Raw genomic sequence first — 66,385 nt, forward strand, 5'->3', positions numbered from 1 at the left:
ATATTTAAAGATCGACTGCAGCTGGATCAGACTGGATCTCTGACCATCAAGAACATGAGAACCAAACACTCTGGACTTTATAAAGCGGAGATCAGCCACAGCACTGGGACGTTGTTCACAAAAATCATTGTTACCATCTATGGTAAACATAATTTTGGTCACACTTTATATTACCTGTCTTACATTTACCTTTACATTACCTGATATGTGCTTATGTCAAAAAATTATATGGTGCTTTTTCATTAATTTATTTACCTACTTTTGTAACCTGTGATGCTTTTTGTCAGTTCATTGATAAATTAAAGTTAGAAAGTACAGCATTTATTCAAAATAGAGATGTTTTCTTGCTGTATCAAGCTTAACTACCACTATTTCTATCATTGATTAATTAAAATGAATTTCTTTACAAAAAAATGAATAAATAAATAAATACTTACCTCAAGCTTTTGAACGGTATATTGTTACAAAAGATATATTTTAAATAAATGTTTCACAAGTTTCTTGAATGAGGTCAAATGAATGACTAATTAATGAGTTAATTTTTATTAACTAACATTAACAAAGATAAATAAATAGTGTAATAAGTGTATTGTTCATTGTTTGTTCATGTAAATTAAAACCTAACTGATGTTAAAAATGACACCTTATTGTAAAGTGTTCACAAGTAAACCGATTCAAAGTGCAACCAGCAATTATGAGTTATGTAGAGCACATTTGCAACGTACCTGTCTCGCTCAAGTCCAAAGCTGTTCTGATGAGAGTGAGACGCGATTGGGCAATTCAGTTAAAGGAAGTGACATGACACTACATAAAATACCATACATTATTTTAAAACAAATATACACCGCTTCCATATGGTCCTATAAGTTTACTAATAATGTCATGTATGGTGAACCATGAAAATAAAAATAAAATAAATATAATTTCTTGGAAAAATTTAAGTTTGCTCAAACTCAATGGTCAAACTCAAAACAGTACACATTGAATGCAGACAAGTGCAGTGATTCAGACAGTGAAATGTTGCTGCGTTGTGATATGAAATTAGACATCTTGTTGCCAGTCAAATTAATCACCAATATCTAACTGCTGTACATGTCAAACTGATTATTTTTAATTAATTAATTTGCATATCTAAGCAGAAATAACCAACTGTAAGTCTTAAGTTTGTAGTTATGTGAGTAATGGTGTTCAGTTTGTTGAATGTAACTGTAAATCTGTTTCTTGTAGAGTCTCCGGCTGTTATTGATGCTGGTGTAGCTGAATTGAAGCTCATGTCAGTGAAGGAGGGAGATCCTGTCATTCTTCAGACTGATGTTCCTCAATTAACCGGAGATATGCTGATAGTGTGGAGGTTTGGAGATGAAAGAAAACTCATAGCTAAACATGATTTAGAGGCCGAGAGCTCACAATTATATTATGATGATGAGAGATTCAGAGACAGACTGAAGCTGGATCAGACTGGATCTCTGATCATCACAAACACCAGCACCATTGACTCTGGAGAATATAAAGTGAAGATCAGCAGCAACAAACAGACTTTATACAAGAGATTCTCTGTTACTGTCAGTGGTGAGTAACTCAAGACTTTTGACAATGATTGTTTATCAGCTGCCAGTGAATAATTCAGCCGGTGTGATACTAAAGCGCTCATATTATGTGCACTTAAACTTAGTGTAACTTTCAGAGTGCAAAATGTTTTCCCCAGACCTTTTATTAAAGGGGTCATACACTGAAAAAAGTAATAAGTAAATTTACTTAATTTTTATTTGGCAAGTTTTTGCACAAGCATTTTTCAAGTAAATGTAACACATTTGGAAATTAAGTAAATCTACTTAACTAAGTTAAGTAAAAAAAATAATAATAATAATAAGAACATCTTATTGAGTAAAATTTAATTAAATAGTATTAAATTAATGAATTTCGCAGACACTTTTATCCAAACCAACTTACAGTGCATTCAGGCTAACAATTTTCACCTATCATGTGTTCCCGGGGAATCGAACCCCCAAACCTTACACTTGCTAATGCAATGTTTTACCACTGAGCTACAGGAACACTTCAAGATCTTGTGAAAAATAAGTGAAAATTTCACTTACTTACTTTTTTACTTTGTAAAAGTTTTTACACGAACAAAAAACCCGAAACAGATATTCTAGAAATTTCTAAATGTAAAATATTTTTTTTCAAAACAGTTTTATCAAATGAGGGTAAATAAGTCTCTCACTTCTGTCCCTTTAAACCAGTTTACAGCAAAGACAGCACGAAGGACTGGATGCACATGATAAATATTCTGCAATTAAGAAAACAGACAAAAGAAATAGCACTGTAAAACCCGATAAGTAAACTTTACTCAAACCGTTTGAGTAAACAGATTGCCTTGATTTAAACCATGTAAGTTTTAAAACTTTGCATTTAAGTAATTAAGTGATTAACTAAGTGCTGATTGAGAATTAGTGATGAACAGCTGCTGTTAACAAACAGAATCACTGAAGAAAAGAGAAACACAAGAACTACTACAACTGACTTCAGACACAGCCTTAGATGAAATCAACTGAAATAAAATACATGAAATCTCTCAAGATCTGATTAAACAACCCCACAAACAGCATCACCAGCTCCACTTATTAATAACCAGACTGACTTTATTTCTGTCAGACGTCTACAGAAGATCTTATTGAGAATGAACTAAGGTTTAGATGTTGATTTATTGTTTCATTTGAATTAACCATGTTAGAGATCGGTGTTTGCTTTAGTTGGGCTCTTGACCCTTGATTTCTGTCTTAGTCTTTTCTCTGGCTGTTATAACCATGTGTTTCTAAAACACATTTGTTGTAACGCTAAAGCCCAGAAGAAAGGCCATCAGGTGTTAACCTGTACCTAGGTGTAGATTGTTATACTTTATGTTGGTGATGAGAATCATCAGTTATTGATCTGTATGGAGTCTAATCTCTCATGAAAAAGATGTTGTGTAATTTGATTATAACCTGAGAGCAAGTGGTTCTGTGATAATCAGTTAATCTGAATAACTTTTCAAACAGTTTGGTCTTCTACGGTGTCAAACAGTCACACACAGACATCAATAATCAGAATATGAACCTCAACAATGGTGACCATAAAAAAAATCCTGCAGAGCATGCTGGGAGCCATGGATGAGTTCTGTACTACAATAGTACCCAGAATGCACTGCAGCATGTTTTTTTCGTCACCATTGTAGAGGTTCATATTCTGATTATTGATGTCTGTGTTTGACCAACTACTGGTCTGGCATGGAAGAAATATGTATGTGTACAAAATGTTTAGAAAGTCATTTTTATATTAACTGATTATCACAGAATCACTGGCTCTTAATGTTACTTTTACTAGAATGACTTCTACTAATTACACAACATCTACTTCATTAAACTCCATACAGATAAATAATTGATGATTATCATCACCAATATAAAGTATAACAATCTACACCTAAAGTACAGGTTGACACCTGATGGCTTTTCTTCTGGGCTTTTGAGTTACAACAAATGTGTTTTAGAAACACACGGTTATAACAGCCAGAGAAAAGACTAAGTCAGAAATCAAGGGTCAAGAGCACAACTAAAGCAAACAGTGATCTCTAACATGGTTACTTCAAATGAAACAATAAATCAACATCTAAACCTTAGTTCATTCTCAATAAGATCTTCTGTAGACGTCTGACAGAAATAAAGTCAGTCTGGTTATTAATAAGTGGAGCTGGTGATGCTGTTTGTGGGGTTGTTTAATCAGATCTTGAGAGATTTCATGTATTTTATTTCAGTTGATTTCATCTAAGGCTGTGTCTGAAGTCAGTTGTAGTAGTTCTTGTGTTTCTCTTTTCTTCAGTGATTCTGTTTGTTAACAGCAGCTGTTCATCACTAATTCTCAATCAGCACTTAGTTAATCACTTAATTACTTGAATGCAAAGTTTTAAAACTTACAGGGTTTAAATCAAGGCAAACGATTTGAGTAAAGTTTACTTATCGGGTTTTACAGTGCTATTTCTTTTGTCTGTTTTCTTAATTGCAGAATATTTATCACGTGAATCCATTCCTTCGTGCTGTCTTTGCTGTAAACTGGTTTAAAGGGACAGAAGTGAGAGACTTATTTACCCTCATTTGATAAAACTGTTTTGAAAAAAAATATTTTACATTTAGAAATTTCTAGAATATCTGTTTCGGGTTTTTTGTTAGTGTAAAAACTTTTACAAAGTAAAAAAGTAAGTAAGTGAAATTTTCACTTATTTTTCACAAAATCTTGAAGTGTTCCTGTAGCTCAGTGGTAGAACATTGCATTTGCAAGTGTAAGGTTTGGGGGTTCGATTTCCCCGGGAACACATGATAGGTGAAAATTGTCAGCCTGAATGCACTGTAAGATGCTTTGGATAAAAGTGTCTGCTAAATGCATTAATTTAATATTATTTAATTAAATTTTACTAAAAAAAAAAAGTACTTATTATTATTTTATTTTTTTACTTAACTTAGTTAAGTAGATTTACTTAATTTCCAAATGTGTTAAATTTACTTGAAAAATGCTTGTGCAAAAACTTGCCAAATAAAAATTAAGTAAATTTACTTATTACTTTTTTCAGTGTATGATGCGATTCAAATTTTTCCTTTCTCTTTGGATGGGTTAAAAGCTCTTGGTCCATTAAGAAATTCTGTAAAGTTGCAAAGTTATAAAGTCTCAAATCCAAAGAGATATTCTTTATAAAAGTTAAGAGTCAACCACACCCCCCTAAAACAGTTAATTCTAACCCGCCCCTACATATCTGTCACAATGTGGGAAGTGGGAAATTTTGATTCGTTCAAGAGATTAATTTATTTTCAGTTCGTTCTTTTTCGTTTTTCGTTCGTTTTTTTTTTTTACTTTAATGTACTGGACTGTTTCAGTGCCTTAAACACAAGTGAGTACAATTAATTTCTACTTAACTGAAATTGAGATATTTATGAATTATGTCAAGTAATACTGAGTAAATATAAAAAAAATGTTATACCTCACCTCCAGGTATTTTAATAAAGTGTCTGACTATAGTGTTTTTGCTCACTCAGCTTCTCAAAACTTCCCAAAATGCTTGCTCTCCTGGAAGTCAACAGAAGACATAAATGCTTATTTTATGCATTTAAATGGTTAATTTTCACGTGTTTTTGTATAAGTGCACTGTGCTAACATTCATTTGTGCATTAAAGGGTTAGTTCACCCAAATATTAAAATTATGTCATTAATGACTCACCGTCATGTCGTTCCAAACCCGTAAGACCTCCTTAGTCAGAGAGCTTTCTGTCCCTCCATTGAAAATGTGTGAACGGTATACTGTCCATGTCCAGAAAGGTAAGAAAAACATCATTAAAGTAGTCCATGTGACATCAGAGCACACACATTGGAATTTGCGGCCATCAGGACGCCACAGAGACTGGGGCCCGGGCGTGGCAAAGGGGCTCTACAGCGCCCCCTGGAACAACGTCAGAAATCTTGAACCATAGCTCACACACACTTGCATATATTTATATGAAACTCAGTACACTAATAGATCTCTTTGAGCTGAACAACTTTCGCGCTCTATGTCATAGGCTCCACCCAACAGGAAGTCAGCTATCCAGGGCTGTTCATAAAAAGCATGCTCTGGAATTTGATATACTTGTCATAGGTTTTTTACTTGATTGCCACCAAACTCGGTGAACATGATCTCAAGACATTGGGGATGAAAAATTGCGAGGGGATTTTTGATATCTTGAACGGTTTGCCCGTGGCGAGGCGTTGAAATTAGGGCAAAAAATTAGAAACAGGAAATGCCTAATAACATCCACATACATTTCTTGAGTTTCATCAAACTTCATTGGTTTGTTCGTTGTATGATACCGATCGTTTATATGTGACTATTAAGAGTCAACATTATAGCGCCACCAACTGGCAGCAGGAAGTGTGTCATTTTCCAAATGCTTTAAATTCAGCATCTTATTTTTACTCTATTTGCTTCAAACTTCATCAGAATAATGACAAAACACGCCCGATGAAAATCTGATGTGGGGATATTGATATCTAATATAGTGTTGCCATGGCAACGTGTCAAACTTGAATAATCTGTTATGGTGAGTTTGAGGCAGATAACAAGCTCAGATTTACATGAAAGTCAAAACACATATCAGTATTATTGATAGCTAGACAATGGCAAAAGCTTGTAAAAGGGCGTGAAGGAGGCACTCTATAGCGCCACCTTTTGTCAAAAGTGGGGGTGTTAGTTTTAGCTACAGACACCAAACTTGGTACATAAATTGTTCTAATCAAGACGGACAACTTTCTAATTCACTGTCATAAGCTACAATCAACAGGAAGTCAGCTATTTTGATTTGAATGTGTATTTTTGAGATTTTACAGTTGTGAATTAATGCATACTCCTCACAGGGGAAGTACACTATACCCACCAAACTTTGTCTACATGAAGAAAAAACATTGAAGAACTTAAATTGCGAACGGATTTTGGTTAGCTTGAACGGTTTTGTCGTAGTGAATTTTTGAAATGACAGTAAAAAGGGAATCATTAATTGTCTTATATTTTTAAATTGCAGCTTCCAAAAACTTAAAAACATTTTTTTCATACAGACATCAAATCATTCTGAGGACATATGCATAGTTTCATGACTTTACAACACTATATGATTAAAAGAAAATAAAAAAACTGTCAGACATCTCAACTCACTCTGTCCCTCTGTTTGAGGAATGTATGTGTGCTGACTGAGTGTGTGTGTGTGTGTGTGTGTGTGTGAGAGAGAGAGAGTGGGGGATGGGCATGAGCTGAGTGGCAGACAGACAGAGAGAGAGAAAGAGAGAGAGAGAGACTTAAACCTCTCTTTAATCACCAGAAAAAAAAAGTATTTTAAATTGTTATTTTTTGTTGTTGTTGCTAACTGTGCTGTTTTCATTACAGCTTAAGAAATCTCTTAGGCCTTATCATTTTCTGACAGTTTCAGGAATTAAAAACAAATTCTGTGCTGCAAATAATAATTTCAAACTCATTTGATACTGACCTATTCCATCCTGTGACATGACAATTTTTAAAATCTCATGGATGTAACAGTAAAACTGTTCAGCTCACAGATGAAGACTAAGCTGTAATGCAAGCAGAACTTTCACAAATGCTTATAAGTAATTAAAGGGTTTTATAACACTGTAAAATAATGTCTAATTTGTTAACATTAGTAAATGCATTGGTAACACTTTATAATAACTGCACTCATTAGTAAATAGTCAGTTCATGCTTTATAAAGTCTTGTCCCAACTTAAATAGTCATTAGTAAGCAGCTTATAAATACAGCTATAAATAGCTTGATCTTGGTTTATAAGCACATTTATAAAAAAGGAGAGTAAAGGGTCAGTTATCTTCCTATGAAAAATAAAAAATAACAGAGGTGGGAAGTCCAGGTGCCAAAGAGTAAAAGTCCTGCCATATTTTTGTTCCACCCATGAACTCATCAGCCGATTTCATCAGAGGAGGAACCAAGTCATTCCTTCCAAGTCACAAACGAGTCTTGAGTCAAATCACAAGTCCTCAAAGAGTTAAAGTTAATGAGATAATTAAGTGATTAATTAAATGATGATTGTGCATTAATGATTAACACCTGCTGTTATTGAGAATTACAGAGGATCAGATGGTGATGTTTTATGTACCCTATGCCAAGGGTACAAAAGCTGTAACCTTGAGGGTACACTCTCAGAAAATAAAGTACATAATTGTACCTTTAAGGGTACAATAGCTTGTCACTGGTGCTGTACCCTTGTGATTTATAGCATAAGAGACCAGTTTTGTACAGAGGTGGGAAGTCCAGGGGCCAAAGAGTAAAAGTCCAGCAGCTGATTTCACCAGAGGAACAAGTCTTTCATTCCAAGTTACAAACGACTCTCAAGTTAAATCCCAAGTCCTCAAAGAGTTAAAGTTAATGAGATAATTAAGTGACTATTGAATGTGCATTAGTGATGAACACCTGCTGTTATTGAGAATTACAGAGGATCAGATGTGGATGTTTTATTGGTTAAAAAGATGTCACCATCATGGAGATCAGTGTTTGGTTTAATTGTGCTCTTGACCCTTGACTTGTTGTGCTAGATCTCTCTCTGTAGCTCTGCATGGGTTGTTGTGGAGAAGACAGAACTGTGACATATGAATAACATATAGTTACAATGAGCTGGTTTAACTATATCTCAAATATTTTTATCTTCTTTCTTATCACATGTCTAGGCTTTGAATAATTCCAGTGAAACTACAGCATGCACACAAAAAAAGCATTGCTCTAATATTTACAGAATATGGATTTTTTTTTTTGTAACACATATAAAAGTTTGAACGCCAGTGCTTTTTAGACACACACACAGATATCAAGAACCAGCATATGAATCTCTACAATGGTTACAATCAACAAAATGCTTCATGTTGCAATACATAAATTACTCCCACAATGCACTGCAGTATGAATAATTTTCACCACTGTTGAGGATCACATGATAAATGTTCATGGCTAAATGCCTAAATCCATTTTTTTCCCTTAAAATTGAAGTGTTATAAAGCATTATATGGTGGCATTTGCATAATGAGATTTCTCTCTTTTTGTGAAAGTGACATACAGTTAAGTGTGGTGACCCGTACTCAGAAATCATATTCTGTATTTAACCCATCCAAAGTGCACAGACAGAGCAGTGAATTCACGGCAGTTCTCTCTAACAACTAAGCCACGAACTCTTCTCATATAATCAAGAAATTTAATCAAGATCATACAGTCATCAAAAGCATAAGTTTACTGGTAGATCAAGAGTTGTATAAGCATTGCACAAATGTTTGCTGCAAAACAATAACGCAATTGTATAGAAGCAAATTTGTGAAAACCGCTTAAAGGCTCAAGATATCAACTGAAGCAAATACTCACCACAATTATGGTGGCAAAGGTTTTTTTTTTTCATCCAAGGCTGTGCTTAAAGTCAGTTGTAGTTCTTGTGTTTCTCTTTTCTTCAGTGATGTTGATTGTAAACAGCAGGTGTTCATCACTAATGCATCTTCATTTAATCAGTCACTTAATTATCTCATTAACTTTAACTCTTTGAGGACTTGGGATTTGACTCAAGACTCGTTTGTGACTTGGAAGGAATGACTTGGTTCCTCCTCTGATGAAATCGGCTGATGAGTTCATGGGTGGAATAAACATATGGCAGGACTTTTACTCTTTGGCACCTGGACTTCCCACCTCTGAAAAATAAACAAACAACAACACAGATTGATACAGAACTCAGAAATGTTATTGTGGATTTATGATAAAATCAGACACAAGTAGTTCACACCAAACTTTTTCAACATGATGCCAATATACTGAAGATGTTCAGTTGTGAATGGGTTTAGGATACCTTAAATGGTGTGGTCATAGCGATTTATTAAAGTAACATAAAAAAATACAATAGTTATTTTACTATATCTTTAACATTCTTCATTCCAACTCTTCATAATTTTTATATACGTAGAAGTCATCATTTGAAACAAGCACAGTAAGTTTCATAGCTTTATCATTTTCAAGAGCCAGCATAAAATTTAAACTATCATAACTTATAAGTCAAGCTTGCAATTCTTAGTACCAATAATGGCCACCAGATGGAGCTATAGGATTACTTTTAAATAATTATTGTAGAAACGAGAATGATTTAAATCATTTATAGAAATCTTTCAAAGAAAAATAATATGTATTTTACTGATAAAATGACCCTCACTTAATTAGAATAACAAGCTGAAGTATTGTGAAATACTGTGTATTAAGAATAATTCTTAATAGGTTTTATGGACAGATAAGTTTCGAGTGACTCTTGAAGGTTCAGCACCACATCCTCTTTTACCACTGTTTAAAGAATGTATCTTACAGAACAGGTGCGAATGGATTTTGGATAGCTTGAATGGTTTTGTCATGGTGATTTTTTGAAATAACAGTAAAAAAGTAACCAGTAAATGTCTTTTATTTTTTTAAGTGCAGCTTCTAAACACTTTAAAAAAAATTACACATAGAAGACAAGTCATGCTGAGGAAATATGCATAGTTTCATGACTATACAACACTATATGGATGATAGAAAATTAAAAAACTATCATACATCTGATGTCACTCTGTCACTGTGGATAATGTGTGTGTGTGTGTGTGTGTGTGTGTGTGTGTGTGTGTTTGTGTGTTAAGTGTGTGTGCTGAGTTTGTGTGAATGTGTGGGAGAGGGGATGGGCTTGGTGTCAGAGAGAGAGAGAGAGAGAGAGAGAGAGAGAGGGAGGGAGACTTAATCATCTCTTTAATCACCAGAATGATAGGTTAATAAAATCATTACAAAACACTAATAAATTATTGAGAGAGAGAGAGAAACATATCAGAGTAAACATCTCTTTAATCACCAGCAGAAAAAAATAAGTAATTTTGTGTTGTTGTTGTTATTGTTGTTGTTGTTGTTTTTTCATCATTACAGCTTAAGAAATATCTTAGGCCTCAACAGCAACAGTTGCTGCTTTATATAGCCTTCTCCCAAATTAATAGTAATTAGTAAGCATTTTATAAATACAGCTATAATTAAATTGTTCATGGTTTATATGCACATTTATTTTGAGGAGATTAAAGGCTGTAATCTTCCTAAGAAAAAATAATATAAAAAAATAAAAAATAAAAAAATAAACAAACACAGAACTCAGAAACATTTATTTCAAGATGCAATAAAAGAAAACTTTACACTATATATATATACAATTGCATAAGTTTATATTTAAGTTTTTTATCAAGTGTACAGCTAATAATAATAATAATAATAATAATAATAATAAGGCATTTTATATAATGCGCCTTTCAAACCACTCAAGGTCACTGTACAGCAAGTAACAACAGTAACAATATTAAAACAAAAAATAACAGCAAATAACAATGTCAATAAAAAAAGCAATAATATTAGTAAATGTTTAGCATTAAACTGTAAATGCTTATGCCCGCTGGGCAAAGTTTTCCCCATGCCACCGGGGTGGGGTTGCACTGATGGCTTGAGCCCGCCATCGCTGCTTGCAGCTATATTTTTGAATTTGTTCTGTGAATTATCCCTTTAAGTGGGTCACACATCAAATGTGAAGCACTGTGGCTAATTAAGTCTTGCACAGACAGGACTTTCTTTCAAAGAAAACCGAATTTAAAAGCAGTGTATATATATAAATATGTGTATATATACAGCCACAAATTAAATTAAATATTTCAAGAGGGGTTATCGTGTTTAGGACTTGGTTAGGAAAGTAAATAAGTGTATGCATACAAATTAAACAACTGCATAATTCATTAAAAATAGTAGTATACCGAATTGAATAGCAAGTGCTATAAAATAGTATGATACTAATACATACATGCATGCTTACAGTCAAAACTGTTTACGAAGATGCACGGAGGTCGTACTGGTCTTACAAATGAAAAATACATATCTGATTGTGCCTTATATTGTGATCTTGAATTGCAGAATATATTTTAGTACATGAATTTGAAAGACATTCTTTTGTGCTGCATGTGCATGCAGAGTTTCCAACTGTAATCACCTTTTTTAGTAATTTCAGGACTTGCTGATGACACAACAAGGTTTGTATGTTCATAGTTTCTTGTGCAGGCTATTTATGATGAAGTGATGTGGCGTGTGCCACATATTTGGTGTTGTTGAAGAGTGTTAACCAAGAGCAGAGTAAAATGGCTGATGGGAAAGGAAAGTGTGATTTACTGACATATAGTCTAACATCTCATCAGACCGCAGTTCACAGTTGATCTACTGAAGCTCATTTGACTGCTTTAGCTTTTCTCGCCTGACACTGAGGTGGGTGTTTGACAATTATCCTGTTTGTTTTAGTCATAAAGAGATATGCTGGTTCCGCATCTAAATAAGTGTAACCCAGGTAGGGTTATTATGTTGAGTTAATAACAGAATGGGTTAATGATGGGTAAAATAAACAAGTTATTATTAAGTAAATAATATCTAATTCATGAGAAGGGTTCATTTTGAATACTGTAATTCCTCAAATAAAAACCAGTAGTCAAATAAACGCCGGGCCTCTTATAGTGGCCGGGGGCGTGGTCAACACAGACAAATAAAGGACAGTCTTAAATAAAGGCCGGGGGCGTGGTCAACACAGACAAATAAAGGACAGTCTTAAATAGTGGCCGGGGGCGTGATCAACACAGACAAATAAAGGACAGTCTTAAATAGTGGCCGGGGGCGTGGTCAACACAGACAAATAAAGGACAGTCTTAAATAAAGGCCGGGGGCGTGGTCAACACAGACAAATAAAGGACAGTCTTAAATAGTGGCCGGGGGCGTGATCAACACAGACAAATAAAGGACAGTCTTAAATAGTGGCCGGGGGCGTGGTCAACACAGACAAATAAAGGACAGTCTTAAATAAAGGCCGGGGGAAAATTTGTGCAGCAGAGCCAGATAACGAACGTACACGCCCACTGCCGGAGCGTTTCTCGTTCTCGAGTCAAGAACTGGTTGCATCGGTTTTCGGATCACCAGTACACTGAACCAAGCGTTTCTGTCGGACGAGTCAGATTCGAGAACCGAGGAGCTGATGATACTGTGCATGCGTGATTCAGCGTGAAGCAGACTGACACAGAGCGCGTCTGAACCGAACTGATTCTTTTGGTGATTGATTCTGAACTCATTCTGTGCTAATGTTATGATCTCTGTCCGCTGGAAAGTAAAACGCGTTATTTAAAACAATTACTTATCAAATAGATTGAATTAGAAATAACGGCCTGCCTCTAATAAAAGCCCTCTTCAAATAAAAGCCTGTTACCTTCTGCAGTTCAGGTTAATATAGGCCCCGGCTATTATGATACATAAGGGAGTACATCAGCCATGCTTATGTACATGTGTTATTTTGTGTTTCAGTTGAGAACTACAATTTAAAGCACTGTTTCTTTAAGAATTACGGTGATACTTTGTATGTAATGCTCTTGCGGAAAATGTGCTATTGCCTAGCAAGTTTGTATTGTTTTTTGCCTTTGTTTAAAGGTTGTTGTTTTATTTGTTCCCACCTTCACAAGTGAGAGTGTGATTCTGATTGGACGAGAGAAAAAAAAGGAGAACAGAGCGATACGCATGAGAGTGTTGCTCGGATGGTGGAGAAGAAAATGTACATTTACATGAAAATAAGTTGTTGAAACTTATATTTCTTCATATCGGAGAGTTTAAGGACATTCATGAAAATGTATGCACGTTACTCTGGACGCGTATAAGCCGGTTCTCTTTTGTAGTGTTGAGTTCAGTCGTCAGTGTGAGAATATGCAATAGACAATCACATTTATTTACCCATTTTTTTTATTTTATTTTACTGTGTATAAATAAACCTAAAGGCTAATTTTGTTATACTTACCCATTTGTGTTATTGAAGTCATTAAGATAGCATTAGTGCATAGTCGAGAGACAATGAACCCTGTGTGCTGCCCTGGTTATAATCAGAGCATAGGAGGCACTACACAATTTGGGGGCTCATCTGGGATAATTATTCTCTCCCGAAAATCCTGAATATTAAGATTAAGCATTCAGTAGAAGAAAAGGGGGCTTACTGACTATTCTTTCCAAGATTCAAAATGGCCTTCAAGAGTGATTCACTTTTACATTTACATTACATTTACATTACATTTAATAATTTAGCAGACGCTTTTATCCAAAGCGACTTACAAATGAGAACAATAGAAGCAGTCAGGTCAACAAGAGAACAACAACAGAATATAAGTGCCATGACAAGTCTCAGTTAGTCTAGTATAGAACGCATAGCCAGGTGTATATAATTTTTTTTTTTTTTTTTTTTTATTAAATGAAAAAGACAAGAAAAGGAAAAGTACTGGTGTTAGTAGGTTAAGTGCAGGCGAAAAAGATGAGTCTTTAGATGTTTCTTGAAAATGAGTAAAGACTCAGCTGTACGAATTGAGATTGGGAGGTCATTCCACCAGCTGGGCACAGTCCAGGAAAAGGTCCGTGAGAGTGATTTTGAATTTCTTTGGGATGGCACCACAAGGCGTTGTTCACTTGCAGAGCGCAAACTTCTGGAGGGCACATAAGATTTAACCAGTGAGTTTAGGTAAGTTGGTGCCGTGCCAGTGGTCGTCTTGTAGACAAGCATCAGTACCTTGAATTTGATGCGAGCAGCTACTGGTAGCCAGTGTAACCTGATGAGGAGAGGAGTAACATGAGCTTTTTTTGGCTCATTGAAGACAACCCTCGCTGCTGCATTCTGGATCATTTGCAGAGGCTTGACAGTACATGCAGGAAGGCCCGCCAGGAGAGCATTACAATAGTCCAGTCTGCAGGACCGGGTCGTTGTAGCAATGTGGTCAGTGAAGCTTAATTGATGATCCATCACAACTCCTAGGTTTCTGGCTGTCCTCGAAGGAGTTATGGTTGACGAGCCCAGCTGTATAGAGAAGTTGTGATTAATCAATGGGTTAGCTGGAATCACCAGTAGTTCAGTCTTTGTAAGGTTAAGCTGAAGGTGATGGTCATTCATCCAGCTAGAAATGTCACTCAGACAGGCTGAAATGCGAGCAGCTACCGTCGGGTCATCAGGCTGGAATGAGAAGTAGAGTTGGGTGTCATCAGCATAGCAGTGATAAGAAAAGCCATGCTTCTGAATGACAGATCCTAAAGATGTCATGTAGATGGAGAAGAGAAGTGGTCCAAGTACTGAGCCTTGAGGAACCCCAGTAGCAAGGTGGTGTGACTTAGAAACATCACCCCTCCAAGACACACTGAAGGATCTGTCAGAGAGGTAGGACTTAACCCACAGGAGAGCAGTTCCAGAGATTCCCATCTTTCTGAGGGTGGACAGGAGAATCTGGTGATTAACAGTGTCAAAAGCAGCAGACAGGTCCAGTAAGATGAGTACCGAGGATTTTGAAGCTGCTCTTGCTAGTCGCAGGGCTTCAGCAACCGAGAGCAGAGCAGTCTCAGTTGAGTGGCCACTTTTGAAGCCAGATTGGTTGCTGTCCAGGAGGTTGTTCTGTCCAAGGAACATAGAAAGCTGGTTGAACACAGCTCGCTCAAGTGTCTTTGCAATGAATGGAAGAAGGGATACCGGTCTGTAGTTTTCAAGAAGCGCTGGATTTAGAAATGGTTTCTTGAGCAGTGGGCTTACCCGAGCCTGCTTGAATGCTAAGGGAAATGTTCCAGATTGAAGAGAGGAGTTGATAATGTGAGTAAGTGAAGGTATGACTGAAGAAGAGATCGCTTGAAGGAGGTGAGTGGGGATAGGATCAAGTGGACAGGTAGTAGGATGATTGGACAGGAGAATTTTGGAGACGTCCATCTCTGAGAGTGGGGAGAAGAAGGATAAAGAGTGTGCATCAGTCATTGTGAAGTTTTCCTCAGTCTGTGGTGTGGAGAATTGTTCACTGATGGATCTTGTCTTATTTGTGAAGAAAGCTGCAAAGTCGTCCGCTGTAAGAGTCGATGGAGGAGGTGGAGGCGGCGGATTAAGAAGAGAAGAGAAAGTCTTGAATAGTGTCCGAGGGTCACAGCAGCTGTTAATTTTGTTGTGGTAGTAGGATGTTTTAGCTGTAAAGACATTTGCAGAGAAGGAAAAGAGGAGAGATTGATACACACTGAGGTCCGTAGAGTTTTTTGATTTCTGCCATTTCCTCTCTGCAGCCCTGAGTTTAGAGCGATGTTCACGGAGAACCTCGGACAGCCAGGGGGCAGATGGGGCAGTGCGTGCTGGTCTAGACAACAGTGGGCAAAAGTTGTCCAAGCAAGATGTTAAAGTGGAGCAAAGAGTGTCCGTAGCACTGTTAGTGTCCAGAGCAGAAAACTAATTTTTGTCTGTTGAACTCTCAAACTGGTGCAAGGAAGCTGTAATTGAGGAAAGCCATGCTATCATGTTAATGTGAGTACCTGCAACAACTGATGTGGCATGTATTAAAGAGGCTGTCGAAACTATAAAAGCGGTAGGCAGAGTGAGAGTTAGAGACTCTAAAAAGGGACAAAGCCCAGATACTGTGTCGATATTGTGTGAATGCCGTGAAGTAATAGATCCTAACCGCATTCCAGCTGAATTGCTGAGAGCCAAAGGGGAAGAGATGTGGAGGCACCTTCATTGTAGCACCTTTTGATGTACCTGCATTCGGGTGTTCTGAGAAATTGGCAAAATTTCTGCACGAGGAAGGAAAATCCATGACTGACTTGGAATCTTTAATTCCATTCAACCAGTTCCAGTGCTGGTTCACCCGAGTCCATTATACGTGCAGTTGGGGACATTCTGGAAAAAAACAAAGCCCTCTGGAGACTCTAATGCTTATAGGAGATTGGGTATGTTTTCTGATACAATTCCTACCCCGTCGGGAGAAGAAAATCTTGAGAACTTGATGGAACAGGCCAGATTAATGACAGCTGAATGTGAGTGTTCAGAAAAAGAAAAGTGGCAATGGATAATGAAGAGTTTGAAAGGCCCTGCTCTTGAGTGAAGGCGGTAAGGTGACTTCCTGAAACGAATAGAGAAATCGTTGACAAAGGTGGTGCAAAAAGGCGGGTTGATATGTCACATGATGGATAAGGTGAGGTTTGAACAGCTAATCAGAGGTGCTGCTTTCGGCTCAGACGTGATGTTATTACAGCTGAGGATATGAGAACGGAAAACCAACCTCCAACTTTCTTGGAGTTATTTAATGAGTTAAAAACAGTTGAAGAGAATGAACTTGCACGTCGTAGAATCGGAACATCAGTGAAATCAATAAATCTGAAATCCGATGATAATCTGGAATCGGAAGTAGTTAAGCAACTCTGAGCTGAACTTCAGGAGCTGAAAGACAATATGAGAGATGATTCAGCTAAAGTCCCTTGTTGCATCCATGAGGATAGATCCTAAAGAAAAGCTGGGAAAGCAAAGAGTGGATACTCATGGAGAGTCTGAAGTGAAAGAGTTAAAGAAACAAATTCACAAGTTGAATAAACAGTTGGAGGTGATGAGTATCAGTTCAACTGCTAAGCCTGTTCAAACTAAAACTAGGCTGGACTTCAGAGCAATGCTTTTGCAACACAATGAGAAACCAATGAAGTGTAAGGAGGATTTCTACTGTTATCATTGCGGGGAAGATGGACATATAGCCACTAAGAGCAACGCACCAGAGAATACTGGCAAAGTCATACAAAAGATGGTGAAATCCCTCCGAAGGGCTAAAACAGAAGTGAGCAGAGCGAAGGAAGATCCTGTTGCTTCTCGTGGTCCAGATTGTTTCTCCAAGAAGGGACTAACTGATGTCAGAGAGAAGGAATGTGTGCCTATGGATCTAGTGGGACCGGTCTCAACCATTTAAGTGGAATTGAATGGATGTCCATGCAGTGCTTTACTGGACAGTGGTTCTCAAGTTACCATTGTTTTTGAACAGTGGCATTCCAAGTACTTACCACAGATTTCCATTCAACCTTTGACTGGATTATCTATCTGGGGACTGGGGACTGAGTGCCTGTAACTATACTTTTAAGGAATACATTCTAGTGGATGTATCATTTCCTGAGTCACTTATTGGAGTGAAAGAAACAGTACCTGTCTTAGCATTGGTGTGTCCAGAACCACAAGATCCTCAACAGGTTCCTGCAATCAATGAAAGTTTTTTTTTTTTTTTTCCAAGGACTGATTTCTCCTGGCCAGGAGTCAGGAGTATCGGATGATCCACATTCCCTAAGAATTCAGTCAACTGTTTCGATACCTTGTTTCCAGTGTAAGAAATGGAAAGAGGAAGTGACTGACTCAATTGAAGGGATTGTTAAATGGATGGGACTTGAATCCTTAACAAATACCTCAGAAGGGTGAAAAGTATGCTGAGTGTAAAGTTGAACTCAAGGAACAGGTGAGAGAAGATGTTCTCCTAGAAGTAGCCACAGATGAAAACTTATTACCTGCTGGAGTATTTGTCCCATCGTCTGTCCTGTATTCATCTGATATAGACGTGGATAACTTCAAATTGCTTGTGTGCAATGAAGCTGCAAAAGATACAGGCATTCCAGTAATTCTGTTTGTTAACAGCAGCTGTTCATCACTAAAGCTCAATTATCACTCAATTAATCACTTAATTACTTAATTGCAATGTATATCTTCTTTCAGTGAACTCAACTGAATTAAGTTCAGATTACTCATAACTGTTAGTTTTTTCAACTTAAATGGTTTAAGGCAATCGGTTTCCTCAAATGGTTTGAGTTAACATAACTTGTCAGGTTTTTAAGGATATCTGTTTACTTAAACCGTTTGAGTTAAGTTTACTTGTCGGGTTTTACAGTCAAGGCAATCGGTTTACTCAAACGGTTTGAGTTAAGTTAACTTGTCGGGTTTTACAGTGCAGGGACGGTGATGGCAAATGTTTTCCATACTCACACTATTACTGTTGCGCAGGGAGATCAGACCGCTGTCAGGAAGCTGAATCCGAATATCTTTAACTTTGGCGATTCTCGAATACCGCTTAAATGGGATGAAAGATTAAGAAAGAAGCTGTCTGAGCGAGGAAACTTGTTTTCTATATCAGAATGGGATGTGGGAAAAGCAAAAGATGTGATTCATACTATCAGGCTGAATGATTGCACGCCAGAGAGAGGTCTAGGCGTATTGCCCCAGCAGACATCGATGATGTGCGCCTTCATCTGATTTGCTGGCTGCTGGTATAATAAAGGAATCAAGGAGTCCCTATGCGTCACCCATAGTCATAGCTCGTATTGATCATAAAACTCTGAATTCCAGAACAGTACCGGATCGATATACAACTCCCAGGATAGAGGACGCTCTGGATTGTGTTTTCGGGGAGCAAGTGGTTCAAGAGGGTCTGGCTACAGACTTGCACTTGCACTCTCAGACTTGCACTCTCAGACACTTGCACTTCCATAAGTGACGTCACTTGCAGTCTTTATTTTTTATTTTATTGATTTTTTTTTAATTTCCCAACATTTTATAACAGTAGCTAGGTGGCGAAGACAAGAAAAAAATAAACTAAATTAAAATGTCACTTGCAATCGCTGCTTTCAGTCTCTGCTACCTGCAACACTTGCAATCGATACAAATCGTGTTTGTTGCCAATGGAGACAAGAAGCTGTGGTGGTGAATAAACGCAACGCGCAAAGTTTCGCGTTAAGCATTTTTCCATATAGAATAAACTGTCTACAACTCGTTTATATCACTGTCTTTGTCCATTAAGCTACATTATGTGTTTTATTTATAATGATTTTCTATAGGAGGAAAACGTTTAATGTACAATTTAACCCACTTCGTTCTGTACTCGTCTGCTTGCCTGAACGGAGCTGATCCTTTTAAAATCACTTAATGCATTTCATAATGCACGTTCATATTTGCTGGTCTGTGTATACTCTGAGTCAACAACAAGACATATAGGCTATGCCTACTGAATTGTCTTTATCATCTTAGTCTGTTATTAGGCCACATTAAGCTTTCACATTGTGTTCATAGCCATCTGCTTGCCTTGTAGTACATTAAATAATAACTATATATCGAATTTGATCTTTTAATTGAATTTAACGTATCCTAATACATTATGCCATATTAAGTGTTTGATTTTTTCTAAATGAGGAAAACGCTTAACGAAAAACTTTGTGTATAGTAGTAGGCCTACTAATTTAGTTTTAATCGTTTATTCACCACCACAGTGTCTTGTCTCCATTGGCAACATGCACGATTTGTGTTGATTGCAAGTGACGTCACAGGTAGCGGAGAGTGCAAGTAGCGATTGCAAGTTACATTGTAATTTAGTTTCTTTTTTCTTGTCTTCACCACCTGGCTACTGTTGTAAAATGTTGAAAGATTCAAACAAAAAGTTATCAATAAATAGAAAATAAGTAAATAATAATGAAGACTGCAAGTGACGTCGCTAGCGGAAGCACAAGTGTCTGGGAGTGCAAGTCTGAGAATGCAAGTCTGAGAGTGCAAGTGCAAGTCTGCAGCCAGACCCTTCTCAAGTGGTTTTCTGTCTTGGACTTAAGGAGTGGGTACTATCAAATTGAAATAGCTGCTGAAGATAAGGAAAAAACGGCATTCATTTGTCCTTTTGGATTCTACCACTTCGAGCAAATGCCACAAGGGATATCTGGAACTCCATTAACGTTTCAATGACTGATGGAGAGGGCAGTTGGAGATATGCACTTGCTACAAGTTATAGTGTATCTAGATGATCTAATTGTTTTCGGAAGAACATTAGAGGAGCATCCTATGTGGAGAGGATGAAAGAGGACTTAAGACATGCATATAAGTTATCTTTGCAAAATACGCAGAAGATGTATATACATGTAACCGTTGGCAAACTGATAACGTTAAACAGCTTACAATTCTGCTAACATTAGCAGCTATTCGTTTTCGTGTTAGCACAACTTTTTATTTATTTATTTATTAGCTCTCTGTTACAGTCAATTATCATACATATCATAAGCCAAAATGCAAATGGAACTTGAAAATATTTACCATAAAAAATATTAAACGGGAACATGTCATGCTTAACCGTTAGGGTCAACTTTAACTCTGGTGGGGGAAACTCCAGGAGGCGCCTGGTAGAACTCTTTGCGCATGCTCAGACGATTGACGCTGTTCCCTCTTGTTCGGCCAACATAAGATTTTTTGTGCAACGTTAAAAGTTCTGTCAACACAATTATTTATTTTCTCTTGATGAACATTTTGTAGTACAGTCATGGAAATCATGCAGTCGTTGACCAAACATATTTTTCTTTTTTGACAAAACCATTATGTTGAGCCTTCATGTATTTCCTCATTTGTACAACTTTTTGCATCAGTAATTTTTTACAGTGAAGTAAAGTAGTTCATAAAGTCATTACTTCTGTGATGTTGGGAAATGTCATCACTTGTTGAGGCTTTATTTCTTGTTTATTTAGCCACTGTATTGAATAAATACCTGGGATTCTGTTTGTTTTCTTCTAAAAGATCGGATTTAGCAGCTTTTCTGTAGGATAGGTTACTTTCCCGCAAGCAATACGAAATACCTTTAGTTTTGTTTTCCTCCAGCTGTGCTCCATTTTTCGGGCTGCTCTCTTTAGGGTGTGTGTATGCTCAATATACCATGGTGTCCTACTGGTTTCCTTAACCTTCCTTAAGCGTAAAGGTGCAACTGTATTTAAAATGCTAGAAAAGAGAGAGTCCATACTTTCTGTTACATCATCAAGTTGTTATTAGGTTTTGGATATGCTAAGGAATTTGGATACATCAGGAAGATAACTTAAAAAGCAGTCTTTTGTGGTAGAAGTGATGGTTCTTCGATACTTGTAACAAGAAGTAGAATTTACAATTTTGGCTATATGAAGTTTGCACAAAACGAAATAATGATCTGAGATATCATCACTTGGCTGAATAATTACACAATCAACATCAATTCCATGTGACAGTATTAAATCTAGAGTATGATTTCGACAATGAGTAGGTCCTGAAACGTGTTGTCTAACCCCAATAGAGTTCAGAATGTCTAAAAATGCTGATCCCAATGCATATTTTTCATTATCAACATGGATATTAAAATTACCAACGATTAAAACTTTATCTGCAGCCAGAACTAACTCGGATGTAAAAACACCAAACTCTTTAATAAAGTCTGTATGGTGCCCAGGTGGCCTGTATACAGTAGCCAGTACAAACATAACAGGGGATTTATCATTAACATTTGTAAACTCTGGATAATGTTATATGAAGCACCATTACTTCAAACGAGTTATACTTGAATCCTGCCCTCTGAGAAATCCTGAAAACGTTGTTATAAATTGAAGCAACACCTCCCCCTTTGCCTTTTATACGTGGCTCATGTTTATAACAGTAATCTTGGGGGGTGGACTCATTTAAAATAATGTAATCATCAGGTTAAGATAACTTTCTGGGAATCTTATAAGAATGTAAATAGAATGTTCCCTTTAGGTTAGAGGAATGTTCTGGTAACCACTAATTATTGTTCTGTAGGTCTTCAAGCCTGCACCCGGGGACCCAGTGTCCTGCAGAGTTCAATCATAATAAAACACCCAATCAATGTCTTCAGAATCACTTGAAAAGTCAGGAAAAGCAGGTTGGAAACAAACTTTGCAGGGCAGTGGGTTCCCAGGGGTAGGGTTGAAGACCTGTGATATCACTCACCTGTTTTTCTAACTTTTTTTCTCTCTCATAAGGCAGTCGCTGTTGTGGTTTTACTGAGGCTGTGATCCAATTGGTCCTCTCTGCTGTGGTGGGCGTGGCCGGAGTGGTCATTCTGGTTTATGAATTCAGAACCAGAACAAGAGTGTGTGGACAGTAGAGACAAACACAGATCCTTCAGATGTAGATTTCCTAAATTGACCTGCAGCCCTGCACATTCAAGTTACAAAGTATCCACACTTATGTTAAAAAAGTAAAATAAAATATTATATATATATATATATATATATATATATATATATATATATATATATATATATATTATTTTATATACAAAAACCTAGTATTAGAGTAAAATGTTAATTTTTTAATGAAAATAAACATATGGCTCTGTATGTCTGTTTTAGTAACATCTGTAATCTCTCTCTCGATGTGATGTCATATGTCAAATTGTTTTATAATTTTTTGCATCTTTCTTTATTCATATGAAATAAAAATGCTTTCATATAACTTTAAAAGACAAACATCATCATTCAGTTCTGTTCACTGTTAAAATTATTTGAAATATTTTGTCTGTTAGTCTAAATCATTTAAATTTGTTGCATGAGTAATAAAGTCTAATATAAAAAAAGAGTTCAAAACTATTTAAACATGGTTTCTTTATGTATTTTTATGAGCGGCAGCAGATCAAGACGTCAAGAGCAGGTAATAAAATCAGTTCAGAGGAGTTCAAACCAGACAGACCATTCAAACCAGACAGACCATTCAAACCAGACAGACCATTCAAAAGAAAAACGAAGAAAAAAAATAAATTTTTAAAAGACTTTAAAATGATTCTTATTTACATTAATCATCAATGTATTTAATGTATTTAAGATTTTGAACTGATGATGTTTTTATTCACATTACCTTTCAATGTTAAATTCACATTTAATATAAAGTCAGTCGTATTAAAAATGTGTTACGGCACGACACCCATATCAGTTATTTAAGTAAACAGACAAGTTTTCATGTATAGTTAATAGATCACACTATTAGGCTACTTTGACCATCGCCCAGATCAGCTAACATAACATATAAGGTGAGAATCAAGATATTTTACTATATATGTGTTTGGGAATGTTTTGCCTAAAAAAGGAAAAAAATAAATAAAACATAAGCTGTTGTGTGTTTTCCATCTTACTTTGCAATAGTGAGGGCTGAATAGTATTAAACGCACTAAAGAAGTCAAAGAAAGTAATCCTGACAGTACTGTCCGGGGTTCCTAAATAACTTAAAGATTTATACAAGAGATATATAAGTGCATCGTCAACCCCAACACCAGTTTTATAAGCAAACTGAGGTTTATCCACAGCACCACACAATACTGACTTTAAGTAATCTAGTACTAATCTAGTAATCTAGTACTAATCTCTCAAATCTCTCATTCGTCTATGTCTATATCGTCTAAATCCTTGGGATTTATTAACTTGGGTACTGGTACTATGCATGATGTCTTCCATAAAACAGTAATTTCTCCAAGCGCAGACTCAAATTAAAAATATAATATACCACCCTACAAGTCTGATCAGCACAGACTTTAAGGACTCTCGGATTACTGCCATCAGGACCTTGAGATTTATTTATCTTAATTCTCCTTAACCCATTTCTTACTTGTTCAACTGACATAGAAAAGCCAGGAATACACTCACAAATTGGAGAAATGGGAGAAATTGATGAGTTAATAGCTTGGGATAGAAAGATTGGAGAGCTCTGTGGTAAACTACTTTGCGGGAGATGTTCAAGATCATCATTAGACCCAGCATCAAATCTATTAAAAGATAAATTTAATCCATCTACCCATGTCTGACCACCTGGGACAATATACCTTCTTACTTTATTTTCATGTCCAGAAATCATATTTAGATATAGTTTCATCAGCATTAGGAGAGTCACGTGTTACTGGTAAATATAATTTAATTTCATGTATCTTGGAGTGAAAGTGAATTTCAAGCCAAATTAGCATTGCTATGTTAAACATTAAAGACCTTTACTTAGAGTCTACATGGAAATTGAGCTGAATAAAGTTAGTCTGTGTTTCCTGATCAAACTTACAGATCTCTTAATAATATACAGACAGAGGTTTGACAGGAGCTTCTGATGATCAGATCAAATGATCAGTGAACTTCTCCTGATTCTCACTCCAGGCCTGATTTCCACAACATGCCAAAACAACTACGATGAGAGAGAATCAAACAAAGAGAAAAGAGGAATCCTAACTGAAGAACTGACTCGACTAAAGTTCACACATGTATTTTTGTGATCGTGTGACTGCGGTTAGGTTTTTTCTTAACATCGCATTTCACACCAAATGTTTTTTTTTTTCTTCACTTCAGTGGTCAACAACTTCCTAGAACAGTTTCAGAGTGTGTTCTCAACAGAAATGCCCGCAGATTATAAAGAGATTAATGTTTCTGACATGTTACAAGACATTTGCAAGGTGTCAGGGACCAAGACAGAGAGGCAAGAGGACACAGGAGGTTTTTCAAAAAACGTGGGTTTTTATTACCCAAAGTATTGAAAAATTACATAAAGACCAAAATTAATAACTAGGCCTAAAAAGGGGTCCACAAAAATAACCGAATATAAACTCAAAATACATCAACTCATAACACAAGGTTAACTACACAAAACACTGACCTGCCCCAAAAGACACAGAAGAAAGCTTTTATAACAGGTTGACAAAACCAAATAACATTGAAGGGGTAAACAACACTAACACTTGGGCACTTGAGAGCTAACGAAGGACAAAATCCCCCTGGCACATGGTGAGACATGGTATGGCCTAATGAGCTGGCTCCCAGATATAGGTCTCCTCAGCCCTTAGCCACTCCTTTTACCCAACCAGGAAGGGACCGCCCCCAACTGGTCCAGGTCACTCAACACAAAGAAATATGGAATTAGTGCACTCCCTGTAAATAAAGATCAAGGTAACGCAACATAAACCAAATCAAAACTGTATTGTGTTCCTTATTTAAATAACATAGTTTAGATGCCTGTAAATAATAAATGCAACAAACTAAGGAGGTGAACTAAACCCATAATCAAATGTTTTGAATTGAAGTGATGTTACCCTGTGTGGCCGTAGCCATCACACAAGGTTTGAATGTATATCCACTGAAGTGTTTCTCTCTTGATCATTTGTTTCATGTAATAGTTGCAACCAAACATTATAATAACATTTATAATGTTTAATTTATTTAATTTTCATTTATTTATTTTTTATTTAATTTAATAATGTCATTTTTAATTTACATTCTAATAGCAGATTTTTTTATTGCAATAACTGGCATAGCAGTGTCTCATATGTTTCATGAAAAAAAAATATATAATTAACTACTTTAAGTAAAATTCAGCAAGACACCAGCAGGATAACACTGTCTTGTAACAGCAGACAGATCCACTTTAGAAATAATAATATTGTTAAAAAATAAAAGTGACATTCAAATATACCGTAAATGAACTGAAAATATAAAGTGTTTACATTTAAAGAAAATGAATTCATAATCACTTAAATTACATTTACTCATAACTGATATTTACTCAAAGGAGATATAAAGTCATAATGTCTCCAGTGGTTTAAAACCATCTCTGGTTTCCTGCAAATCTGATCAATCTTTGTCTAATGGTGAAGTCTGCTCTCTCTTCTATTGAAGACTTCTGGATCTGATGTCATAAATCAACACAGCAACAGTAGCCACGCCCACCAGAGCAGAGAGAGCCAATCAGATCACAGCTTCAGTAGAACCACAAAAGAGGATACAGACTTCTGAGAGAGAGAATGAATGTTATTAAAATAGATATACAGTCCCCTGAAAGACATTTTGTACATTTTAGATTTAAATGCACTGGATTGATGCACTTTGAGAGCAAACCATTTTCAGTGTGAAGAACAGCAGACCCTGAGCTGCTCGTGTGCACAGTGTGCCCTTCACTTTGATACTCCCAGCGTGAGAGACTACATACTTCTTTAATTAAACTGTTCTAATCCATATCATAATTTCACTTTTAATTTAATTTGCAGATGTATCACCAAACCAATGTCATAACACATAACATTTATGTAATTAAGAAAAGTTTAAAAGTATTTGCCAGTTGGATATTACAGCAGGCCACCAGAGTCTATTAATGTGAAACACTGAGATACTGTAGAAGTACTGCCACAGACATACCTGAAGATGTGTGACAGAGTTCAGTGTTGAGATGTGTGGTCTGGTTTCTGATGGGATTGTTCACCACACAGCTGTAGAAATCATCCAGACACTCCAGATGTAAAGAAAGACTTCTGCTGAGATCAGACACACTGATGCTGGAGAATAAACTGTTTCCTTTGTACCAGGAGAGAGTCACATCACTCACATTCACAGCTGAACACAGGAATGAACAATATGATGAAGATGAAGATGAAGATGATGAAGATAATGATGATGATGATGATGATGAAGGGTTTTCTGGATAGTTAATGCTGCTGACAAGAGATTGAAAACTCAAATTCAGAGCACAGGGGATGATCACTGGCTGATAAAATAGAGTTGACTTTCCTCATCAGCTGTCTGTTATACAGGTCTGTAAGACTCTGCTCAGTACATAACATTTAACTGCTAACCTTTATTATTCTGGACAAAGCATTTTTAGTCTTAACACTAAGATTACCATACCAACATATTATGGAAAATGTTCAAATGGACTCAAACCTGAGATTTATTTTAAAAAAGGACATAAGAGTCGTATCTACATTACATTTTGACAATTTCAAAGACAATATAGTGGTTGTTGTGCTCTCTTACCAATCATCTCAGCATTGGCTAAACATTTCATCTTATTATCAAAGCAAAGATACTTATACAATTGCACATCTTGAATAGCCTGTCCCTTAATAACAGTATTCTGAATAACAGAAGATTTATGTCTAAAATCAATGAGCATTTCTTTTGTCTCTGCAGCATTTAGTTGTAAGAACGCTCGATCACTCCAATGAACAAAATCACTGACTACAGGACCGTCAACATTTCCCTCAGAATGAAGAAGACTAACTATAACAGAATCATCTGTGTATTTTAAAATAAACCTGTTATCACGTTGACTACGACTATCATCGGCGTAAAGAATGTAATTTTCCTAGCTTTAGAGTGTTTGAACATATTAATCACATCATATACATCAAAAGGAGCAGAACCATCACCACGCATACATTTTTCAGGTTACTCTCCTGAAACGCACGTCTCTTTTTTTATTAACAAAACCTTAAGTGATTTAGTCACCCATGGCTTACTCTTCGGAAACACCTTCACAGATTTTTCAGGAATAACTATCAATAAAATATAATATAATAACACTATCAACACAATAAGAGACATAACCACTTACAGCGTTAGTAAGTTCATCAATATCGGTGCAGAACTCCGTGAAGATTTCCCAGTCTGTTCAGTCATAACACCCCATGAGGCACAAAATATACTCTTCATTTCAGTCATTCATAAATGACTTCATTTCGGTCCGACTTTAGTTCGGACACAACTAAAATTCCAGCGAGTTCGTCCGTCGCCGGCAATTCACTCCAGCCCACCGCCTCGAGGCGCCCGACTGCTACGCCTGCTCGATGGCACCGCGGGTTCACCCTAACGGCGAGGGATCTTCATCAGCGCGTCCCTTCTTCCTTCCAGATTTTAGCACCAATGTAACACTGTTCTTTCAAGGGAAGAAGGAGGTGGGAACCGGCAGACAATCAAAATGAAACTTTAATAGTCAAATAAAGACAAAATAGCGTGGCAGCCCCTCATGGACGACTGCCGCACACAAACAAAACCAAAACATAAAATAAAACCCAGGCCCGGTCCTCTCTCGTCCTTCGCTGTAATCGCTCCTCTTTTGTATCCTTCCGATCTCCTCCGTGGGACTCGAGACCAGTGAGTGTCCCAGGTGTCGTTCATTTCCGATCACTCCACCGGCCTTGCCCCGTTCCCACGGCTCTCGGCCCTGCCGCACTCGTCACATGAGGTAACTTGTAAAGCACTTTGGATGGCCATGGGTCTGTTGAAAGCGCTATATAAATGCAGTCCATTTACCAAGAATGTGAACTCTTTCTAAAGACATGACCTAAACTTTCACACTTCTCAAGAACCGAACTGCTGTGGATCATCGAGGAACAAGTTCACATACAACAGTCCAAAAAACAATAGTTATTCTACCTTGAAATGTGTGTTCTGTGTCCTAATATCTGTTTTTGTTTTGGTCTGTCTGATTCCGCCTGTTGCCAGTTTAACAAACAGTATTTTTCAATCCCAGGTTGCCAGATGATGGAAAACACAGTGTATTTCTGCCATGGAAGCCAACAAATGAACTAGGCCAGAGATCGCAGATTCTGCCCGATCTAAAAAGCATTTAAGCATATTAAAATATAGATAAATCAACTCATCAGCTTATTGTGTGGCTTGTCACCTTACATTTTCAATTTTATTCCAAGAAGCAAAGTGAATATTATTGTTTCCATATTTCAGTTTGTTCAGGCCTGTTAGAGACACTGAAAAACAGAATGGGTTTCCATAGTCACAAGGGGAAGGTAAATCAGCATCATGTTGCTGTGGGTCATGTCAAGTAATTATGTGCTATTATTCATTTATATATTTTTAACAGGTTATGGAAATATTTAACAATAAAAGGCACACAACTTTTATTGTTCAAGATGTACAGTATATAGCTAATGAGCGATTACATCATGAACCCATCTTTCAATCCCAACTTTCAAAAAGTTTTTTGTTTATGTATTTATTTATTTATTTATTATCCTCAATCATGTAATAAGTCTTTAGTTATATTCAGATGATTTTAGACAGGGCAGGCCAGACGTAGCAGAAGATCCCAGCAGAGCCACTGGCGCCCTAAGCAGAATTGTATTGTTGTGTGCCCCCTCCCTCAAATATTATGAAAGTAAAAAAATAAAAATAAAAACACCTGCTACAGGGTCAAAATAGAACTGTACTAAAATATAAATGTAAATAAATGTCTATTTCTGCAGTTTTCTATTGTAAAAATTTCATCTTTGTTTCATGTTCTCTTGTTTTCTTCATGAATAGGGAATTGGGGAGAAAAAATAATTGCAGCTTCTTCTTTTGTAGCATAAATCGTCATGATAAATCATTACATTACATTACAGAAAAAAAGAAAATAAAAATACATTGGTCTTTAGCTAGTATCTATTTTCAACAAATGTCATAGTTGTCATCAAAAATGTACATAAACGTTGCAGTATCTGCAAAACGTTAATTACTTTACCAAAGCAAGAGCGACCATACATAATATTATTATGTTTTATTTGTGGGGCCTAATGACCTGAATAAGATATTTAGTATAAAATATGTTTACATAGAGTCCACAAGAAAAAAGAAAAGAAAAAAAAGAACACCTTCAAAAGTTTACACACTTGATTCTCAATACTCTTTTGTTACCTGGATAATCCAACAGCTGTTTGTTTGTTTATTATTATTATTATTATTATTATTATTATTATTATTATGAATTTACTTCTTTCTCATGCATTCTCATCCGCTGTGATGGGCAAAACACCTGAAACTGGCCACTTTCTGAAAGATGTAAAAAAAAAAAAAAAAAAACTATTTAAATCATTCTGGAATGAACCTGTGTCCCCATCAACATTGTGCACACAACTACAGAGAGAAAAGGAAAACACACTTTTGAAAAGTCATGCGTTATGAGCGTAATCCACTATTTTAGATTTTAGGATCTCCTCATTCAGACAAATAAACTTGGTCTTGGATACCCAAAATATCTGACTTGATGCTTTTCAAATATTACTAATGAACAGACTTTACTTGAAAAAGGCTTGGATATTAATTAATATACAAACACTTCAAATAAGTTCATATTAACTTCCATCAGTGTTCAAAAGGCCTAAAACATCACAGAGTATCATTTAAAACTGAATCTGTTTTCATATTCAGTCACAAGAGGACGCTAAAGTAACATCATCTTCATTAATCAGACTGAGAGCAATCACTGATAAAACATAAAATATATTCAAATATTTGCAGGTGTATATTTTGCTAAAAAATACATTTATTTCATCAGACACATATTTGCTGAATGCTCTTCAAAGAAGAAGGCCTTGCTTTGTGTTCAGGGACGAACAGCCCAAAACAAAAGACAAGAGAGGAATACATACCATGAGCCATTACATTCACTGTGAAAAATAATAATAATCTAAGAAGAAAATAAAAATAAGTATAATTATTGTATTTTATGTGGATGTTTCTAAAAGCTCAATATTACTGGGAGGAGACCATTTCATGAATCCTTCTCAGATTATGATTAATGTAAAAGACATTTAATAAGAGTTTAGTGAGAAAAATGAGCTGCTATAAGTCTGTTGATATTTCCTGATCAAACACAGATCACATAATATACTAAGGTTATAGAGAATGGGGTGCAAGTTGCCAATCACTGAAAATAATTGATGTGGCCTTGATTAGATCTACAGTGGACTATGGCAGAATAGTGTTTACATCAGCAGATCTCATCTAAAAAGAATTGGATGTAATTCAGACTCAGGCATTGTGAGTGTGTAGTGGAGCTTGTAAGACATCGCCTGTCTCAGCTATACTGGTAGAGCTAGGAGAAATGCCACTGGAAGTAAGAACGAAGCGTCTGATAGAAATATACTGGGTGAATTTGCAGAGGCACAATGACTTTTATCCCACAAAAGAAGCGCTGAAGGAATGTTGGATGAAAGAGAGAAGTAAAAAGGACAACTTTGGCCATATAGGGAACAAAATAGCAAAAGATCTCGGGGTGATTGATATGAAAATTAGTTCTACAATTCAGTCATGGCCCCATGGAAGATGAAATGTCCAGAGGTAGATTGTGCTGATTTGGTTGGGTTGTTTAATGACCACGTTGCAGAAGTATATAAAAACTATACTCAAATCTTTACTGACAGTAGCCTACTAAGAACCCAGAGACAGGATCAACAGGAATTGGTGGTGGTGGTTCCAGGAAGAGAAATGGATGATTGATGGCCTCAAGGAAAATAAAGAAAAACTTAATTTGATGAACAGCAGGGGATAAAAACTTTTCCTTTTTAATGCGTTATTTAAAGGACATAGGATTATATGATATAATTTAGTGAAGATTAGGCTCCTGATTCACACTCCTAATCAGTAGATGGTGGTAATGCATCTAACAGTTGAATGCCATCCTCCATTAAACGCCACGAAGAAGAAGAAGAAGAAGACGATGAAAAAGAAGAAAAGTCTTTTTTGAGGAGTTGAATAGCGGTCTGTTGCGGTTTGTTATGGCATGTCAGATTTGTGAACAGAAACTTAATGCATTTTTGTATCATATAAAACACTAATAAATTCATAAGTCAGTCACAGTCGGTATACAATCCCTTAGTTTAGTGGCTTTGTGAACAGTTATCGCCGCCCATCGGGTGAATGTATAATATTCATCGAAATATATTAAATCAACGAAATGACGCTGGAATCAGCAACAATATGAAGATCTTTTTCAGTACCGGGCTGTTTTTATTACTGATTTGGGGTAAGTGTACGATTTTTGCTTATTTTATTATATTAAAAAAAATTAGTTTCACTTTTACGCCAGAAATGTAAGAGTTTTAAATCCTGGATTTTATGATATTAACAGTGATCACATTCGTCTTATAAACAAGTCTAGACTAATTCTTCAGCGAATCCGTATAAAAAATGCCATTTCACTCCTTGGCCTTCTATGCCAAGTCTGGGTGGGTCATCTTACCCCAAGGGTCTGATTTTATCTTTTTTAATAAATAAAAACTATAATTTTCACTTCACAAATTCAATCCTGTTGACCTAATCCTTTCTTTCTCGTCCATAATCGGATGCAGCAATTTTACATTAAAAAATTATCTTAACACATCACGTCTCATATTACTGTCTGTGTAGGAGCAATTACTTACGACGTATTTCTCATTTATATGTAGCTTTGTATTTATAAAGGTGTCTATCTAAATAAATATATGCGATTTAATAATAAAGATTTACTCTCATTAATTTATTGGACTGCTCCAAGGTTTATTTGTAGCTTGTGTTTATAGGACAAGACTAAATGATGTGTTAAATTTGTACAATGTTCTGTGAGTTAAATCTCTGAGAAACTGTTTCTGTTTGTTCTGCAGGAGTGTTTGGTGCAGATGAAGTGAAGACTGTGTCAGTGATGGAGGGAGGGACTGTCACTCTGGACCCTAATCTCACTCAAATAAAGGAAATTTATAAGATTGTGTGGAGGTTTGGAGTTAAAGGTTCAATCATTGCTGACAGTTCTAACAATGATTCCTGGTTAAATAACACTGATGAGAGATTCAAAGACAGACTGCAGCTGCATCAGAATGGATCTCTGACCATCAAGAACATGAGAACCCAACACTCTGGACTTTATCAACTACAGGTCGACCACAAAACTGTTGGAAACTCAAATAAGTATTTCAATGTTACTGTTTTAGGTGAGGATACTTGTTCTAATAAGTTGTTTTCACATGTGTATTACTTAATGAATGAAATTGAATTAAACAGATTTTTAAGGTGCAGTGAACAAAACACTAGCTACACTGTGTTCAGCAGTCTATCATAGTTTTAGTTTCATGATATCACAGTTATGCTGTTGTTCTGATTATCATCACAGCTGTGATTGGTCCACAGGTGATCACATGACTGATACTCAGAACAGATGTTGATTTTATACAACAGCTCTAGAAAGATTCAGATCTGATTGTTCATCAGCTGTCTGTAATTCAGATGACGTGATGATGTCCTAATATCAGATTTTCCTTTTTAAATAAACTTCATGACTTTATACTTTAACGTTCAGAGCTCAAAACTTCTTTCCCAGAAGAAATCTAAGCTTAAAATATGTGATAAATACAGACTCGGATTTCTGATAATAATGTTACACTATTTTAATTGTTTAATCTTCACTACTGATTCAATGTTAAAATGAATTTAAGGATCATTAATAGAGATGTAGTAATCAGATCTTCTCTCATGTTATACAGTGCTGATGTTTAAAGTGTTTGTTCCTGTCTCTCTTTATCATTACAGTACCAGAACGGTCTTCAGGTGCTACTGCAGGAATATGTGTTACTCTTTTACTGATAGCTGCAGCTGGAGCTGCTGTTGCTTTTTACTATCGCCACAGAATCTGTGATCCAAAGCGTTTAATGGGTAAGTGTTACAACTCATACAGCAAGTGTAACATGAGCTTTATCATGACACAGTAGAGTTTAAACGTATAATATGATTTTCCATAGTCAACGGTTATTTTTGTTACCACAAGATCTTCTAATGACTGTTTTACTGCAGTATTTAATAACATCTGTGATCGCACAGGTTGCACTAGTCCTAAAATCATAATCCTGCTCTCTTTTGGCCGTTTTGAATTGTAGCTGGTCTGCCTGTGCTCTTCATCTCACCTCACAGATGTAGATGTAAAACAAGAAAAAGAAATGTCAAGTGTCAATGAATCTGTCGCTTCTTATCTGCTCATTAGTTTTAGTTGTTTATGCTTGCTTAAAAGGGTCATATGATGCAAGTTCAAGTTTTTATTTTTCCTTTTGGAGTGTTACAAGCTGTTTGTGAATAGATAAGATCCTTAAAGTCACAAAGAGATATTCTTAAAAATAATAAAATTAATACACACCCTCCTAAAACGGCTCATTTAAACACGCTTCCACATCTCTACATCACTGTGTGGGAAGATTTGCATTGAACCACCCAAATGTTCACACAAAGAAAGAGGGTGTAACTAACACGGACTACTTTATCGATCATCTTGGTACTTTTCTGGACCTTGAACGTGGCAGTTATCTTGCTGTTTACTGGAGCGACAGAGAGCCCTCAGATTTCATCAAAAATATCTTCAATTGTGTTTCAAAGATGAACAACGGTCTTGCGTGTTTTAAACAACACAAGGGTGAGTAATTAATGACAGAACTTTCTTTTTTGTGAGAACTAACCCTTTAAAGGCTGTGAGTCAGAAATGCCAGACTGTTCTTGCAAAGCTGGAATTGCCCCACTTCACAGAAACAGCCTTTGTGCACAGCTCCCCAGGTTCAGGAAACAGTCCTCTGTAAAATGCTCTGCACACATCTCAATATATAGGGGTGGACTGTTCTGGAACAGTGTTTTAAATACAACTGAACCACTGATTTCTAGTCGTGTCCTCTTTTGGAAGAACAAACGAAGTAGTTTTGCTTTCACAACCAAACACTGTCTCCACAACACGACGGTGGCAGTAACAGCAAGAGTAAACGTTATGCCTTCTTTATTTGCGTGAACATTTGAGCGGTGTTATGCAAATCTTCCCACACAGTGACATAGAGATGTGGGGGCGTGTTTAAACAAAGCCTTTCAGGAGGGCATGCATGAGTCTTAACTTTTATAAAGAAGATCTCTTTGGGTTTGAGACTTTAGTCTTTGCAATTTTAGGGATCTTATCGATTCAAGAGCAGCTTGTTACACCCCAAAGAGAAAGGAAAAATTGAAATCGCATCATATGACCCCTTTAACAACATGCTAAAACATGCACTTTGTAAATTTAAGCTTGATCTTATGAACATATTTCTGTTTTCTGCTTCCGTGTGCCACTGTGACAGCTGAAGAAAAGATGGTGTCAGGGACAGAAGGGAGATCTGTCAATCTAGAGACTGATACTGAACTACAGAGAGGGGATGAGATCAAGTGGTGGTTTGAGGATCTCAAACTCACTGAATTCAGAAAAGAGACCAGTAAAAAAGATGATACAGATCAAGATTATATTGAATGTGATGTTGCTGATGGAAGATTCAGAAGCGAACTGGTGCTGAACAAGAAGACTGGAGATCTCCTCATCAATAACATCAGGACCTTTCACTCCGGACTCTACAATCTACAGATCAGCCGCAAAAACAGAAGAACTGAATACATGAGATTCACTGTTACTGTCACTGGTGAGTAGAAGAATAATCATGTACTGGGTGAACCGCAATTAATCTACTTTTAGAGTTTAATGTTTTTCATTTGAATTAGTTCCCTTTTTAAATTACTAGAATAAATTATGCTAACACCATGGAAGATAACAATAAATAAATATTTGTAAAAGTTCAAAAGAATAGAGTCTACCCAACTAAAATGATAACGATACAGAACAATATAATATTTCCTGGTGGTGAGCGATAAAAATATTGACAGCCAATCAGAATCCATCTTGGTTTGAAGAGCTTGAGCGTTTAAGGTTTGAAATTACAAAACTGCACCATGCTCTTATACTGAACAGAACAATATTGGTGTGGATGCTAGTAATTTATCTTTATAGTTATTGTTCTTTATGGAGGAATATTCCGAAATTGTGATCTAATTGAAATGCAGTTGCAAATCTTGCATTACCGTTTGAATTTACGCTTTTGTGTACGCACAGTAACTGCCACATTTCAAAACACAGACTGAAAAGAGCAATTTAATTTTTTTAAAGAGATTTACATATTAGTCTGTTTTTTTTTTTTTTTTTTTTAAAGTAAGGCCTTTTTTTTCTGAGTCTCTGCAATAGCTGTTTAAAGAACCATCCACATTTTTACTAACCTGCAAATGTAACCAAAATATATTACATGAACATTTATCTGACATTTTCACATCCTGTTCCTGTTCCTTGGGACATTCACATCAAAAAATAGGCCTACACTTGTTTATTTTTATTTTTATTTTTTTTTTTGAATATTAAAGAAAATAAATAATTGGAAACACAATTCTGGCTGCTAATATGAGCTCCTTCCTAAAAACGTTTTCTACAGATAACCTTATAACCAGCCTAACCAACAGTGCTTACTAGCATATTCACCAAAACGTGCATTGTGATGTAATTTTGTCTGTATTTATTTATCCATACATAAAACAATTGGAAGACAGCTCAATTTAGTATTCTCACGGGGCGGTTTTGACAGGGCAAAAAATTATGTGTTTATTTATTTAATTTTTTACACTACCATTGAGAAATTTTAACCAAAGTATGTTATAGGCTTTTCAGTAAGACACTAAAGGAGCATTTCAACTTAATGGAAAATGGGCATCCAATGACCCCTTTAATTATTGGGTCATTAACTGCATTCATGCTTTTGGCCTCTCAAAATAAATTTTTTGAGTGATATACTCAATAGAGTCAGCTTGCACATCTGTAAAACAAGTCATCATATTTTGTTTCATGTTCTGTTGTTTTCAGCATGTATAGGGACTCTTGAGTGGAGCTGTAACATCATCCATGTGTAGATGTAACAGAACTGATTCTTTCTTTCTTTTTAATTCCTGTGTTCTCTATTTTCTTTTATATTCCACAGTGAGTGAATCAACTGAAGAGGAACCACTGGTGAATAAAGAGGAAGAGCAGCAGGGGACTTCAGTTTAATAAGACGTGCCAATCACTGAACTCAACATTTTTCTGCTTATATGAAGAAACAGAAAGAAATATTATGTGGTTAGCTGTTAAACTCACATTTAAGAATGTTTTTAAAGGAGTCATATGATGCTGCTAAAAATACAATTTATTTTATGTATTTGGTGAAATATTTTGGTAATGAAATGTGTTCATGCAGTTTAAGGTTAAAAAAAAAACATAATTTTTCACATACAGTACATTATTGTTTCTCCTCTATGCCCCGCCTTCTGAAATGCATGTTTTTTTTACAAAGCTCATCGTTCTGAAAGCGAGGTGTGCTCTGATTGGCCAGCTATCCAGTGTGTTGTGATTGGTCGAACACCTCAAGCATGTGACGGAAATGTTGCTTCCTTTACAAACTGTGATGCTTTGTGTCCTGGAAAGACGAGACAGAACCAACAAAACCCATTACAGATGAAGCATTTGTTGCATCCAGTGGGGACATAATTCCTGATTATAATGACTTGTACTGTCATTTTATAGTCTTTTTAGAACGAGCCGTTTCGGGGGGAATGGACGATTCTTACTTTTATAAAGAATATCTCTTTGTATTTGAGACTTTAGTCTTTGCAACTTTACAGATCTTCTTTATGCACCAAGAGCTTGTAACTCTACAAAGAGAAAGAAAAACTTGAAATCGCATCATATGACCTTCATCATCATCACGCATATTTTTTTTTCTTTTTTCTGTAAACTATTACTTTCATACTATATTAATATAACTATTAAATATTTTAGACAAAGCTTTTGTAAGTCATTATTCGAAATAAATTGTTGAACTTATTTTTCTATTTACAGTGTTGTATACGCTACTGTTGATTTTAGATTTTATAAAAATATTCCTGTTGTTGTCCATTCCAGTGCAGATTTGTTGATTGACTGATGAAGAAAAAAAGGCAATTTGTGCTCTATGCAAACAGCAGATGGCGCTAACACACTATTATAGTTTCAGATCATGTGCATAAAAGGGAAAAAAGTAACTGTCGCCTTAAAAGAAAAGAGGTTTCACTACGTTCTTTCAGATTTCGGGGGGAAAATTGCTGCTTCTTCTTTTGTAGCATAACTCGTCATGTTAATTCATTTCAACTCTTCATCAACAACAAACAAGAACTGACAAATACAAACATGCATCAAGATTTCATTTACTTTACTGCATTCTACAGCTCAAAATCTGTTTCACTGTCAAATGTGCATTGCTATGTGAAGAAATGCAGTATTTTCAATAATATATATTTTGTTTGTTTCTTTCTTTCTTTCTTTCTGTCCTATTTTAAGACACTAACCCCAGCAAAACATTCAAAGGAAACCCGAATGGGCGTGATTTTTCCAGGGCTGAATTTTAACTCCAGTCCAGTCCTGTCTGTATCTGTTTAAAACAAAAGTTCTATGACATCACTGTGAAAATCCCCTTTTGTAATTGTTAAATATATATTTCACCTCTTCATCTTTATCAATGCTGTCCGACTATTCTCAGTCCGTGCATGGGTTTATGGAAAGAATTATGAACATGAAGCCAATTGTCTGTTCACAAACTTCTTCAAAGTTTATTATTACATCAGTCGAATATACAGATACACTGTCAGGGGTGGTGTAGGGGATCACCAATAAGAACTGTACACTTCATCAAATAGGAATGTCTATTACATATTACATCTGTATGTTATATAAAATGAGAATACAGACAGGAAGTTCTGACCATATTAGGAGCACATCTGGCAAAGACCAAACTCAATAACCTTCGGGCCTATAGCCCCCGTCCTGTTCTGAACATCTGAACTCATGAGGAAATATACAAGAGTGCGGATGTGTGTAGACATTGAGATAGAGAGAGATAAGAGTAGAGAGAGAGAGAGCACAGAAGAGAGGAAGGGAAAGGACGAGGGGAGAGAAAGGGAGGGTGAAAGAGAGAGAGAGAGAGCACAGACAGGCAAACTCACAAAAATTTTCTGGCAGAGAGTGAAATAATAACAGTAATCTTTCTTTTTTCAAATATATGTGTAACTATGACAAAAACACATTTAATGGGCATTTATCTCTTCACAAAGAACATGTGATTCTGTCTCCTGTCTGTGTGTTTGGGATAAAGTTAGTAATCAAAAACAGAATCACATTTTGATCAAGAGTTGATCAGCGTCTTGAGACTCCTGCGTACACCACATTATCCTGCTCTGTAGCTCTCTGAAAGAAAACACAAACAAACTGTAGTTACAATCAACAGAAAACCAGCAGCAGCAGCAGAGATCAACACTATCAGAGATACAGAGTCTGGAGGATCTGAAGGAGACAGTCATTAGTGTGACTGAATGTGTTCATAAACACTGAATATTATCACAGACATACCTGAACATGTCTGACAGAGATCAGTGTTGAGATGTGTGGTCTGGTTTCTGATGGGATTGTTCACCACACAGCTGTAGAAATCATCCAGACACTCCAGATGTAAAGAAAGACTTCTGCTGAGATCAGACACACTGATGCTGGAGAATAAACTGTTTCCTTTGTACCAGGAGAGAGTCACATCACTCACATTCACCACTGAACACAACAATGAACAATTTGATGATGATGATGAATTTTGAGAAGAGTCTCTGGTGATGACAGGAACAGGCACAGGAGCTGAAAACATGAGAAGATGAATACAGTTCGGTATAATAAAATGATGTGATAAATGTCTGTCATTTGATATTTCAAATGTAAATAAAGTTGCAGAAAACATAAGTTGAGAACAAAGTTATGAGGGAAAAAAAATCAATAAAAGTATTATATAAAATGCACATGAATATAAATCTATCATCGCAGGATTGTCTATCATTTGAGAATAGTCAAAAGATGTGTATGAAGTAATTCTCTGCTCACCGTAGACAGTGAGATTTAATATGTTGAGCAGCTTCTCTGTTTGGCCTCCGGTTACTGTATATTCTCCAGAGTCTGTGGTTCTGGTGTTTGTGATGATCAGAGATCCAGTCTGATCCAGCTTCAGTCTGTCTCTGAATCTCCCATCAAGAGCATCATCATAAACTGTTTTCTTTTCGTTCTGTCTGTTGATTATAGCGATGAGAATCTTCTTGTTGTTTTGTATAAAGCTCCACCGTAGCTCATTAATTGTATTAACATCAGGGTTTAGCGTGACTGATTCTCCCTCCATCACTGACTCTGACTTCACTGCATCATCACCAAACACACCTGATCAACAAACAGAATATGGCATTTTTGTCATTTTTAAACTGTTTTAAGAAAATTACAAAATAACACAAAGAATAAATAGTTGAGAGTATTAGGTTTAGTCTTGCAAAACATAAAAAGAAAGAAGGAAATAAGTTCATGTTTGTGTCGGCTATGTGGACAAATAAAATACACAGAATAGAATAAACACTTACCACTCCATAAGCTCAGACAGAAGAGTATAAACATGTCAAATATTTTCTTTGCTATTTCGCTGAATGATTTCAGTTGGCAACAGTTCCTAATTTTGTAATGGCTGCAATTTAAACACACGCACATACAAATGTAGGCTACAAGAACATAAACATCATAATAAACACTGAACGTTTCGTAATAAAGCTAGAAAGAGCTGAAGATGCTGCTGGTCTGTTGTACAGTAGCTCAGTAAAGCTCTCTAGGAAGTGTGAATATACAAGCTCGTCTGAGATGACTTTTAAACAGTAGGCGGTTATGGTGAGGGGAGGAGTGAAATAATCAAATGACGTCCAGCTCCTCCTCTCTAGATGTAATGGGTGGAGCTTGTCCTCGATTTATATGTGCTTCTCATTTTCTCACTCCTCCATCTGCTCCTGATTCGGAGACTGGTCAAAGTCAGATTAAATGAGTGTGTGTGTGTGTGTGTGTGTGTGTATATATATATATATATATATATATATATATATATAGATCTATCTATATCTATATCTATAGATATAGATATAGATAGATATATATATATATATATATATATATATATATATAGGGCATGTTTTCTAATTGCATTACAAAGAGGAGAGGAATGCAAGACCCTGCAAGAAAAAAAAAACAAAACAAAAAAACACCATAACAACATTTTTAATGTTTTACTGGTTATAATGGGGCTTATATTGGTTTAAATGGAAACTGTATTGGTCCCTATGGGTCTTTACTGGTAACTGGTCACCTTGCTTGTTAAAAACCACTGGAATTCTTTATTGGTTTCAATGGTTAAAAGTTGATGGTTTGTAATGTTTATAATGGTATTTTTAGTGTAAAGCATTATTTGCAAAACATTAGGATTTCTGTGATGGTTTGTATTGGTATTTTTTTTTTTTTTTTTTTTTTTTTTTTTTTATTTCTTTTGTCAGCAGGGTAGTTAAAAAGGAAAAAAAGAGGAAGAGGAAGTCATGAGCGAGAACACACAGACGTATCCTAGTGGAAGTATTTATTATCAAAGGAGCTCACGCATGCAGAAATTCTGCTTCCCCTTCACACATAATTACTGAAAGAACATTGTGTGAAATTCCAGTTTATTAAGAAAAGCATTAGGCCTACAGGGATAATATCTTTGCAATTTTTTTCTTTTACATGTATTTCCTTTACTTTATTTGGCAATAAAAACTTGTTGCTTGCTGATCGTATTTTATCAATAAATGAAATATAAAACAATTGTTTCCATTTCACCAGTGTTTGTGGATAACAAATGATATCTAAAAAACATCATGTGCACTGCCGATCTTAACTATCACCCTTATCTGAGGGTTTATACGAAGCGTTTCACAGTAGATTCTGGCAACAAGCACCAATAGGTGCTGTGGTTAAGATGAAGTCGTGACATTTGCCAAGTATGGTAACCCATGCTCTGAATTGGTGCTCTGCATTTAACCCATCCAAGCACGCACACACACGCACACACACACCTTGAACAGTGGGCAGCTATGGATCCAGCTCCCAGGGAGCAACTCTTGCTCAAGGGCACTTCAGCCATGGGTATTGAGGGTGGAAGAAAGCGCTGTTCATTCACTCCCCACCACCTACATCTCCTGCCAGCAACGAGACTTAAACCTGCAAACTTCTGCTTACAAGTCCAATTCTCTAACCATTAGGCCACAGCAGCCCCCACACATGGCTACTATAGTTACTACATCTGACAATAAACAGATATGTGTAAATATCTATGTGTAAATTGCATCTTCAGCAGCTCAGATGTTGGGAGTGAATAACGACTGCTATGTTAATTTTTACATCCAACAAAAGAACACCTCAATCGCTTAGGAGTTATACATCTTCTCCGACTGTGAAACAATGGCGGACTGATGACAGCTCACTCAGGGCGGGCCTAAAGCCTTCTACACACTGCATGATTTTAGCAATCCTATAAGATCATCACTAGTCACACTGTGCGACATGGATCTAATAAACTTGGGTACGACGTGCATGTAGACTATACGATGATGACACCTACTGACTCGTAGGCTACAACACACGTTTCTATAGAACAGTAATTCTTAAAGTGTGGTCCGCGGACCACTAGTGGTCCGCCATTGCCCCCTAGTGGTCCGCAAAAAGATGACCTAAAACTCTCCTCTTTGGAGCCAGACATTCAGAAACGGATGTGTGATAAGCAGCAACACCCATCTCATTATATTAATATTCACGTTAAGTTTTATATGGTAATCTCAAAATCTAAAATCCACATATCTATTAGTTTTGTAATGTACTAGTTTTTGTTTCATTTGTAAAATCCCAATAATTTCAGTGATATCGGACATTAAGGGGAACATTCTTTTCAGCATTTTATTGTTACCATAGTTACAACCATAGACTTACTATACCCACCACCTCAGTTTTAAACTAATGGCTCTTTGGAATGGCATTAAGTGGGACCTAGGCTGTTACAGTATGTTTAATTGTAGTTTTTTTTTTTTTTTTTCACATGTGCAGTTTGTTGTTCGTATTAAGCTGCAACTCATTTCGCATTTACTTGTTCAAATTAAATAAAAGTTAATATAATAATTTCTGATCATATCATTGCATTTGTGTTTGAATAATTAGTTTTTGACTTGAAACAGTCACATATTAAACTTAAATTTAGCTTATCCTTCCTATTTTGTTGGTTTTTGGGGGCGTGTTAGAGTGGGATTCTGTTAGGTGGTCCTCAGAAAAAAAATGGAAGATAAAGTGGTCCTTGGGCTGAAAAAGTTTGAGAAACACTGCTATAGAAGAATAAAACATCATTAGCATGTGCTAGTGGTAAACAAAAAAAGCATAATGAATCACATTTTGACAGTTGTAGTTTTTAATGTGTGCTGAAAAAAGTGGGAGCGGCGAAAGGGGAAGAAATAAGAGCTTGAGATAAGCAGGTTTATGTTTTAGCGCCATGTCATTGATTTCATGTAGCATTTTTATTGGTTGGTCAGTAAACGTGGGTCATGATTGCAAACACACTGTGTGAAGAACTAAAGTCACGGCCAATCTCAACGCACTGGATAGCTGACTAATCAGAGCACCTCGCTTTTCAGAACGATGAGCTTTGTAAAAATGTATTTCAGAAGGTGGGGCATAGAAAAGAAACAATAATGTACAGGTTGTGAAAAAAAAAAAAAAAATATATATATATATATATATCTATATATATATCTATATATATATATATATATATATATATATATATATATATATATATATATATATATTTTTTTTTTTTTACCTTAAACACATTTCATTACACCTAATACAATGATCTGTTTAGCAGCATTATATGACCCTTTAAGACCTGTTCACATGATATTTTCTAAATTATCCACGGTGCTACAGTAGTATTACAAATCTTCATTATTTGGAAAACGGTATTAATAAGTAATTCTGAACAGTCATTTTAGTGCAGTGACTAAAATGTACAGATTGTAAAGGTAAATGGTCACTTGGAGACACTATTAGTAGAAATGTGACTTTTAAATGACAGACTTGCTATCAGACATATTATCCAGGGATGAAGCCATGAATAGGTTCAAAATCAGAGGACAGTGGTTTAAAAAGATCTCTGGCTTCCTGCAAATCTGATCAATCGTTGTCTGATGGCGACGTCTGCTCTCTCTTCTGTTGAAGATTTCTGGATCTGATGTCATAAACCAGCAGCCACGCCCACCAGAGCAGAGAGAGCCAATCAGATCACAGCTTCAGTAGAACCGCAACAGCGACAGTCTTATGAGAGAAGAAATGAGCAACGTTACAAAACAGAAACTTGATTTGTCTAGTTTGTGGAAAGAAGATAAATATAGAGGACCACTGAGATACCTGAACATGTGATTTGACTGAGGTCCAGATGTTGAGTCTGGTTTCTGATGGGATTGTTAATCACACAGCTGTAGGAATCATCCAGACACTCAACCTCCAGAGGAAGAGAGAAACTGATGATGAGATCAGACACACTGATGCTGGACAATAAACTGTTTCCTTTGTACCAGGAGAGAGTCACATGACCCAGATTCACCACTGAACACAGCAGCGAACAATTCTGCTGTGATGAAGATGAAGAAGATGATGAATTTTTTGGACAGTAAATGCTGATGACAGGAACAGGCAGAGGAGCTGACAAGAGATAGTAAAAAACAAATCTAATTTTCAGTAAGCAAACAAGCAGTTGTATTGTTCATTATTTGATGTCGAGTGTAAATTGTGATGTCAGTCAGTTAGAGTCTGATACTAACAGTCTTGATCTCTCTCAACATTGATAAAGGATTCAACACCATTACTGAACTGAATCAACACTAAATTAACTGTATAAGGGAACTTCTGCCTTCTGTACAGCTGCTTAGAGTTGAATTAAACTTGTTTCAAACTGGTGAACTTCACACTGGTATTGATCTGAATTGAACCAGCACTGAACTGACTCGAGCTAAATAATGGCACTCTTGTGTTTTAAAGCTGCTTTAGTCTCCATGGTTGAGTTTCCGTAATTGATTGTTTACACAAAAAGTACATGGCAAAAAATGTCTACACAGCAAAATCTCCAGTGTTAATTTAACACTCTGAGTAGGGCTGGGCGATATATCGAGCGATATGATCATGCGCATCTAATCAGTAAAGCTGCTTCCGTGATCACCGCTAAAATCTCCATCACCTGCTTATAATTGGAGTGGCATTTAATAGACAGAGCCGTAGATCGCTGACAAGCCACGCCATATCGCGCTCATTATCGCAGATGAATCGCCTTCGATAATGAACGCGATATGGCGTGGCTTGTCAGTGATCTACGGCTCTGTCTATCAGAGGTGGGACTTTCAACTCACAAGCAAGTCTTCAAGTCATATTCAAGTCCTCGAAGGGTTAAAGCTAAAGAGATAATTAAGTGACTAATTAAATGATGATTGTGCATTAGTGATGAACATCTGCTGTTAACAATCAACATCACTGAAGTAAAGAGAAACACAAGAACTACAACTGAATTTAGCCACATCACTTCAACTGAAAAAAAAGTAAAAGAAAAAAAAAAAACACTATGTCACCATAATTGTGGTCAGGGTTTGCTTTAAGTAGTGTCTTGACCCTTTAACTAATTTAAACCAATTTGATTCAAAACAATCGCAATATTGTTTTCGCAACAAACATGTATGCATTGCTGTATCAAACCTTGCAGTAACATCTTATCTTATGCTCTCATGCTTTTTCTGCTTATAACTCATGATGACTGAACATCGTGAAATTGTGTTTAACTTTGGATAGTAGACTGACACTCAGCTATTACTGAACTGAAGTAAAAAAAAAAAAAACTCACAATGCTTCATTGTTGAAAGACACAAAAGGAGACAATCAGTTCAGGTTTTTAGACAAACACACTTATCACACGATCCTCAACAGTGGTGACAATTTTTCATACTGCAGTGCATGACGGGAGATTTTACTAAGGTTTTACCCAGCATGCAACATTTTGTTGATTGTCACCACTGTTGAGAGTCATATGCTGGTTCTTGATATCTGTGTGTGTCTAGAGAGTATAGTCTTTCAAATTTTGTATGCACTTAGTAGATTTAAAATTCACTTTAATTTTTTTTCCCCATAGTGTTGGTTTACTGGGTTGATTATGCTTAATTTAAATAGAGCTAATGTTCATTTGATTGTAATCTGACCACCTATCACATACAGATTAATTTCTTCTCTCTGCTTTACAGCACCTCATGCAATGCTACATAAAGAGATCTAACATGACAGTCAAGGGTCAAGAGCCCCACTAAAGCAAACACTGGTCTCCATTATGGTTGCATCACTTTAACCAATAAAACATCAACATCTGATCCTCTGTAATTCTCAAGAACAGCAGGTGTTCATCATTAATGCACAATCATCATTTAATTAGTCACTTAATTATCTCATTAACTTTAACCCTTTGAGTACTTGGGATATGACTTGAAGACTTGCTTGTGACTTGAAAGCCCCAACTCTGGTAAAAGATGAATGTCAGTCAATAAGCCAAAAAAGACTATCTCATGATGTCCAAATCACCATGAGTTATAAACAGAAAAAGCATAAGATTATCTGTCATTACAAGGTTGAACTCAGCAATGCATACATGTTTGTAGTGAAAACAATATTGAAATTATTTTGAATCAAATTTCTTTGAATTAGTAAAAGGGTCAAGAGACTACCTAAAGCAAACCTTGACCACAATTATGGTGACATAGTGTTTTTTTTTTCTTTTACTTTTTTTTTTTTCAGTTGAAGGTAGGGCTGGGCGATATATCTAACGATATGATCATGCGCATCTAATCAGTAAAGCGGCTTCCGTGATCACCGCTAAAATCGCCATCACCTGCTTATAATTGGAGTGGCATTTAATAGACAGAGCCGTAGATCGCTGACAAGCCACGCCATATCGCGTTCATTATCGCAGATGAATCGCCTTTGATAATGAACGCGATATGGCGTGGCTTGTCAGCGATCTACGGCTCTGTCTATCAGAGGTGGGACTTTCAAGTCACAAGCAAGTCTTCAAGTCATATCCCAAGTCCTCAAAGGGTTAAAGCTAAAGAGATAATTAAGTGACTAATTAAATGATGACTGTGCATTAGTGATGAACATCTGCTGTTAACAATCAACATCACTGAAGTAAAGAGAAACAAAAGAACTACAACTGAATTTAGCCACAGCCTTCAACTGAAAAAAAAGTAAAAGAAAAAAAAACCCTATGTCACCATAATTGTGGTCAAGGTTTGCTTTAATTAGTGTCTTGACCCTTTTACTAACTCAAACCAATTTGATTCAAAACAATTGCAATATTGTTTTTGCAAAAAAAACATGTATGCATTGCTGAGTCGAACCTTGCAGTAACAGATGATCTTATGCTTTTTCTGCTTATAAATCATGATGACTGAACATCATGAAATAGTGTTTATCTTTGGATAGTAGACTGACACTCAGCTATTACTGAACTGAAGTAAAAATTAAAAAAAATCACAATGTTTCAATGTTGAAAGACACAAAAGGAGACAATCAGTTCAGGTTTTTAGACAAACACACTTATCACACGATCCTCAACAGTGGTGACAATTTTTCATACTGCAGTGCATGACGGGAATTTTTACTAAGGTTTTACCCAGCATGCAACATTTTGTTGATTGTCACCGCTGTTGAGAGTCATATGCTGGTTCTTGATGTCTGTGTGTGTCTACAGAGTATAGTTTTTCAAATTTTGTATGCACTTAGTAGATTTAAAATTCACTTACTTTAATTTGTTTTCCATAGTGTAGTTTTACTGGGTTGGTTATGCTAAACTTAAATAGATCTAATGTCAATTTGATTGTAATCTGACCACCTATCACATACAGATTAATTTCTTCTCTCTGTTTTACAGCACCTCATGCAATGCTACATAAAGAGATCTAACATGACAGTCAAGGGTCAAGAGCCCCACTAAAGCACACGCTGATCTCCATTATGGTTGCATCACTTTAACCAATAAAACATCATCTTCTGATCCTCTGTAATTCTCAAGAACAGCAGGTGTTCATCATTAATGCACAATCATCATTTAATTAGTCACTTAATTATCTCATTAACTTTAACCCTTTGAGGACTTGGATATGACTTGAAGACTTGCTTGTGACTTGAAAGTCCCACCTCTGCTGTCTATTAAATGCCACTCCAATTATAAGCATGTGATGGCGATTTTAGCGGTGATCACGGAAGCAGCTTTACTGATTAGATGCGCATGATCATATTGTTAGATATATCGCCCAGCCCTATAAATAATAATATAAATAATTTGTTGGCAAAGACTATTTACAATAACTCTGCCCACCAATGCCTGGCTAAACATTGTTTCGTATACTTTAAAAGATGCCCATTCATCTGTAATATCGGTAGCGCAGCGTATTAAAGACGTGTGATGGAAGATTTTGACACAAGCGACCCAAGTTACCAAATTAAAGGCTATTTCCCACTACATATCAGATCAGAAAGGCATTTATTTTCAATAAAAATGAAGGAAATATTAGAAAATTGGAAATAAAAAATCTCCTTAATAATACAGCGTGGTTAGCAGTATAGGGAGGTTTTTGTCCCAATAAAGTTGCATTCATTTAATAATATTTTTAAGTATGATAATTTAAACACACTATGTTATTGCATACTGTTTTATATTGTACTACAGTACTGAAATATAAATATGTACCACCTAACTCCTATTTACACAATTATTATTAGTTCTGTTCAGTATGTAAAGTCCATTAATTATGAAATGAGATCCACTGGGGAAAATAGCGTTGTTTACTAGTATGAATCCTTAATTAACAAGCCTTTGTAAAAAGAATGATCAGTACATTTATTTGTGAGGTAACAACCTCAGCAGCTGTGCTGAATTAATGTTTTGTCATGTGATACAATATAGCATACTTCTTTGAAATATTTGTTGCTTTTTGTATACTGTTTCACACACTATTATTTAAAAAATAGTAGGCAGTATACACTGTGTACTGGGCAGTAAGAAGTAAGCAGTAATCAAGTATGACATTTCATTGCATGTTGGCGTTTTTAAGATCTGGACAGTCTTGCTTCCTACTTCCTGTCGCGCGCAGATGCTCTCAAGTGAACAAGACCACAAGTGTGTGGTGGTCCTCTCGACCTCTCCACCACTCCTCACTCCAAGTGGGCCTCAAACCCAGGTCTCCGGCATAAGAGGCAGACGCACTAACAAGGAGGCTATGGCTACAGCCACTAGCGGCTGTCGCTAGTGCACCTCTTGAGATCGGGGAGTGAGGTTTACCTGTACAGCACTACTTGCTGGCCTCCGTTACACAAGGCATCAGTTGATTCACTAGAAAGTGAAAGTATTTTCAAGTCGGTGCATGAAATAAAACTTTTTTATTGATGATTGCAGTGTTAATAATTTTATGCCTATAATTCCTTGTATAATAAACCTGTTTTGAAAGACCTTTACAAAAATAACAATAAAAATGAGTAGTCAAGCTAGTCTTATCTTTTTTATCCTTGCAGTTCATCAGTTATGCTGTGATGCGTTATGAAATTATTGCAGGGGAATATTATTTATAATATTAAATTAATTAAAAAATAAAATAATATCAATAGGCCTGATAATCAGATAATCTAACAGGCCTACATTAATTGAAAATGCCAAATTAGATATAACTAAAGCGTATACATAACATAACATAACATAACTCTTTCTTTCTTTCTTTCTGTTCTGTTCTGTTCTGTTTCTTTGTTCATAGTGAATGAATCAACTGAAGTGAAACCACTCCTGAATAAAGAGGATGCTGATGAACACTGTAAACCCTAATGTTGCCTTGACTTAAAAAATCAAGTAATGTTGACTGAACATTACTTAAAATTTTGCATTTTGGCCCTGTCACTTAAAAATATGAGTTAATTTAACTAATTTACCTTAAAAATGCACAAACTTAAGATTTCAAGTGTTGTGAGCTCAAAATCATGAGTAATCCTTTCGAAAAACTCAACGTCACTCTGTTTTTCCTTTAATGTGATTGGCCATGGGAGAAATTCTGCCTAGCAACAAGAGAACAAAAGCACTGATTGGTGGGTTACAAAATTCGTCCTTTTGGTCTGTTTGGTTGCTGAACTACAATTCAAGAGGAAGTTTTTCTTTGTGTACTATGTTCGGTGACTAAAATTATGTAGATATAAAGTTGTTTTGCATAATTTCTACTGGTGAAATATGTTAATTTAAATCCTTGTGGTACGTGATTTTGAGATGATTATTGAAATGACAACTTAAGTATTTTATGAAGTGGCCCAATTGTTTTCCTTTGAGCGAAAGAACATGGCACCTAAAGTTACTGCTTAACTCGTTAGATCGAAAACCCTAATAAGTTGAATGAACTAAATTGATTGAGTAAACTCATTGCCTCAATTTAATTGAGTAATGGAGTCCCTCAAAACTTACATATTTAAGTTTATTTAACTTGACGGTTTTGTAGACTGTACACTGAAAACCCTAATAAGTTGAATGAACTAAATTGATTGAGTAAACTCGTTGCCTCAATTTAATTGAGTAATGGAGTCTCCCAAAACTTACATATTTAAGTTTATTTAACTTGACGGTTTTGTAGATTGTACTTAAATCACTCAGTTCATCAAACTTGATGCTTATTTAATGTACTTAAACAATTATGTTCACTTAACTTGGTACTAATTTCAAGTGTACTTATATATTTAAGTTAACTCAACATGTACATTTAACTGAAAATGATGTTCTTATTTTTGACAGCACATTGAAGTAAAACAAATAACAGCATATTTAAACTTTGACCTTTTGACAAACTGTCACAATATTTATGAAAATACAGTAAACCCTATACTGCACTGTAAAAAAAAGAAAAAAAAGTATTTTTAGGTCTTTGCAGACATTGAAAAGACATCCACTGAGGAGAGAATGTTTTTATGACGTATTTTTTAAATGTTTTTTATGTCTTCTGTACATCCGATATAGACGTTCACATATCCTCCTTACAAGGTTCTGTGACTTTATTTCTGTCAGACATCAGAAGCTCTTATTGAGAATTAACAGAGGTTTAAATGTTGATACTTGATTCATTTGAAGTCACCATTGTGGTGGAACATGTTTGGTTTAGTTGGGATCTTGGTCCAGATACTTCTTATGTTCGCTTGTCTCTTGCTGCTATAACAGTATATTTTTAAATGCTGTTTTTGTGGCGAAGAAAGATGAAGCTTAAAAAAGCTCAGGTGTTATCAGCTCTTTGTTGGTGTTAGCTTGTCTCTTGCTGCTGTAACTTGTGTGTTGTAAAACACTGTTACTGTGGCAAAGAGAGTTGAGATCTAACATTCACATATCTTGCTTGTAATGGTGACTAATTATGGTAAAATAAAATGTATTGCTGCAACTACGGATATACTTTTATGGACAAACTTTGTAGATAAAACAATGTACTTACTTTTAGAAAACCGATCATGTCGTCACAAACAGACATCAAGATTTTGGATATGCATCACATCAATGGTGACAATCAGAACAAAAAAGGCTGGAAAATAAGGATGAGTTTGTGCTATGGAGCTCTTTTGTTTGTCACCATTATTGTGATGCATATGCTACATCTAGAAGTCCATCTTTAAAATAAGTATTTTACTCCTGGTGCCTGTTAAAAATATCAAACAAAACTTATTTTATGATCTCAATTACGTATTATGTGATGACTTTCTCATCAACAAAAAAAAATCAAATAACACCTGAACTCATTTAAATTTGTCTTTTTTTTCACCACAAAAACAGCAGCAAGAGACAAATTAACACAAGAAGTAACTGGACCAAGATCCCAACTAAACCAAACACTTTCCACCACAATGGTGACCTCTGAGGGATTTAGGTAGTCTACAAAACCATCAAGTTAAATGAACTTAAATATGTAAGTTTTGGGAGACTCCATTACTCAATTAAATTGAGGCAACAAGTTTACTCAATAAATTTAGTTCAGTCAACTTATTAGGGGTTTCAGTGAAGAGCATGAGCATCAGGGGATGAGTTTAGTTTAATAAGACAAGCCGACCACTGTCAATCACTGTGATATCATCAAGAGTTGAGCTGAACAACATAATTCTGATTTTATGAAAATAAATAAATAAATCCATGTGCTGTTGAGCTGTCAAACTCGTGTGATGCCAATGGCCTTGTGGGCAGCACGACAACATTTAGTGCCATTGTGTTTTATTGTGCATTATTAAATTATTTTGAAAATAATATACCTTGGAAAGGAGAGGGGAAATAAAGAACAATTTATAATAAAGAGGACACGCAGTCTGACAAAATATGTATTCCTCCTCCAAAGATTTACAGATGTCCCCCTTCACTCGTGCCCCTTCTAAAATAATCAGTGCATGACGCCCCTGACACTACAATAAAAAAAATATTTGTCAAATAAATGAAACATTAATTTTAACTGAAATTGTTATAGCTAGCTTTTAGAGATTGCAGTGATACATGACATGGTGAAATATGACTCAGTGAATAATACTGAAAGTAGGTTAAGATTCATTTTAAAAGTGTGCCCCCTTAAAGCCTTGCCCCCCATCCCCAGTTACTGTGGTCTAGAACCACCCTAGTCTTGCATAGCCAGACCTTCAGACTGATGGCTGAAGGTCTGGGAACTTTGTTCATTTTGAATGGCTAAAACCCACCCAAGAGACCATTTGACTAACAGGTAAAGCAATCAATAACATTTCATTTTGTGGCACGTCATGTTTAGGGGTGTGAAAATGTCACAACAATAACAGGCCGGTGTTTAAAACTCTTGGACATATCTTACACAATCAATGCAGCAAAATATAAATATTTAACATTTTCTGTTTTGAAAATCCAAGGTTTAGTTGATACTGATAAGTGCTTATTGTCACAGTTGTTTCTTCACAGCTTCTTCTTCGATGAAGGAGTTTGGCATTTGCCAGACAGAAAGTTAAAGAATGCGACACACGTCTCCCACAAATCCTAAATAATTCAACCAATCTGATGACGACTTCAATACTCCTGAAGTGTTGCCAGATAGGTGTGCCATACATAGATATATGCAACGGTCTGAGAACCTTTAAGCATGTGTGTCTACAACAGCAAGTGATATACTTGTATCTGTGATAATTATGGTGAATAATGTCAAGTTGCCTGTTCCAAAATGGTGGATGCATCAACGTATCTGGAGCATTGAATAGGCTACATATATATGATGCCATATGCATAAGACGTTAATCAACATTCTGTGGACGTGAGTCACGTGATGTACCAGCTCAAAAGCAACCACTTTTCTCCTATGTGTTTTTGTGTATGCTCTGCCTTAAAGGAATGGTTAATTCTAAGGAGTGAATTATGTCATGAATTACCCTCATGGAATATACTGTATACATATATTATTTATAATCTTTAAAAATGTTAAATATTAAAGGGATAGTTCACCCAAAAATGAAAATTATGTCATTAATAACTCACCCTCATGTTGTTTCAAACCTGTAAGACCTCCGTTTATCTTTGGAACACAGTTTAAGATATTTTAGATTTAGTCCGAGAGCTCTCAGTCCCTCCATTGAAGCTATGTGTACGGTATACTGTCCATGTCCAGAAAGGTAAGAAAAACATCATCAAAGTAGTCCATGTGACATCAGAGGGTCCGTTAGAATTTTTTGAAGCATCGAAAATACATTTTGGTCCAAAAATAGCAAAAACTACGACTTTATTCATCATTGTCTTCTCTTCCGTGTCTGTTATGAGAGATAGTTCAAAACACTGCAGTGTAATGATATCCGGTTCGCGAACGAATCACTTGATGTAACCGGATCCTCTTGAACCAGTTCACCAAATCGAACTGAATCATTTTAAATGGTTCACATCTCCAATAAGCATTAATCCACAAATGTTAGCTTTTTTTAATGCGGCTGACACTCCCTCTGTGTTCAAACAAACCAATATCCCGGAGTAATTCATTTACTCAAACAGTACACTGACTGAACTGCTGTGAAGACAGCGGTGAAGACTACATCCCTGAAAGACAGCGGAGACCAGGACAACTAGAGCCCCAGATACAGATCCCCTGTAAAGACCTTGTCTCAGAGGACCACCAGGACAAGACCACAGGAAACAGATGATTCTTCTGCACAATCTGACTTTGCTGCAGCCTGGAATTGAACTACTGGTTTCGTCCGGTCAGAGGAGAACTGACCCCCAACTGAGCCTGGTTTCTCCCAAGGTTTTTTTCTCCATTCTGTCACCGATGGAGTTTCGGTTCCTTGCCGCTGTCGCCTCTGGCTTGCTTAGTTGGGGTCACTTCATCTACAGCGATATCGTTGACTTGATTGCAAATAAATGCACAGACACTATTTAACTGAACAGAGATGACATAACTGAATTCAATGATGAACTGCCTTTAACTGTCATTTTGCATTATTGAGACACTGTTTTCCTTATGAATGTTGTTCAGTTGCTTTGACGCAATGTATTTTGTTTAAAGCGCTATATAAATAAAGGTGACTTGACTTGAAGAGAGAACTGAAGATGAACACCGAGCTGAGCCAAATAACGAATGAATCGATTCAATCGATCAACAGACTCATAAGAAAAGACAATGTTGAATAAAGTCGTAGTTTTTGCTATTTTTTGGCCAAAATGTATTTTCGATGCTTAAAAAAATTCTAACGGACCCTCTGATGTCACATGGACTACTTTGGTGATGTTTTTCTTACCTTTCTGGACATGGACAGTATACCGTACACATAGCTTCAATGGAGGGACTGAGAGCTCTCGGACTAAATCTAAAATATCTTAAACTGTGTTCCGAAGATAAAAGGAGGTCTTACTGGTTTGGAACAACATGAGGGTGAGTTATTAATGACATAATTTTCATTTTATCGGTGAACTAACCCTGTACTGTATTTAATATTTACGATGTGTATGTGTTCTCATTTATTAAAATATTTTCTGTAACAATCCTTCAGTTGTTAGTTGATAGTTGTGTTCTTTCAGCTGTGACTGTGTTGTGTGGCTTGCATATTGCTTTATTCTAGTATTCAGTTTGTTTACTCAAAGTAATTCTCCTTTTGAGGTCATAAAAGGGCCTTGGAATTGTCAAAAAATTCCTTGTAAAAAAATGACTGTGACAGAGTGCCTAATAGAAAATACTTGATTGCTGAAAAAAAATTCATAATATGATGAATTGTTCAGAATTAAGTTGAATATGGCATTTCATATGAAAAATAAAGAACATTTATTTGGGGGTGAATATATACATATCAATGTTTCGATACATATCTATACTGAAATAATTGAATCGGCTCAATATCACTTTTTACATTTTGGTGTTATTTAACTGTAATGCATTTTTGTCAATTAAAAATGAATTAATTTATTAATGAAAATATTTTAAAACTTGTCATACAGTAGCTTATCAATAACATATTGCTTCGACAAATAGCTGTCAAGTGAACTAAAATCAAAACTGCCACAAGGCATTGTGTTTCAAAGCGAAGCCCACACTTTGCTCACAGGAATCACCGGCTTATCCAGTGTTTCTGCATCTCAGTGCAGCTCAGGTCAGTGAATGAGCTGAACTTTTTCTGCATATTGTCCAAGTTAACATGCATTTGGCAAATCAACTGGCAGCAGTCACATATAATTTTTTCATTTGCATAATCTACAACGTTTTTGTGGGGAGATGATTACAGCATTTCACTATGAGACGATGATTTCAGAGAAATAGTCATTTAATTTAGCACACTAACATGGTCTTAATCTTGAGCTCTCAGTGTGCACCAGATTGATGAATTTAACTTTAAAATATACAAACCTTTAAAAAAAATTACAGAATTTTATTCTACTAGTATATATAATGTTACTGATACTTTTTTATCTTGTGTAGTGTGCTTTGTTGCCTTATAGAATCTATAAGAATGCAAACTTTAAAAAAAGAAAGTAATTTTACATTGCATGTGTTTTTGTACAATATTCCCTGATAATAATATTTAATATCTCTGATGATTTACTCTCTGTGTTTAATGTTTGACTTGCAACATTATTTATTATCACATTTTTTTTTATTCCAATTAAAAATGTATAAATAGCATTTATTTTATATTGTAGGTTAACAATTGTGATCTATTTGCTTTAAGCAATGATTATTATGTATTTTAATAACACTTTTTTTTAGTATGAAAAGAATATCAGAATTCAGAATTGAACAGTTTAAAAGTTTATTGTTTTTTTTTCAAAACTTAATTCATTTATTTATTTATTTACTTACTTATTTATTTGTTTTCAATTCAATCGATTTGTTTACCTTATCTATTGTTTTCATTTACTGTGTAGGCCTATATGAGCTTTTTTGCAAAAAGGTGAAAAGGTCTCTGGCCCATGCAAACACCAGATGGCAGCAATGCTTGACTATAGTTAGTGATCGGAGAAATAAACTTTTCAAAGATTCAAATCAATGGAACCAATTGCTTCGCAAAATGATTCACTTTCTCGAAGCATTCAAAACACCACACGCTGGTGACACTTTACGGTCGTTAATGGAACGAAAACTCAGGCCAAACATGCATAAAACAGCACCCAACAAGCCCAGTGCAAAGGTTTTATTAATTTATTTATTTAGTGGGCTGTCATGTATAAATTAAGTAATAATCTGATACCATTAAATAAGTGTGGGTTTATGGGTTCTTGTAGCAATTTTCAGGGCTTATTTTGTTTGTTCTATCAGCTAAACGAAAGATCGCATGATTCACGGGTTCACATCATCATCGCCTTCAGCGACAAAACATTGTAATTTCGAAAAGTCTCGAAACAGTTATGACATAAAGAAGCCTCCTACAAGCTCCGAACACCTAGTGATTCGAAACAAAAGATTCGGGAAAAAAAAAATCGAAGCTTCTTGAAGAAGAAGAAAAAGAAGATGCTGGCTGCTGCTGCCGCCGCCGGCAGGATTTCTGGAGCATTCCACTGCATTTTTTTTCCAGATTTTAGAAGCATAAACTTATTGTTCCTTCTTTCATCAGTAATGTATTTTTATTTGTCGGTCACTGTTGGTATGAAAAGCTCTCTGTTAGTTTTAAGTTCGTTTTGTTAATGTCTCTGACGCTGACAGTAGGTTGGGTGTGGCGGTCGGGTTTATGCATCGATATCTGATTTTGTGCGAAATTGCAATAAAATGAAGGGAACTTTACGCATTTTTTTGTTTTTATATCTAATGTGGGGTAAGTGTGTGTTTATGTTTACTTTAGGATTCCCTTTGAACATGAATGCTTTGAGTAAATAACTGTTTCTGTTTGTTCCGCAGGCGTGTTCGTTGCGGATACTGATGCTGTAAAGTCAGTGTCAGTGATGGAGAGACAATCTGTTACTCTAGACTCTGATCTCACTCAAATACAGGGATTTATTCAGATACAGTGGAGGTTTGGAGATTATGGTCCAGTCATTGCTGAAACCGATGGAAATGAGATCTCATATCTTTATGCTGAGAAATTCAGAGACAGGCTGCATCTGGATCATCAGACTGGATCTCTGACCATCAAAAACATGAGAACAACAGACTCTGGTCTTTATCAACTAGTGATCAGCCACAACACTGGGACCTCATATATGGCATTCAGTGTTACTGTCTATGGTAAGGACACATTTATTGATTGAGTCATTTAGATGTCTTCACAATTTTATTATATATATATATATATATATATATATATATATAGCCATGGCAACACTTACACAGTCTTGTTAACAGGTCTTCTAATTTAATGCAAACATAATAAAACACAAAGAAGCCTATAGTGTGTTGTGGAAATTCCCAGTATATACAACCTCAGCCTCAGGGCAGTTCTGTAGTCTTACTACAACATATCACTGTCTTTGTGGTGGTCTTTTGACCATAGAATCTTTAGTACTTCTATTCCTCAGCTGCGCAGCATGATACAGTATACCAGACACTCCCAAGCTGCTCTTTGCAGGAATGAAAGTTTGTTCATGGTCGGGAGCCCATTGGTCACAACAACCAAGAGCGCTCTATGAAGGTAAAATGACATCAAAACGATTTGCATACGCAGCGTAATATTTGTGGAAATGTACATAAGACTGTAAGCATAAATTAAATTTGCATGTGCAAGAGAAGCTTTGTAAAAGTGTAAATCGCATTTCAAGCGTAAGAAAAAATGATTTGCAGCATTTTACTGTTACTCGTAAGTGTAATTCATTTATTGTGAAACTGCAGCTTCATGCTAATGCTAAATAAATATAATCTGCATTCTTCTATCTAGGGCTGTGCGATTAATCAAAATCGAATTGCAATCGTGATTTGAGACATTGCGATTTTGCTAATCGCAAAGCCTGCGATGTGGACGCAATATTACTCTGTTCCAGAACATATGCTTGGACCACTAAATAAAAAGACTGCTATTGTTAATATAAGTATGAGGGTTAGATTATTTAGTGTAAGGGTCATTTAAAGAGTGATAACAAAGCGATACAAAATATGTGGAAACCACTCATTGCATCACACCATCTCCTGACTGCATTATTATTAGTAAAATAGAGGCTTTAAAGCAGGGATAGGCTACTCCGGTTCTGGAGGGCCACTATCCTGCAGAGTTTAGCTTCAGCCCTCATAAAAACTCACCTGCCTGTATCCATCTAGTAATCCCGAAAACACTGATTGCCTTGTTCAGGTGTGTTTAATTAGGGTTGGAGCTAAACTCTGCAGGACAGTGGCCCACCAGGACCGAAGTTGCCAATCCCTGCTTTAAAGAGTGTGTGTTTTGTAAGGGAAACAGGCCAATTTAGCTCAAAGAGAGTCATTTAAGATTTTAAAGGGAATTTGAACATAATCACTGTTTCACGGCTGATCACTGCGATTCACTGAACGAGCCGTTTAACATCAAATCTGCACTGGATATTAATATCCAAAGTATAGTGAAAACACCATCAATTAGCACAGTAACTAGATAGGCAGTTTAAGACATTAAGTGAATTAAAATGTGAATCCCAAGTTTACAGCAATATGTGAAATTGCATAGACATGAACAACCATCAATCACTTAATTAGAAACACCAGTTCAGCTCAGAGTATGGAGGTTAGTTACTTGCGTTGCTTGTTTAGGGTATTGCCTTTGTTGTTGTTGTTGTTGTTGCCAAAAAGGGGGTTTCCCAAGGTTCCTAAATAGCTGGAAGTTCAGTAGTCTTTCAAGTGATGTCTTGGGAAACCAGTCGTTGGGTGTTGGCTGAAGATGCTGAGTTGTGGGCTGGTTGAAGTTTCAGAGTTACAAAACTTAACTCAGAACAAAAACTCTCAACAGAAAAGAAAAGAAAGCAGGCTGAAACATGCTGAAATGGCACTGAAAGAACGTAAAAAAGTAATGGCAAAAAGCATGGCTAAAAGTGATGACTAAAAGCAAATGAGACAAAAGATAAAAGCAGGCATGACTAAAAGCTAAAGCAAAAAAGTGAAAGCTTAAAACAATTTAGTTTGATGGTGTTCTGAGTATTTAAACTGGGTCGTGTGACATCTCCCAAATGATGTCTTAACCAATAAGATATTGTCTTTGCTCGGGGCATTGTATATTTCTCCACTCCATTAATAATGCAAATGTTATCTTATCAATCACTTGGTCCGAATTTTCCTGCTCTCGCGGAGTATAATTTTGGACATGATTCCTATAAAAAGACATTTGAAAAAAAAACATTTGACAAATAATTGATCAGCAGAAACATTTCAAGCAAGACGATTCAAACACACACATATTAAACATGAATATGGTTGAATAACCTCCCCAACTCAATCCGAGAAGTCTTTAGCCATCTTCAAGAATCTTTATTTGACCATCTAACTTTAACACTCACTATTCTAGTTCTATTCTTAAAAATAATCTAACTACCTTTCTAATCTTTTGGTATTCTATTTTCTTTTCATTTCTTATGCAATTGTGTGTGTGTGTGTGTGTGTAAAAGACCTCTAACACTGGATTGCTCTATTCTTTTTTTATTCTTCTTTGTTTTCATTTTATTTATTATATTATTTAAAAGCCCATGCTACGTGTACTGTGTTAACCTAACTGAGACTTGTTATAGCACTTATCAGTGATGCGCGGGTTGATCCAAAATGAGTGGGTGCCTGCGGTCGCCTGCAGTTATGAGTCATTCAAAAATATGTTTAATGATATTCGGGTCGCGGTCGGTCGGGTCCTAGTACTAGCACGTAGAGATGGAGGCGGCAAGACTGCATGGGGAGCAGCAGCGCTGTTTTTGGTAAAACATGATTTTGACGACTTCTTTATGTTTTTTTTTTTTATAGAAAACTATTTTTAAAAGATTTTCGTTTTGTATAAATTGTATCTTAATTTTGATAAATGTTTTATCAATCAGTTGCCCATATTTAATAAATAAGAAGCAAATATATAGCCTAGCAGACAATGTAATAAGGCACCGGCACGATCACTTGCATTGCATGTGAACTAAACTCATCAACACTGTGAGTGTGCCTCACAGATTTGAGAAGTATAGGCTATATATTACAGACAGCTTGAAATGTCTTCTTTTAAACAAAAATATTCAAACCAAAATAAACGGACTACTCTCTGATGATGTAATTCATATGAAATGTGCATGTCTCTGGCGTTCATGGCGAGTCTCCATCGTCAACTTCATCTTTGCAGCATCACAGAAAACACCAGTTTAATTCTAAACAATAAAATGACTCCTTGCATATTTTCGAACCAGCAGGCCATTTTGGGTTGAGCGAGACCCCACGGAATGAGCGAGTGGAACGGGATATTCAGAAATGCGCTCTCCGCTCACGAGCTCTGATCGGAACAAACCCGAACCTCGCTGTTTGCTGACCTTGCAGAAACATACAAATAGAAACAGCCAGAATAGACTATTTTAGTACAAATTATGAGCTTACTGACGATTTTTTATAATTCTTGTAATATATTGAGGTTTTTTTCGTTTTTTGCCTACTTAGTTTTGCCTACGTTCCATGGCCCAATGACGCCACGATGAGCATTTACTGATTTTTAAAACTGCAGGTCAGGAAGCAGGTTGGGTACAATATTTTAATTAAATTTTTTTGCGGTCCGAGTTGCGGGCACTTATATATCATTGCTCTTTTTGTTGTTTTTGATTGCTTCCACTGTCCTCATTTGTAAGTCGCTTTGCTAAATGAATGAATGTAAATGAATATGAATACTTAAGCTATTCAATAGTTATTAAAAAAATAGTTATTAAAAAGGAATTGTCAATATGGGTTCTTTTGTTTAATGTTGAAAGCTGTTTTCTGAAAGAGTTTGTTGGTTAGGCTTGCTTCAGACTTGTGGCACTAGGAGTTGATTTACAACATCCTTTGACTGTGGAATTTGGCTACTCATGTTTCAACCATCCTCCCAATCGAATCTTTAATTGTCTGATTCGGGTCTGAAACCCTACACTATACATGGTTATAGGTATAACCGTTTATATGTAATTCATTTAGGGATAATAATATTATTATTTTATACCATTTTAAATATATTTATTTATACCATTTTAAATATATTTATTTGTGTCAGAATTAACAGTTCAGTTTGCACAGTGTTAAAATTTCTAAAAGGCTAAAATCTTTACAAATTTTCAAAATTTACAGTCTTGTCTGACATTATTTTCCTGTGAGAAGTAGAATGTATTGTAATTAGCTGTTAAAGGGCAATAATGTACATTTTTTTTTACTTTCCTGCTTTCCAGGTGGACAGGATAAACTCACAAAAATAACAAATCAAACAGTTCAGGATGATGGTGGTTTAGTCTCAATCTTGTATTGAACGATTGAAACTATTACACATTATGAAACAAATATTTTAAAAGAAAAATAGGTGTTTATTTTTATTAATCCGAAATTTGTGATAAAAATATATTAAATATATAACGTGTCTAAGTAACTTTGTGTAAGAAAATGAAAATATAGCTCATTCTTAAATTCTAGATCCACTAACACTTAATATTTGCATTATTGATTTCACTGCATTGACACTATCAGATGAGAACTGAACAGAGGTGGATGATGGCATCACTGTTTCTCCAGGACTGATCATTATAACTCATTATAACTGATGACCTATACACAGTAAGGGAACTGACCTTAACTGAATAATGACACTATTGTTTTTTATATATATTTTTTTAATTATTATTATTTATTTTTACGGCTGCTGTTCAGCAGAACTCAATACTGTTTATATCATTGATAACTACTTCTTAGAGTGAAGCTGCTTCAAAACAAGGTGACTTGACTAACATGAGATTTTACTGACTTTATCAGGACTGTTCTGTATTTAAAGCTGAATAAATCAAATTGTGTTTATAAGGCAAAACTGATCTTAATTATTGACTGTAGCTCTGTTCACTAAAATCAGCAGTGCAATATGACTTTAGTCTCAGAGAAACTGTTTCTGTTTGTTCTTCAGGTGTGTTTGGTGCTGATGCAGATGAAGTGAAGTCAGTGAAGGAGGGAGATTCTGTCACTCTGAACCCTGATCTCACTCACATACAGGGAATTAATAGGATAATGTGGTGGTTTGGAGATAATATTTCACTCATTGCTCAAGCTGATAGAAATAATATCTCATATCCCAATAATGAGCTATTCAGAGACAGACTGCAGCTGAATCAGACTGGATCTCTGACCATCAGGAACATGAGAATAAAGCACTCAGGGCATTATGAAATTCAGATCAGCCACAACACTGAGACCTCGTTTCAGAAATACAGTGTTACTGTCTATGGTGAGTATACTTTTTGTTGTTGTTGTTGTTTATTAGTAAACAATTACGATATACTATACTATATTTTATATAGTACTTGTGAAATATAATCCATTTATCTATTTAAAGCTTTGAAAAAATATGTTTTAAATGGTGTAGCAGAAATAAATAAGTTGAAGCTTAAATTCTACAATTACTAAAACTGAAAACAATAAATGGAAGCTGTGGAAATATATAAATAATCAAATGACAAAAGTGTAAAAAAAAGAAACTCAATTTAAATAAAAATAGTAAATATTAAAATAAAAGCAGATTCAAAATATTAATACATTTTATAAAAAACATATTAAAATGTCAGTGGTCCATTTCACTGTAAGGACCTCTATTATATATATATATATATATATATATATATATATATATATATATATATATATATATATATATATATATATATATATATATATATATATATTTGTTTGTTTATTTGTTTATTTATATGTTTATTTATTTATTTTTATTTTTTTGCTTTTTGCTTTGGTCAGCTACCTTTAATGTACCTCATTCACTGTCACTCTTCAGCTCTTCCTGATCCGGGTCTGTCTCCAGGTGTTATAGCTGGCATAGCTGCTGCTGTTCTGTTGTTCCTGATTGCAGTTGTGATTTACTATGGTCACAGGATCTCTATAATACAAAAGCATGTGGGTGAGTTTTACAGCTGAACAAAAGAAGATTTTTCCAAGACAAAGAAATTTACTTTTATACTGCTACAGTAGTGTTCAAATGCATACTATGATCTTTCATAATCAATATCTGAAGTTTTAGATGTCAGTTTTACAACACATTAAGATCTGGGTTTGATCACACTTTAATGCATCAGATCAATACAGGAGTCCATTACTATTGTAAATGGTAAATTAGATGAGAAACGTTTTACCAGATTGTCTATTCCCTGAAGTACAGCGAGAGCGATTTGAAAGCATGCACCTAATATAACACACCTTATAAGCTTGTTTGAGATTAGCTAAATCTGTGCAGAACTGATCACAGCAAGAGGCATGCAGGTTATAAATGTGTTCGAGAGCAGACCGCCTTGCTCTGATGTCATGCCATCTCTCACGCCAACAAGTCAGCCGTGCAGTCAAGGACAGTTGCTCTCTCCCGGACCAAAAGCACGATGAGAAATGACTTGATGATGCCACTTATCTGTTCTACTTCAAGAGGTCACAATAGTGACCTCTTGAAGTACGACTTTCTTTACACTTCTAATAAATGAACTTTCTTTACACTTTAAATTTTCTGCATACTCACACTTGTTTATTGTACTTGGCAGTTGGCAATGGAACATTCAAATAAATTAATTATCAATCAATAAATTACAGTGATTTTTGCATGTACATTTCAATATAATTTATGACTATACTTTCACATGCTTTACAGAGTAAAGCCGTATAAATGCACCTTTGAGAAAATTAATGAGAAAAAAAAGTTACGTAAACATCACGAAAAAACAGGAAAGAAAAATAGGGCTTCCGTATAGTCCTCATTGTGAGTCACTCTTTTATTTTATTTTTTTATATATCTAACCGCTAGCAGGGATGTTCTTGCTCTGTAATAGAGCTGGGAAATATGTACAGAAAATAAAACTTGTGTATTTTTAGGCTCAATGGCAATATACAATATATATATCTTCAAACTTACTATGATTTTCTATAAGGTCAAATTATATTTTATGTATTTACTTTTAAAAATGTTATTTCACATACTAACCGATGTTGTCCTACAAACAATGCACATAATGAAGAGCACTCATTTACTCATTTGAGAACAGTAATTATCTGTTCTCTGCTTCTGTGTGTCATTGTGACAGCTGAAGAAAAGATGGTGTCAGGGGAGGAAGGGAGATCTGTCAATCTAGAGACTAAGACTGTACTACAGAGAGGGGATGAGATCAAGTGGTGGTTTGAAGGTCTCAATCTCATTGACTTCAGAAACACGACCAGTAAAACAAATGATATCGAATGTGATGTTGCTGATGGAAGATTCAGAAGCAAGCTGGTGCTGAACACGAAGACTGGAGATCTCATCATCAAGAACATCAGGACCATTCACTCCGGACTCTACAAACTACAGATCAGCCGCAAAAACAACAGAAGAACTGAATACATGAGATTCATTGTTACTGTCACTGGTGAGTAGAAGAATAATCATGTACTGTTTGAACAGGTTATATTATCTGGACTTGGCCCAAATTCCCAATGTAAAACATATCATCAGTTAGTGTCATAATCATCAGCTGGAGTGCCCGGGACCGGGGCTTCCTGCTCTCCTAGCTCACTCCAGCTGATGATCGTGACAGTAAGATTATATCATTACAAAATGTGATCTAATTTATCGCCTTACTCTGAACTGAGGCATTAAGATTAATAATTTCAGCGAAGGTGCTTCAAAACAGTGTGAATTGTGAAAAGTGCTTTACAAATGAGCTAAAATCATGAAACTAAAGGTCCACTAACACAATGGACAATAACAATATATATATATATATATATATATATATTACAAATCTCTAAATTCAAAATAATAGTCTCAACACAACTATAATGATAATGATACAAACGATATAATTGGAATAACTTTCTAAATTATTTTTCTGGCTGATGAGTGATAACAATATTGACAGCCAAAAGTTAAAGTTTAAAGTTTGAAATGACAATCTTGTGTGTTTGTGTGGATGCAAACACTGTTATTATTGTAATTATCTTTATAGGTATTGATAGGTGTTAAAGGAGTAATATTTCAAAAAATGTATTAGAAATGTTTTGTAAGGAAAGAAATCAAAATATTACAAGAAAAGGTGTGATGATAAATCATAGGTAATCACTAGGGGTGTAACGGTACGCAAAAATCACGGTTCGGTATGTACCTCGGTTTTAAAGTCACGGTTCGGTTCATTTTCGGTACGGTAAGGGAAAGAAATGCAAACATTAAAATGCAGGTTGTTTATTACTATAAACTCTTTTTTTAACTATTTGTTTACACTTTTTTTTAATACTTTTTAATAAAATATATATAAAAGAGCTGCTGAAACAGTTCTACTCAGCCGTCATTGAGTCTGTACTGTGTACTTCTATAACTGTCTGGTTTGGCTCGGCAACAAAATCAGACATCAGAAGACTACAGAGAACTGTTCGGATTGCCGAAAAGATTATTGGTACTCCCCTGCCCACCCTTCAAGAACTGTATACATCCAGAGTGAGGAAAAGGGCTCAGAAAATCACTCTGGATCCCTCACATCCAAGTCACCCCATTTTTGAACTTTTGCCATCTGGCCGGCGCCTCAGAGCCGCAAATACCAGAACAGTAAGGCACAAAAACAGTTTCTTTCCCCAGGCAATCTATCTCATGAACAGTTAAATGTTCCCCACTTATGCTTATGCAAACAAAAGTGCAATATCCTTATATTTATTTGTTACCCCTCCATCCTAGTACATCCCTGCATCTTATTCAATCCTATTCCATTATCATTTATAGCACAATTGTTTGCCTACTTTTTATTTTTTGTGTGCGTGTTGATGTCTCTGTGTACTGGAAGCTTATGTCACTAAAACAAATTCCTTGTATGCGCAAACATACTTGGCAATAAAGCTCTTTCTGATTCTGATTCTGATAAAATAAAAAAAGAATAAGAAATAAAATACTGCTGCAAAGTTCACCACTAAATAAAATACTCTCAGTCTCAAACAATATCATATAATAACATATAATGAAAAATTACAAAAAAAATTACAGTGCAGCATTACCAATCCCAGCTTGTATACCTGCTCATATTTAAAATATATATATATAACTTTTCCAAAGTGTAAAGTGCAGCATCAACAGTTTCAGTTTTTAGACCTGCTCAGATTTCATTATTGTGTTTGCCCGATCGGAATTAAGAGCAAAGGTCTGTTTAAATGCCGACGGGAGCTGCCTTTGAATTAAAATCGTTTTTTCCCTAGTTGTATTGATGTTCACACTCACGTGATGCCTTTTGAAAACAATATCT

General features: G+C 35.7%; 1 protein-coding gene and 1 long non-coding RNA gene across 3 annotated transcripts; both read left to right on the top strand.

Annotated features, from left to right (window-relative positions):
- The first annotated feature begins 32,364 nt into the window (after positions 1-32,364).
- Positions 32,365-36,811, top strand: LOC113092907 (uncharacterized). Of its 2 annotated transcripts, none has more exons than XM_026258680.1 (4): positions 32,365-32,683; positions 33,285-33,401; positions 34,832-35,164; positions 36,542-36,811. In XM_026258680.1, exons 1-4 carry the CDS (start codon positions 32,398-32,400, stop codon positions 36,607-36,609), a joined length of 804 nt encoding a protein of 267 aa, XP_026114465.1. In that variant the 5' UTR covers positions 32,365-32,397; the 3' UTR covers positions 36,610-36,811. The 2 variants fall into 2 exon arrangements, with proteins under 2 accessions (XP_026114465.1, XP_026114464.1); XM_026258679.1 differs by having other exon boundaries at positions 33,279-33,401; positions 36,542-36,808.
- Positions 36,812-37,351: 540 nt separating this feature from the next.
- On the top strand, positions 37,352-37,867 carry LOC113092913 (uncharacterized). Its single transcript, XR_003287661.1, has 2 exons — positions 37,352-37,584; positions 37,642-37,867. It is a non-coding gene; the product is annotated as an uncharacterized LOC113092913 (long non-coding RNA).
- Positions 37,868-66,385: the final 28,518 nt, after the last annotated feature.

The sequence above is a fragment of the Carassius auratus genome, unplaced genomic scaffold, assembly GCF_003368295.1.
Source record: "Carassius auratus strain Wakin unplaced genomic scaffold, ASM336829v1 scaf_tig00214737, whole genome shotgun sequence".
Classification (NCBI taxonomy): Eukaryota; Metazoa; Chordata; class Actinopteri; order Cypriniformes; family Cyprinidae; genus Carassius; species Carassius auratus.

What these genes read in the sequence shown, in the direction of transcription:
- LOC113092907 (XM_026258679.1), top strand. Translation starts at nt 32,398, where the DNA reads ATGGAGGGAGGGACTGTCACTCTGGACCCTAATCTCACTCAAATAAAG. An exon ending in TGATCCAAAGCGTTTAATGG is followed by an intron (nt 33,402 to 34,831) that starts GTAAGTGTTACA and finishes CCACTGTGACAG; the next exon opens with CTGAAGAAAAGATGGTGTCA. An exon ending in ATTCACTGTTACTGTCACTG is followed by an intron (nt 35,165 to 36,541) that starts GTGAGTAGAAGA and finishes TATATTCCACAG; the next exon opens with TGAGTGAATCAACTGAAGAG.